General features: G+C 52.7%; 2 protein-coding genes across 2 annotated transcripts; both read right to left on the reverse strand.

Annotated features, from left to right (window-relative positions):
- Window positions 1–19,414: 19,414 nt before the first annotated feature.
- Window positions 19,415–24,827, reverse strand: GDF2 (growth differentiation factor 2). The gene is made up of 2 exons (XM_069460065.1): window positions 24,297–24,827; window positions 19,415–21,917 (listed from the first exon to the last, which is right to left on the reverse strand). The coding sequence occupies exons 1-2, from the start codon at window positions 24,640–24,642 to the stop codon at window positions 20,980–20,982; spliced, it is 1,284 nt and encodes a 427-aa protein (XP_069316166.1). The 5' UTR covers window positions 24,643–24,827; the 3' UTR covers window positions 19,415–20,979.
- A 9,156-nt stretch (window positions 24,828–33,983) lies between these two features.
- GDF10 (growth differentiation factor 10) lies at window positions 33,984–45,572 on the reverse strand. The gene is made up of 3 exons (XM_069461058.1): window positions 45,260–45,572; window positions 35,939–36,867; window positions 33,984–34,175 (listed from the first exon to the last, which is right to left on the reverse strand). The coding sequence occupies exons 1-3, from the start codon at window positions 45,570–45,572 to the stop codon at window positions 33,984–33,986; spliced, it is 1,434 nt and encodes a 477-aa protein (XP_069317159.1).
- Window positions 45,573–70,183: the final 24,611 nt, after the last annotated feature.

Here is a 70,183-nt window from a genome sequence, read left to right on the forward strand (position 1 = left end):
TTCTAATGTCAGGAAACATTATGTCTGGACCTCCATATGGGGTGCGGAGTGGAGAGGTGCCCTCCTCCCAGACTGCATGGGGCCAGCGATTCCAGCTCACACGAAGTTAGCTCTGTTCTGAGGGCTACTGAGCATCATTCTCTTGGCTAAGAAAGACCCTCCTAGTTCAGGGCTCAGGCCGCAGCCTGCTGCTTGCAGGGAGAACCGAGTTGCAGGAGGACTTGGGTCTGTGGTCCTGGGGCCCACAGAGAATGCAGATCATTCCCCCTCCCACATGGAGCACGTGGCCCAGCACAAGGAGGACTGCTGGACTCCCCGGCTCCTGCTCCTGCCACTTCTCACGGAAGTGTTGGGGCCTGCTTGCGACTGACTTGCTGGAGATATCCAAGAATACCTGCTATGGAGTCAGAACCCAGAACCCCTGCTTCATCTCTGAATCCCTCTGGTCACAAAGCCAGGCAGGGCACTGGGGGAGCTCAGGGGAGCAACACCTCCTGGGCTGAGCGGGCAGCAGGCAGGATCCCCTGTGCTCCTCAGCAGGCAGCCAGAGAAGGTGGTCTTGGGGATGGGGGGCTTTCTCTGCATGGGTGAGAGCCACAATCTGCTTTCTGGAAATCATTATCTGAGTGTGTTTACCAACTGGTTTATAAAGGTCAAAGAGGTCAATTAGCTAAAACAAACATACTTTTAGCTCATTAGGATTTGTGTAATGCCCAAGTGACATATGGTCACATCACTCCACCATTTGCAGCCAATGGAAGTGAGCTCGGTTTACTGTAAGGACAAGGTGGGGGCGGGATGCCGCAGACACCTCCCGTGACTGCATTCGCTGCCTTTGCTCAGGCTGGGCCTGCGCAGACTCTGCCTCCGCTTGGGGAATCCCAACTCCAAGCACGCAGTCAAGTGGTCCTCGGAGAGCACTTCTCCATCATTGCTTGACCCAGACAAAGCCCCTGGACCAGGAAGGGCTGGGGGCGAAGCCCACCAGGAATCAGGCTCTCTTTGGCAGAAAGGATCCCCTGGATCCTTGTTAAGATGTATCTCGGATGGGATGGCTGGAGCTGTTGCCGGGCCTTGATTCACGTGGATGGCCCAGAGCCTAAAGGGGGACCTGAGAAGAAGCTGAGGTCTGTTGCAAGTCTCTGGGGTGCGCAGTTGGACGGCACCTGGAAGGAAAGGCAACGCTCCTCCTGGGGACATAGCTCAAGGCAGGTGGGAGGGCACATTCTGTCCCCAGAGCTCTCCACACTCGTCAGGATTCAGGACTGTCCTGGCTCCCAGACAAGGGGGGATATATAAGCAGATGGTAGCGGCCCCCCTAGCCCACCCTGGAGGGTATGTTCTGGGCATGTCCCCAGAGTGGGAGCCGAGAGTGCCACATCTGCCCATCCAGCCCCTGCTGGCTGTAGGCCCAGGGGGCGACAGAGAGTCCATCGTGACCATAGGAGCTGAGTTTTGGAGTCGGGATGGGGCTGAAAGCCCTGCATCCCCTCACTCACAGAAGTGGCCCTGAGGGCAAAGCTGTCCAGGGTGCAGGCGTAAGAGCTACCCTGAAACCCTACCACTTTCTAAGGTAGGGGACATGACATTTTGGTTAGGTGACATGAGACTTTGATTAGGTGACATGACTGCTCTGAGCTTTGGCTTCCTCCAAAAGGGAAAATGGGATAAGGAGTATTGTTGGAGGATTAGGTGTAGCAATGTTTGAGGTTATGAAAGGATGCTGAGGACGTAGGAGTCTGTGAGTGGCCCCTTGGCTCTGCCTGTGCTTAGAACGTCCCTGTAGTATTGGGGAAAGGTACCCCAAGTGGCAGGGGCTGCCCTGGGGACCTGGGGTACCTAGTGCTTTCTAGGCCCCAAACCTTCCATGGGATTCTGTGTATCTAGGGAGAAACGCCCAGGCCCAGACCCCACAGTACACCTCTGCAGACCCCAAGCATCAGGTTAAAAGGGGGACAGTCAGGCGCTGCTGGGATTGGCAGCCTAGGGAGCGTGTGGAGCCCGGGCAGTGCAGGACAGCGCTGGACAGGACCTGTTGCATTATGGATGTAGCCTCTGCAGTGGCCAAAGCCCTTATCTGTCTGTTTATTGTTTTATGTTAGTTTTCCCTCAATGTTTCATTATGGAAATGTTCAAGTGATACAGCAAGTATCCATGCACTGTTGCTTAAAGATAAACTTTAGCACAGGAAAATTTTAGAGAGCTCGTTTGAGCAGACAGCAATTCACAGATCCAGCTGGCTGCCCACCCCCACCCCCACCCCTCCGCTGAAGTGCTGTGTGATGATTTGATTGGTTCCAGTTAGAGCCACTGACTTATTTGGACTGTCCCGGTGGAAAGTTCAAGGCCACATAACTGATGCACAGCTGACTGCCTGCGATTGGCCTGAACTTAAGTTTTGGATTCTTTTAAATTAGCTGCTTATGGGAAATGAGTCTTGATCAGGTTTCAGTTTTCTCATGTAGGAACCCAAGGTGTTAGAGCCACCTCAATTGAATGGCCTCCTATTTAATTATTTGACTCTACTTACCTGCCCCTTCCTCATCTCACCTCCATCTCTCCAACCCTCTCTAACCTGCAAACCAATGTATTTTTTGGATTCATTTTAAAGCAAGTTGAACCTTGTCTTATTTCATTTCAATGCTTTTTCTTTTCACTATTTTTTTATCAGAAGAGTAAAACATACTCATTTTTACAGAAGTCTGTGAGCAATCCAAAACTTTTCAAATCTAGACTTCTTTAGTAACCAGTCATCACCATTGCATGCCTAGCTGTCCTCACCTGTCTCTGTGCTCATTCCTGGAAGCGAACAGGTAGGAGAGATCTGTGCACGCACCCATGGGCTCACCATCCATCTGCCCGCCCACCTGGTGTCATCCCACAGTAGTGTCCAGATGATCTGCATTTTGTTTTATTCATTTAAACATACAGCATAAACATCTGTCCCAGTTGAAGTATATTCATTACATTGATCCTTTTAATGATTATATACAGGTTCAGGTTTAATAGAAAATCTAAAATTGGAAATGTTCCAAAATTCAAACTTTTTGAGTACTGACATGGCATCACAAGTGGAAAATTCTGCACATAGGTACTTAAAACAAACTTTGTCTCATGCACAAAATTATTTAAAATATTGTATAAAATACCTCCAGTCTATGTGTACAAAGTGTAAATGAACCATAAATAAATTTTATGTTTATGTGTGTACATGCAGGTCCCATCCCCAAGATATCTCATCGTGTAAGTGCAAGCATTCCAGAATCTGAACAAATCCAAAATCTGGGACACTTCTGGTCCAAGGATTTCAGATAAGGGACACCCAGCCTGTAACAGTTCTTGATGCTTGACTGACCTGCTGATTTACTGAGACGTATTTTAAGTTGTCTCTGTTTTTGCTTCAATATTGTGTTTCAGCAATAGTGTGATAAATGTTCTTGAACACATGTTCTTTTGTTTGTGCCCCTCCCCAACACATCTTCTTAAGGGCTGGTGCTTTTTGTCTCTGTGTAGTATAAATACTCAAATGTGGGCTTGCTGAACCGAAGGGTATATACACTTGTTTGTTTTCTTTATTGTATTTCTTCAGTAACTTCTAAATTATGTTATTAAATAATATAATAAATGTTACTTTTTTGTCTTTTTCACAACTTAAGTGATGTATGATCAACATACAATTAACTGCTCCTGGCTGAAGTGTACAATCGGGTGAATTTTACCTTGTGCGTACACCCATGAGACTATCATCACAATCTAGGTAACGTATACTGCTGTTGCCCCCAAATTTTCCTCCTGCCCCTTTATTATCCAGTCCCCCCCACAATTCCCCTGTCTAGGCAAACACTTGTCTGCTTTCTACCATCACTATAAATTAGTTTGCAGCTTTAAAAATTTCATATAAATGGAATTATACCATGTGTACTGTTCATGGTCTGTCGTCTTTTACCCAGCACGATGATTCTGAGACCCACACAGGTTCCTGCGTGTACCGTTGGTTCCTCTGTTTTATTGCCCAGTACGTTTCACTGCACGGATACACCGCAGTGTGTTAACCACGCACCTGCTGATCGGCCTTCAGGTTGCCTCCAGTGTATGACTATTGCCAGTAAAACTGATATGAATATTTGAGTACAAATCTTTGTGTGGACATATGTTTTTATTTTCACTGGAGTAATACATAAAACAGGAATGTATGTTTAACATTTTAAGAAACTACTTAGCTGTTTTCCAAAATCTAAATTACTACCAGCAGTGTATGAAACTTCCAATTCCTCCACATCATTGCCAGCAATTGTATTTTTAATTTTAGCCATTCCAATGGGTACATTGTGGCATCTCATTGTGATTTTAATTTGCATTTCTTTGATGACTAATGGTGTTGGCCATCTTTTTATGTGCTTATTGGCCATTTGTATGTCTTCTGTGGTAAAATGTCTGTTCAAATCTTTTGCTTGCTTCTTGAGGGACGGAGGGAGGCAGTTGTTTGTCTTATTATTGATAAAGTAAAAGTTATTTTTATATTGTGGATATAAGTCTTTTGCCTGATATATGTGTGGCAAATATTTTCTCCCAGTCTGTGGCTTGTCTTTTTATGCTCTTAACAGTGTATTTTGAAGATTAGATTAAAAGGCTTTTCTTTTTGATGAATTCCAACTTATCAATTTTCTCCTTTATGATTCATGCTTTTGGTGCCATAGCTAAGAAATTTTTGCCTATCCCAAGTCACAAAGCTTTTCTTTAATGTTTTGTTTTAGAATTTCTATAGTATTAGGATTTACCTATAGGCCTAGGATCTGTTTTGAATTAATTTTTGTGTATGGTGTGAGGTCAGGGGTCAAGGTTTATTTTCTCCACGTGGATCTCTATTTGATCCAGCACCAGTTGTTGAGAAGACTTTCCTTGTTCCATTGACTTGCCTCAGCATCTTGGTGAAAAAGGGATTGATCACATGTGTGGGTCTATTTTAATACTCTGTTCTACTACATTCATCTATTTGTCTGCCTTCTCACCAATATCATACTGTCTTGCTTATTCTAGTTTATAACATGTCTTCAGATCTCGGAGTGTGAATCCTCCAACTTTGTTATTCTTTATCAAAATTATTTTGGCTATTCTAGTTCCTTTGATTATCCACATAAATTTTAGATTCATATAATTATTTTACATCAGATAATTGGGATTGAGTTAAATCTATAGATTAGCTTGGGATAATGTACATCTTGTGAACTAAAATTAAATCTTCAGCCCTCCAAGCCTCTTGGCCAAGGGGACACCCCCCTGCCAAGAAAACCCCAAAAACCTTAAAGCTGAGTTGCCGGCCATGAGGAGAAGGGAGGTCAGACACGCCTAGTTATGCCCTGTCTCTTTTGGAACTATTCTTTGTAACAATAAGATACAGAATCTTTAACAAGCCTAAGGCCATGTAAGACAGAGGTTAAGCCACACCTGCAGGTCATCAATTTACTTAACAGACCACTTGAGTCTGGGTATATGGCCGGTATGTGTCCAGTGGCTTGTCTCTGATTAATGGACTTCCTTATCGTAACTGAAAACATTCCAGGCCTTTAGAGAAAGCTTCATTTCTTTAATCAATTATAAATCAAAGAATCTTTAAACTCACCTATAACCTGTAATCTCCTGCTTCAAGATGTCCTGCCTCTTCATGCCGAACCAATGTACACCTTCTATGTATTGATTTATGACTTTACATGTAATTCCTGTCTCCCTGAAATGTATAAACCAAACTGTAACCCAACGATGGGGAGACCACTTGCTTAAGGCTTCTTGGCTGTGGTTCTCTGGACCACAGTGACACATATTTGGCTCAGAATAAACCTCTTTCAATTATTTTACAGAATTTGGGTTTTTTTTCCATTGACAATCATAACAATACTGAATCTTCCAAATCTATGAATACATTATCTCTCTTTACTTACTTAGGTCTTCTTGGAATTATTTATCAGTGTTGTGTGATTTTACTATATAGATCATGCAAATATTTTATTATATTTATACCTAAGTATTTCTTATTTTTTGCTTGCTATTGTAGATGGTACTTTTTTCCTTTAAATTTCAATTTCCAGTTATTCATTTTATATTTATCTTGTATCCTGAAATCTTGTTAAACTCATTTATTCATTTTAGTAATCTTTTTTCAGAATCCTTGAAATTTTCTAGGAGGGTATTCATGTTGCATTTCTGTATTTGAAACTCATAGATTTTATTTCTTATTCTTGCTCGATTGCACTTGCTAGGATCTCAAGTGCCTTATTCCTGATCTTAGGGGGAAAACGTTCGGTTTACCATTAAGTGTGATAGCTGTGGATTTTTTGGTAGATACTCTTTATCAGTTTAAAAAAATTCTCTTCTATTCCTAGTATTTTGAGAGTTGTTTAAAAAAAATCATGAATGGATGTTGAATATTGTTAAATGCATCTATTGAGATGATAAGATTTTTCTTCTTTAGTTTGTTAATATGGCTAATTATAGTGATTCATTTTCTAATTTTGAACCAGCCTTGCATTTGTGGGGTAAATTCTCACTTGTTCATGATGTGTTATCATTTTTATATGTTACTGGATTTAATTTACTCGTGTCTTATTGAGGACTTTTTGATGCTCACGAGGGATATTTCTCTGTAGTTTTCTTTTCTTTTGGTTTTGATATCAAGGTAATGCCAACCTCATAAAATGAATTGGAAAGGATTTTTTTTTCTCTCCCTATTCCTTCCTCTTTCCATTTTATGGAAAAGTCTGTACAGAACCAATATTTTTTCAATTATTTGAGGACCTGAGAAGTATTGCTCAGGCATGAAAAGAGGGCTGCTTGTGTTTCTCCCTTTTTCCTCCTTTTAAACTGAGCATTTTTGCACTTTTGTGACATCAGAGGAAAACAATAACTGAAATCCTGAAACATAGGTTATTCCAGCTGTTGATCATTCATATTAGGAAGTGTTCATATCCCCAAAGGTGACATCATTTGCCTGTTGTAAAGGCAGAAGGAACTGCGGTGACAGAGGGTGTGTTGTCCCTTCTGCCCCCAGAGGCCCAGGTCTTAGAACTGGGATCAGCTTTGAGGCATGTCAGGGCTCAGAATAGTGATCAAGGTCTTAGCAGCAATGGGAATGTCACCCACCCATGTTCTCTGCAGGACAGAAGCCTCTCTGAGGCACAAGGTTGTCCTGTCCCTTCCCTGTGCCACACCTTTTTTGTGCATTGGCGACAGAAATTGAAGTTTACAGACAATGAGAGTAAATCGTGGCCAGAGCCATCCTAGAGACTGAGCACAAGAGTGCGGGGCCTAAGGAGGCTCTCGGAATGCATCATATTCACGAAGAAATGAGAAGAAATTTTGAATTTGGAGAAAATTCACATCTACCTAATCATCTTAACAGGATGGTAAACCGTAAGACTAGTGACGGAGGGTCAAAGTCAGCTTCCTGCTGCCCCATCTGCAGGCCACTGTTCGTTCACAGTGGCACCTGCATTCACAGGGCTCCCTCACACTGTCACCCGAGGGGACTTCTCCTAAAGCACCCTCCTTCTGTTTTGTGGAGGAGGCAACTGAGGCTCAGAGAGGTCTCAGAACTGGTTCAAGGTCACGGAGCTGAGGAGCCAGGGAACAGCTGAAGGGAGAGAGGATATTGCCATCATCCTCTGAGGATGCCGCACACACTCCCCTGGGCTTTGGTTCCTGTCTGTGTCTTACCCCAGGTGTGGACTGTGGCAGGAGGTGGGGTAGGGAGAGAGGCGCCAGCGGGCACTGGGCGCCCTATTGCCGCAGTGATGCCAGCCTCTGAGAACCGCAGGGCACATAGTCTGGAGGGGACGGAGGAGCGGGATCCAGCACTGACAGATGCAGGGGTGAAGCCTGAACCCAACAGACAGAGCGCCCCCAGTCCCACCAGGAGTCCAGGCGATCTGGTGTGGGACACAGCAGGGTTGGGAGGGGTTAATGGGACATATCCTGGTGCATTTGAGGCAGGTTGGGGGGATTTGGGAAGCAGGGGCCACGTGGGAGGCCTGGGATCGGGGGCAGGGCAGACCCTGGAGGTTCTGGGGTGTGGGGCTGGCTCCGGTGCAGGGAGTGAGGCTGGGACCGCTCACCGGGATGTGGCTCAACAATGTGAGGACTGGCTTCAGAGCAGGGCAGTGGGGAAGGGAGCAGGGGTGCAGAGGCTGGTTGGGGCAGCAGCGGGTGGTCCTTCTCACTCCCCCCTGCCCAAGACACCTGGTATGGAGCTGAGCCTGGGAGGTGGGGATGAAGGTCCAGGAGCTTAGGACATCTGGGTCCCTAGCAAGCAATCTCAAGAGTCATCTTCCTCCTGAGTGCCCCCCTGCATTGGCACCCCCAGGAGCTTCTGGAAGCCCAGCAGGGACGCCGAGGTAAAATCTCAAAGGAGTGCCACGTCCACAGAGCCACGTGCGAACGGGGCCAGGCACTGCCTGAGATTGCTGCACTTCGGCATCCCGGGCCTGCATGTCCCTAGCAGCCACGCTGCAGGGAGGGCTTGGTCTACAGGGGCATCTGTTTCCTGGTGGTGGGCCTGTCCCTGGACTCTGGAGTCTGAGGAGTTGGAGGAGAAGATCTAGAATCACAAAGAAAGACATGCGGGGGACAGCGACAGAATGGCTTTTGAAGGCAGAATGGATTTGGAAAATTTTCACTTCTTCTACCTCTCTGTACCCTGTTGTATAACTTTCTTGAACAGTTTCTTTTAATCTTTTTTGAAACAGCTTTATTGAGACCTAATTCACTCATTTAAAGTACATAACTTAGTGGTTTTTAGTGTATTCAATGAAATATATAACCATCACCACAACCAACAATCACCTCAAAAAGAAACCCTGTAACCCTCAGCTGCCCCCTGTCCCTAACACCCCGCACCTCTGTCTCCCAGCCCTCAGAAACCACTCCGCTACTTTCAATTTCTACAGATTCTCCTGTTCTGGAAATTTTCTATATGAATAAAATCGTATAATATGTGATCTTTTCTCTCTCTTAGCATGTATTCAAGGTTCATACATGTTTTAGCATGTGTCAGTGCTTCATTCCCTTTTATGGCTGATTAATATTCCATTGTATGCATATACCACATTTTGTTTATCCACTCTTTAATTGATGCATATTTGGGTTGTTTCCATCTTTTGGCTATTATGAATAATTCTTCTGCACACATTGGTGTGCAGATTTTTGTGTGGATATACATTTTCATTTCCCTTGGATACATGCCTAGGCTTGGGACTGTTGGGTCATACTGTAACTCTATAGTTAACTTTTCGAGGAACTGCCCATTTGCCAAAGAGACAGTACTATTTTGCGTTCCCACCAGCAATGTATGAGAATTCTTATTTCTCCACACCCTTGCCAACACTTGTTATTATCTGACTTTTTGATCATAGCCATGTGTAGTAGTCAGGGGTCTCTAGAGGGACAGAACCAATAAGATATATGCATGTGTGTATATATGTGTCTGTATGTGTATGTACATATGCATTAATATGTCTATGTGTGTACGTGTGCATGTGTGTGTGCATGTGTATATACATAAAGGGAATTTATTAGGGAGAATTGGCTCACACGATTGCAAAGGTGAAATCCCACAATAGTCTGTCTGCAAGCTGGGGAATGAGAAAAGCCAGTGGCATGGCTCAGTCCAAGTCCAAAAGCCTCAAAACCAGGGAAGCCAATAGTGCAGCCTCCAGTCTGGGACTGAAGGCCCGAGAGCCCCTGGCAGGCCTCCGGTGCAAATCCCAGAGTCCAAAGGCCATGGAAAGGACAGGAAAGGGAAAAAGGTGCCTTGCTCAGAAAAGGAGACACAGAGAGGAGAATATCCCCCTTCAAGCAAGCTGAATATCCCCCTTCTGCCTGCTTGTGCTAGCGCAGGCAGCCAATTGGATGGTGCTACCCACGTTGAGAGCAGGTCTTCCTCTTCCAGTCCACTGAGTCACATGTCAATCTCCCCTGGAAACACCCTCACAGATGCACCCAGAAATAATACTTCACTAGGCATCCCTCAATCCAGTCAAGTTGACACCTAATATTAGCCATCACACCATCCCAGTGGGCGTGAAGTGGTATGTCATTATGGTGTTGATTTGCATTTCCCTGATGACTAATGATGTTGAGCATCTTTTCTTGTGTTTATTGGCCATTTGTATATCTTCTTCAGGGAAATGTCTATTCAGATCCTTTCCCTATTTAAAAAATTGCATTATTTATCTTTTTCTTATTGAGTTGTAAGAGCTCTTTATATATGGTAGATACAAGTCCCTTATCATATTCATGATTATCAAATATTCTCTCCCACTCTGTGAGTCATTTTTTATTTTCTTGATGATGTCCTTTGAAGCACAAAAGTTTTTAATTTTGATGATGTCCAGTTTATCTAATTTTTCTTTCATTGCTTTTCCTTTTAGTGTCATATCTAAGAATCTTTTTCCAAAGCCAGAGTCATGATGATTCACCCTTATGATTTCTTCTAAGAGTTTTATAGTATTGGCTCTTATATTTAGGTCTTTGATCCATTTTGAGTTAATTTTTGTATATTCTATTAGAGAGCAATTTTATTCTTTTGCACGCTGGAATCCAGTTGTCCTAGCACATTCTCATTAAATCTTTACAATCCAGAGAGCTCAGTGGTAGATTAGTCAGAGAGTCTCCGGAGAAGCAGAGTCATATGTATGTATATGAGAGAGAGAGATGTTTATTTTAAAGAATCGGCTCATGTGATTGTGGGATCTGGCAAATCTGAAATCTGTTGGGCAGGCCCCGGCAGACTGGAAATTCAGGTAAAATTGATTTTGCAGTCTCCAGGCCAAAGTCAGCAGAGCAGAACAGGTGGCTGGACACTGAGGTTGGGTTTCTATGTTGTGGCCTTGAAGCAGAATGGCTTCTTCCTCTGGAAACTGCCACTAAGTCCTTGCACTGACTGGACGAGGCCCACCCGCTTTATGGCGAGTTATCCGCTTCAGGGAAAGTCTACTGGTAATAAATGCTAGTCATAGCCACAAAATACCTTCACAGCCACATCTAGACTAGTGCTTGACCAAGCGTCTTGGCACCATAGACTAGCCAAGTTGACATAAAATCAATCATCACAGGTAGTACCATCTTCATTTTAAAGGAGAAGAAACTGAGGCTTGGAGACATTCTCCAAAGTCTTCTCCAGGATCGCAGCGTCTAAAGGTCTAAAGGTAAACTAGGTTACCAGCTGCTGGGCAGGGGCTGGGGAAGTAGAATGAGGACATGCTGATGAAAGGGTACAAAGTTTCAGGATGCCAAAATTCTGGAGATCTGTGCAGCATGGTGACTGCAGTTAATGCTACTGTATCGTACATTTGAGAATTGCTAAGAGAGTAGATCTTAAATGTTCTTGCCACAGAAAAAAGGTGAGGTGATGGATATGTGAGTTAGCTTGAGTTAATCATTTCACAATGTATACATGTATGAAAACCTCACGGTGTACACCCCAAATATATGTCATTTTTATCTGTCAATTATACATCAACAAAGCTGTGGGATAAGGAAGAAATTTGAACTGGAAGCTAGCTCCTAAAGGCACTCAGATATCACACCCATACTCAGCCTCTCTGTTCTGAGAACAGTCCAGGCTCAGAGAACACTTGAGTTAGCAGAACTCCGAACAGGTTCCAGGAAAAAATACCATCTCATTGGCTGCAAACCCACACATGCTGTGAAGGACTGGAATTTCTCTAAAATACAAATTCCTCATCTCACTGCCCCTGAGCTTTTAGCCACAGCAATGCAGGGCCTGCCGACCAGATGTGTCCTCACTGAAGGTAATTTTTTTCACGACTTAACTTGTCTCCTTGCATTTCTTCCTGCCATTTCTCCCAAGTCCATCAGACGTGTCTATACCTGTTTGAACCGCAGTGATGAACGGGCAGCAGGGTCTTCTCCCTGAGGACCCTGGGCACTTGGCTGAGTTTCAGGAGGCCGAGGCTGCGCAGCAGACAGAGGCCTGGGGCGGGTGCGTGGCCATGGCACTGGCGGGCACACGTGACTGCCAATGCAGGTGCAGGCGCAGGCGCAGAAAGCCTGGAGGTACTGAAGAGTATGGGAGGAAAAACGAAGAGGGAGGAAGGCAGGAAAGGACAGTGAGGAAAGGAATGAAGGTTTCAGGTGACAGAGGACTAAATGCCTTTATATTTTCCTAAGCATTACTCACGAAGAGAAGCAGGCAAGGACAGAAATGCACTTTTCTTAAGTACCTGGAAAGCATTGTGTACGTGGCACTTGTGGGTGATGAGCTAGGACATCCAGACCCAGTGAGCCTGTGTCCCTTGGCCGTGATGATGAGGCCAGTGAGTGGCCTGGCCAGGCTTTGAATCCAGGCCAGGCTAACCCACCCCTATGCTCTGCCCAGCTCCCTTCTGCTCCCAGACTGCCCTCTGCTACCGTTCCCTGAGCCGCCCCTGGCTATGGGCACCTGTCCAGATGGGGGACCCGGGTACCAATTACACAGGGACAGCAGGCATAAACCAGGACCGTCCCAGGCAAACCAGGAGGAAGGTCACTGAGCCAGAGGTGTAGGTGGCTCAAGCACTGCCATCAGGAGCGTTGCACGGGGGTGGGTGGAAGAAAGGCAGCTGGGCACTGACGTGGATGACCCCAGAAAGCCCTGGAGGGTGGGGTGCAGCGTGGGCTCCAGAACGTGCATGTGATGCTCATAACTCACCGTCCGCCCTGAGGACCCAGGAACGCTCTCCAGCTCCCGTGGGGAGACTGCGCCTCGGCATTGTCAGGGATGCAAGAAATGGTTGCAGCTGTGGGACTTTGGAGCTGGGCCTCGCTTCCGTCTGTGTCCACTGCTGCGCATCAGGGGTGCCCAGTCCAGTTTGGCCTGCACAGCCTGTGGCCTCCAAGAGTCATCTCAAGGGTCAGCTTCATTTTACTGAGTGCTGACATCTCCAAAGGCCCTTAGCACTAAGGGCCTCTCCCACCGAGGAGCCTTGTCAGTGTGTGCGTTCAGAACACAGGAGAACGGAAGTGCGAGCCGATTTGAAACCTTTCTTCCCCAGCTTCCTGCCTACTCAGTCTCCTGAGAGCGAGCAGGTAAGTAAGCGACCGCAGGTGAGGGTGCCAGCGCAGCACGGGACAAGGAGAAGGAGGTGGGCGTGGCCACGTGCTGGGCCCAGGCCTCGGGCTCCAGCTGGGGCCCCAGAGACAAACCACAGTCACAAGTGGGAGGACAAACGCCAAGAAATACCCGCGGGTGGAATTATAGAGGCCACTGCTGCGTGCCAAGGGCCTGACGGACACCCCCTCTCACGGGCAGAGAGGTGGGATGGGTGAGAACTGACAGAGCCGGGGCCGTGCCTGGAGCTGGGCCGTGGGCACGGAGCGTGCGGTGCAGCAGTGACTCCCGGCTGGAGACTCTCGCGCCGTGCCCTCCTCCTTCTGCCGGTTTCCTCAGTCACAGAGACTGGGACTTCTCTGGTTTGAGCCTCTGTTGCCGCTGGAGTTGGCCAGTGGACCCTGGTCTAGGCCATGAGGTGAGCAGAAGCCCGCCAGGGACCTGGGGATGAGCACGTTCGGTGGCTACTTGCTCTTTCCCTTCTTCCTGCTGGCATTATGGCTGTGAGGTGCGGGGCCAAGGCAGCCATCTGTGGCCACGAGGACAGAAGCATGTGGGAAAGGCCAGAGCGTTGCTGAGGTGCTGAATCTTGACCAACTCTTGACCAACGCTGGCAGCCGCCCACCTTCACAGCCGAGCTGTGTGAGAAGAGCTCTGCCGTGGGGTCTGCTCTTCAGAGCTACCCCAAGTTGAACCCAGGGCCGGGCCTTCGTGCCCTGACGCCAGTCATGAAATGGAGGTGGTCCCTGGCAGTTGCTCCTTGTAGGTAGCTAGGGCAGTTCCTGGGGACGATGCAGCTGGGGGATGAGGAGCCTGGTCCCGAAGGGGGATCTGGATGGGCACTTGGTACGCGCCATGATGGGCACTTGGTACGCGCCATGATGGGCACTTGGTACGCGCCATGATGAGCACTTGGTACGCGCCATGATGGGCACTTGGTACGCGCCATGAGGTCACTGCCAGTTGTTCGTGGTTACAGGCCTTGCTGCGTGCTCATCTCCGAACGTTCCTCCATTTGCTCACGTGCAAGAGTTACTCTGGGGTTGACGTAAACAAAAGGGGTTTCTGGGTCCTCCAGCTCTACTTGCTGCTGCTGAATGGTCCTCCCGGGTGACTGAGCCATTTACGGTTCCACCTGCCACGCGTGCTCGCCCCATGCCCTGCAGGTGCGCTGTACTTCCACATGGTTTCACTGTGCCGTCTAATGAATATACATTGTCAGTATCGTGTCCACGGTTACAAACAAGGCTGAGCACAGAAAACTTTTCTGGGAGTTAATTCTCTCTTCTATATCCTACTTCAGCCCTGACTGTGAACCAGAGACCATCCTCAGGCCCCCTCTCCCCTCTTCCTTCCCTTCTGTGTCAGTTCACCCGAGAAGAGGGTGTCTCCTCTGAGCCTTTTAGTAGTTTCAGGGGTTGCCTAAAGGTGGTCTTACTAACAACCTATCTAACAGAGGAAAATAAACCATCAAGCAGAAAGTAAGAAAAATAAATGCATAGCACATAATTACCCCTTTGAATAAAAAAACTCACAACACAACTACCCTTTGTTTAACTAAAACACCGGTGTCCTAACTCCTTAGCTCTAAGACTTTGTTTTCTCAGTCTTGAAGAGCCCCAAGTGGACAGCGAGGGTGCGAGCTCCCTGCACCAACCCTCTGCCTCAGTTCCTGCCAAAAACCAGATTATGAGGACTGAGATCAGCCGGAAAGAGCACCTGCAACAACTTCACTGCCGCTTCAGTTATCAGTCTGCTGAAGCAGAAGGAAAAAAAAGACATTTTTACCCTTTAAACGGCAAGCAGCATTTTCTCAGCTGGCCAGCATTTTCACTCCTTCCTCTGTGTCGTGGCCACTTCCTCCTTCTCTCTCGCTCGCTCTCTCTTTTCCTCAGGAAAATAAATAACCTTTGTACTTCTTTTTATCCTAAACTCTGAGAATTCTTTCTCACTTGTGTGCAAACTTCACACTCTAACACCTAATTCATTAGAAAGCCCTATTGATTTTATTTTTCTTCAGTTCAAGGCATGGGCATGTGTGTGTGAGCCTGTGCAGGTGTGCATATATGTGCATGCATTCACATGTGTAGCATGCACATGTACACACACACATGCACATGTGTGGCATGTGTGTTTGTGCACACGTGTGTGCAAATGTGCAGTGTATCCACGTGTGCACACGTGTTGTTTGCTTATGTGCATGCACACTATGTGCGGGTGTGTGGTATGCACATGCGTGCACACGTTTGTAGTGTGTGTGAGCATGTGTGCACATGATCATGTGTGTGCACGTTCATACACCCATGTGTGCACACATATCCAGCCATGGGTCTAGGGTGAGTGCGGGTGAGAGGACTGTCACTCTTGGTCCGGCTCTGCTTGAATTCAAACCAGTGCCATTCAAAGCTTCACCAGAGGCTGGCCCCTAGGGGTCCCCCGAACACACGCTGTCTTTGTTATCTTTTTGTCTCCTGCTGCCACTCAGCTGTGTTCTCTGGTGACATCTGGAGAAAACTCAGATGGCCCTCTCCTCTCGTCCTGAATCAGGTCCAGGATGAAAGAAGAAGGGAACTAACCGCAGTTCATTAAATTATTCTCCTATTGTTGGGCGTTTTAGAGAGTTTCCTGTTTTTATGTAGGAAAAGCAAAGCAATGTTCAGTGAACACCAAATTATATTAAACATTAAATTAAAATTGAATTCATTTTAAAATTTAATTAAATTAAAATTAATATATGAAATATTTGCATATCTAATTTATATTTATTAGGATACTCAGGGTCAGAATTCCTCTATCAAAGCGCGTGAGCATCGGCAGGCTGTTTAACAGACACTTCTTGTTGATCTGATCTGCATTCCCTTGGTTAGTAGCAGTAACAGCTGCCTCTTACTGAAGGCTCAGAGTGCACCAGGTGCGGGACTAGACCTGCGTGTGTCTCAAGTCTCCGCACCTCGGGGCTCCAGTGAGGTGTCCTGCGGAGTGGGGGGCAAGCCTGGGAGAGCGGGGGCATCCCACCCACAATGGGGTTCCGGTGCCTGTTCCTCTGCTCTCCCATCCACCCTCCTGGTGCCCCTGCACTGCCTGCCCCACCTCCCGGCCCCAGGTCCTTTCCGCCTTCTGCTCTCTCCACCCCACCTGCTCCCGATCTGTTCTTTCCGCAGGACGCAGCTCTGGCCCTGTGCAGTGGAAATCAACCAGCCTTTCTCAGCTCCTCCTAATTTCTTAGCTCCTGCCTTCCCCAGATTAGCATACGGCAGCCCAGGCGGGGCTCAAGGGCTCTTCCTCCCTGCAAAAGTGAGGAAGGAGTAACGCAGCGGACACGTATGTGATTTTCGGTCATTTTGGCACTGCAGCTGACTAACACAGACCTGAGTCCTGAGCCTCAGAGCTGCCAGTCTGGGGGCCCATGAGCATGGCCCCTTCCCAGGCCCTTCTGGGGGGGGATGCCTTGGCACTTCTAGGCCTGTGTTTCTCCCCAAGTTGCACGTGTGCTTGTTGTTTCTGGGGCTGGCCCTGGTTTTGGCATCTAGTTGATGTGGGAGGCTTGCCCTGGCATTCTGGACGCAGCAGGCCCCGTCCGCATCCTTCCCTGGCAGAGAGCCAGGGCGGAAGGTGGTGCGGGCACAGGCCCTATGGACTGGGGCAGGAGGCAGGGCACCCCTGGCCATGTGGGGAGACATAGGACACATCTCAAATTTGTACTGGAAAGTGAGGGCCAAGGTCAGAGAGGATTGAGCGAAGGGGCATCGTACACGCGTCTGAGGTGGGCAGGCAGTGGATGCTGGTGTAGACAGCCAAGGGTTTGCAAAGCGGGGAGGAGGAGGAGCAGGAAAGAGGCTCAGTGTGAGGGTGGGTGGTCTGGCCAGTCCCGGGAGGCTGGGGGCTGCAGCTTGGCCTGGAGGCTGATGGCCCTGGTAGGTGCTGGCTGAGCTGTCCCCTTCCTGGATTTGGTGGCACTGACAGCCACACCTGGCCCTGGGGCTCCTGTGGAGTGGGGGCCAAAGCTATGAGGAGAGGGGGCTCTGGGATTTCATAAACCTATAAGGGTTCAAAAATCTCTTTGAGGATCAAAGCAGGGTTGTCAGGGTTTTATTTTGCCAATTGTGGACATTATAAAAAAACGACAAACCTATTACCTACCTATTACTTCATAAAAAGAGATATTTGAACACCCTCAAAACTAAACTTGGCTTTTATGAACAGTATTTCATTGACCTTATTTTTATCACTTTGAGGCAGAAGTGACCCTTGTCTCCTGTAGCTGAGGGCCCTCTGTGCCCTCCGTGGAGAAGGCTGTAGGCTTGTGGGGACGGTCACCTCAGAACAGAAGCTCACGGAAGGGGCGCTGTGGGGGACAGACTCTGACTTTGGCCCAGGCTCAAGGGAAGCTGAGGCCACCGGTGTGCAGATTCCTGCCCGGAGCAGGTGCTCTTTTCCAAAACTCACATTCTGTGATTTGAAAATGAAAAGGTCAGGAGGGTTCGTTCGGTCCGACCCAGCATAAGCCGTCTGTGTCCACTGCTGCCTTAGGTGCAGCCTGCCTTGGGTCCAGTCTCCGTAGTACTCTCGTCAGAGATGTGGCTCGCTCAGAGAAGGCCGGAGAAAGAGTGGCAGCATCTCTGACCCCTCCCTAAGAAGCTGCCACAGGGCAGTAACAGGCCGGCCTTTCTGGGGTCAGCAGTTTCACTGCCTTTGGCCACAAAGCGGAGAAGCCTCTGGGCTTCCTCAGTGTGCACCAGGGGAGGTGGCAGGGCTGTCAGACCCGGGGGTCAGCTCCCAGCAGCCAAGCTCAGACTCCCGTCTCCCCAGAACACAGCCTCCTGAGTGTCTCTGGGACTTGGGAAGCCAAGACACCGACCATGCGTTCACAATCAGCTGTGTCATTGGCAGGGCCGAGTGCGGAATGAAAATGCGGATCCCTGGTTCAAACATTATTACACATTTCAAGACAGTGACAGCAGAGCATCGGCCTATGTGGCTCCCAGACTGCACACCTGAGACTGCACTAGGCAACAGGCCGGCACAGCCCTAAGGGCCTCTCCTTGTGTCTCTGCATCATCACCGCTAAAGCCCTGGGGGGGCGGGGAGGAGCACACCACAGAGGTGGGCTGGCCCCAGGCTCCCCACCCATGCCTTGAACCCGACCTCAGCCTCCTCATCCTTAAAGGGGCGAACACCACCTCCCTGGGGGCTGCTGTGAGGACCACCAAAGAGGATGGTATAGGAGCCTTCCAGGTCAAACAGGGCCGTGTCAGGGGCCCAGAGACAGAGGCAGTGCAGAGGTCTAAGGATGGCTCTGGAGAGAAGCCGCCGTCCGGACAGAGAGGGTCGGATGACCTGGGTGCCGGAGCCAAGCCGTGGTGCCCGCACGGGAAAGGAGCGGTCCCGAGGCCGGCGGGGTGGGGAGTCCTGCTCCCACCTGCGCTGGCGGGGCTCACGTGGGAATTAAGCCCGGCTGGACAAGAGAAGGCTGCAAGTATCCACCAGGAATCCCTCCCTTCGTCCGTCTGGTGGAATGCTGAGAGAAGGCCAGCAACAGCGCTTAGCCACCCTGTGGACAGAACGTCCCCTTCTCAAGCGAGGAGTGCACAGCAGGCACTAGCCAATCAGAGAGTCTTGATGAGCCGGCCCACGAGGGTGGGGCCCAGGAAAAGTGACGGCCAGGGAGGGCGTCCCCTGAGGGTGGAACAGGGGCGGCCTGTGGTGGGGTTTGGCTGGAGCGGGTCAGAGCGGGTCGGAGCGGGAGCGCAGTGAGACTGACGATGGGACCTCGGTCCAGCCTTGGGACCGGGAGGAGAGGACTTTAGGCCGCCGGTGTTGCTCATGGAGAGTGGGGGCCTCCCTCGCCTGTCACAGGGCAGCGTAGAGGACGGCAGGACAGCAACGGTGGTCGGGGACTTGCAAACATCTGACACGCAGCCACACCCCCAAGAAGCCCATACAGGAACCTGTCCCCTCACCCCAGTGTGCAGACACTGGCCACCCACCTGTGTCCACCCGCCCTGGGGCAGCTGCGTGTCCCTCCCTCGCCTCCTTAGGGAAGGGCCCAGCCCGTCCCAGTGGGGCCTGGAAGGAGGGTGGGCAGGGGGAGGGCCTGGGGGCTTTCACTTTCAGGTCTCATATTCAGGACAAGCTGCAGATCAGACCTGTGGCTTTATTTCTAAGCAGAACTTTCATGCAGGCACAGAAATACACCACCAGGACTGCAAGATGTCTGTCACCCAACTTTGAACAGTATTGTTCTAGCACACTGCCTAGCAGGTACCAGAAATTCATATTTTCTATGATTCCAGTAATTAAAAACTAATGTCTCATTGTATTTTTGTGTTAAAGTTGTTCATTGGTTTCGTGTAAACATTTAACACAAACTTTTTTTTTAAATATATGGGAGCTTCAGCCAGTGGGAACAGCCTGGTCCCTCTAAGCCTCCTCTGGGCCCCGCTCTGGCCAGGAGTCAGAAGGCCACAGGGCAGAATCTTTGCCACTTTCAGGCTTTTCTTCACACTGCCCGTCGTGCGTGGCCAGGAGAAGCAGAGGACAGGGGCAAGCACAGAGGAAATGGAAACTGTCCTCCCTTGGGGTCAGTGGAGGCTGTGTCTGGTCCCGGCCCAGGCCCAGGGTGGGGCCGGACGCACATTACTTAAGACAGCGGCAAGTGCAGGCGGGCTGGTGGCTGCGTGAGTTCTCCAGAGGCTGGGGAGCCTCACGCAGGAAGGCTGGACATCTTAACACTTGAGCACATGTCACCAAGGAGTAAAAATAGAGACATTTCAAATACCAAAGCAAGAGCACATTTAATTCCAACCGGTTCAAATCCAGGTCCTGTCTCCTGGGGGGGTCCTTGTGCAGGGACACCCACGGTGCCTTGTGCTGCTGAGCTGGGTAAGTAACCGCAGAGCTGCTGCCGTGGCTGCCCATCCCTCAGGGCACATTGCGTGTACGGACAGCAAGTGGCCCCGTGAGAACTCGCACTGGCCGTGCGAGTGGGTCACAGCAGCTCTGGCCACAGTGCAGGACGTGGCCCAGAGGACTGCTGCTCCCCACCATGCAGTTGCTTTTGGGGTGGTTTTTCAGTGACTCAGGCGTGATATTAAAAAGCATTTGGCCACTGAATGAGCACAGGCACCGAGAGGTCAGACCATGCGCTGGACGTGACAACAGCCCCGTCGCACTGGTGTGGACTGAGCAGGGCTCAGCACAGTCTGGCCTCGGCGCCCCCGGGCTCCCAGCGCTTCCCTGCTTTTTGGCTGCAGGGAGACCTGCTAAACTACAGTGGGGCACTTGGGAAGGTCCCGGGCTTCGTCTCCCACAGACATGGGCTGGAACCGTGCCACGGACTGGCACTGCTTGGCCTGCCTGCGTTTCGGTTTCCGCCTCTGTAACTTGGAGGCCATCGCGCCCCTCTCACTGGGTCAGGCAAGTGCATGCAATGGTGGCTCAGAGCGCGTGGCCTGCTCCTGTCCCCCCACTCCCTGAGGCTACTGGGCTCAGCCCGGACCGTCTCGTCCTCCACGACCCGTTAACTCCCATAAACCTGCGCCCCTCACCCGCTGTCCACGCTCCTCTGGCTCCCTTCTGCTCAGTTTGCTAAGGACTCTGGATTAGTGTCTCTCCTGTCTCCTTTTCGTCATCTCCCCTTCCACCCCGACAGCACTGCCAGGCTGTCCTGGAAAGCCCCACACCCCACACCCCGGCCATCGCCTTCCCAGCAGTCGGGCCCAGGGGCATTGCTCGGAGCCTGCAGGTCATCCCTGCACCCTCCACGCTGCACTTCCCCCCCCAGGCTGGCATGCAGATCGACTCAGTCCCGGTGGTGCCCAGGGGACAAAGGACCTCTCAGGACCCCCTGCCGCCTGCCTCCCCGGCCCCGCCGGCAGGTACTACCTGCACCCACACTCTGCCACGCTCATGCCCTCGTAGTGGTACTTGAGGGTGGGCACCCCCATGTCATCCTTGTAGAGTATGGAGATGGGGCTCAGTTTGGTGGGCACGCAGCAGGCCTTGCCCACCTTCGTGGGGAACTTGAGATGCACCAGGGTCTGCACGATGGCATGTTTCGTTGGCGTCACGTCGTCAGCCAGAGGGAAGAAGCAGCCACCTTTACACTCATAGGCGTCATACTCCTTGGGCGCGATGATCCAGCTGTCCCAGCCAATGTCCTCGAAGTTCACCCGCATGGAGGTCTTTTGACAGTGGCTGCCAGCGCCGGTGCTCCTCTTCCGTCTGGCTAAAGACGACCCTGCGGCCGTGTGGCCGTCCACGTCCTCCCCGCTCCCCCCTGCCTCCGCGGGGCTGTCCCTGGACAGCTTCTTGAGCACGCTCTCCTGCTCGTGGCCGATCATCTCCCTGAGCTCCAGCCTGGTCTCCTTGGTCCCGTTGCTGCGGTCATTGGAGAAGACGACGAAGAACGGCAAGTTTTTGGACCCCGGGGGAACGCTGATGTCCAGCTTGTCACAGCCCTTCCTGTGGCTCTCCACTGTCACCTCTAGCTTGTTTTTGCTCTTGCTGGAGTCGGCACGGACCCATCTCTTCACAGCGCTGGACACTTCCAAGGTCTCCCAGCCCTGGTCCCGAATGTCCTGGGACACCAGGAGAGTCTTGGTCCCCGCAGCACTGTCCCAGGCATCTGCTCCATCCAGAACGTCATAAATGACCATGTTTCCTTTCAGCGCATGAGAGGAGTCCACGTGATTTTGACAGGAGACGTAGAGTCGGAGCTCGGCCCTGGTGATTTGCTCGTGTCTGGGAACGGAGATGTTGAAAAGCAGGATGTGCCTCTGGAAGGGGAAGTCTCCCGTGGTGGCTACGGAGACGGCATCTGGAAGGCAAACACACGGATGGGCATCTGCCGGAGGGCCCATTTTCATGACACCAAAGTTCACGGTTTGGATGCAAGGGCATCTGGGATGACACTTTTGTCTCTACTATCTCTATTTTGTCCACTTAAGCCTTTAAGTATTTTGAGCAGTATATCTAGGATCTTCTAAAGAGAAGCAGAGGCAGGAGATGCCTCCAACTGAGGTTGACAGTTCCAGCTATTTATTGAGCATTTACTACGTGCCAGGAGTTACACTAGGAGCTTTGCATAATATATTTTGCTGTAGTTCTCACACTCATCCCAGGAGGGTCTAATTATGATGCCACTTTTATAGATATGGAGACTGGGATTCAGGGCATTTAAATGCCACAGTGCACGCAGCAGGGAAGCGCCCTCACATAAAGGAAGCATCGACATGCACTGTCAGCCCGAGGGTGGAGATCCTGAGTGTGTGAATTCAAAGGAGAGATTCCGGGAGGGGACCACGAAGGTCCAATACTAAGACAAGGTTAAAAATTTCGGAACAGTGCTGAAATCATTTAGAATCATAACTCCCAAGCAAAGTGAAAGTGGATTCTTTTTTTTTTTTTTTTTTGAGGAAAAAATACATTAGCTTCAATTGCTTTGTCATGTCAAGGAAAAATAGGGCTTGCTTTTTAGCCATATAAGTGTCTCCATTTCCCACTTCTCCTGGGCTGACACTTGGCCATCAGCATGTTTGTACTATATCGTGGCTGGCATCTTTTGAGCTCCTACTATGTGCCAACACGAATGGAGACCCTGCACTGCCCTGAAACCCGGCCAGCAGGTTTTGATGTCTGACAGACTGAAACACGAGTATTCCCTAGAGTTGGGAGAATGAAGTGCCGGTCCTGACTCTGTGCCTCAGTAGGCCTGTTACCTTGGAAAGTCCTGAGTGTCACTGTGCCTCCGTTTCCTCATCTGTGAAATGGGTTTATCCTACCTCCCTCCCAGAGCTGGAGGGAGGCTTGGACACAGTCTCTGGCTTATAGCTGATAATCAATGTTCCTATGCCCCACCCCTAGACCCTCCTCCCGACCCGGGCACGCCCCCTGCATACACCAAAGCACGTGACTGCTCAGCTCTGTGTCCCCCTCACCCAGCACGCTGCACCTTCCTGGCTCCTACAGGACGAGTCGAGCCGCCCTCGGACCGTCTGGGAAGGGAGCAGAACCGGCAACCACAGGAACGCCAGGATGGGATCAGTTTCTGGGGACATGTGCACTGCTGTGTGTGTGTGTGTGTGTGTGTGTGTGTGTGTATTCCCAGGCCCGTGGGAGTTGGTAATTTAGGCTCTGGCGAAAGAAGCCCAGGCTTCTCCTAAGGTGGAGGTCACACAGATGTGCCCTATGGGCCTGGTGACTTGCAGATTGCATTTTTTAAGAAAATGAAGACGGAGTTTTAAAAATCAGGTAAATTCACATAAAATCAACAATTTTCTTCTTCCTTTCGACTATCAGAAAATTCAGCACTGTGGCATGTATCGTGACCACAGTCCTTTAGAGGGACACATGCTCTGCAGGCCAGGCAGGTCTGGCCTGGCCGTGGCACTGAGCTGGGACGCTTAGGCCTTTGCAGGTCTCAGACCCAGGAGGGGAGAGGCCCTGTGCTCCTGACAGGAAAGGCGGCGCCACGCGGACAGGCGGGCCCGGGTTGGACTCCAGCCACTCGACATTTAACAGGTGCCCTCAGAGGCTGCAAGCTCCATGTCACTGCTCAGAAACTCATTTCACCTGCGTCATGTGAAGTCGAATGAGTTGGTGGACACAGACCCTGTACTTTCCTAGTTCTCCTAAATCAGGGACATTTCTATTTTAAAAAATATTTAGGTTCTCCTGCAATGCTTCACTATCAAAATATTTCATCAATTTTTAAAAATGCTTTCCTAAGAGAGAAATAGACATTCTTTCAAAGTTTAAAAACATACCAGTTGGGAGCTAAATAAGTTGTCTAAGTAGGAAGGAGTCAGGGAGGGCAGGGGCAAGGAGGGACGGACACACCAGTGGAGAGGAGGGGAGGCGGAAGGGACGGAAGAAAGGGCGCTGTCTCCCTGCGGCCTCCCGCGTTAGATGTGGCGTGCGGCGGGGAAGGAGCACCCTGCAGAGCAGGCTGCCGTGATGAGAGCAGGCTCTCGGTGATGATGGAATGTTCTATAACCAGCACTGCCCCGTGGGGAAGCCCTTAGCCACACAGGATGGCTGCACACTTGAAGCGGTGCAAATAAGGAACTAGGCTGATTTTATTTCACTGTAATACACGGAAACTTGAAGAGCCTCCTGTGGCCATGGCCGCCACAGGGCAGTGCAGCTGCGGCCCTGTGAGTCCCACCCCAGGGCCCCCCGTGCAAGCAGACTCTACCTTCCACGCTGAAGCTGCGCACGATGTTGGACGCCGGGGTGGTGGACTTGTCAGTGGTGTACCTGTTGTACAGGTCGATCATGTACTGCGGCGGCTCCACTCTGGTTTTGTCCTGGGAGGGGACCCCGCTCAGGTTGAGGCTGCGCAAGAAATCCACCTTCATGTTCTCCAGGAACATCTTCAGGTCGAAGGTGCGCTCGGGCGGCTCCCCTCCAGGCGCCCCCAGCGGGCTGTGGCCTTTCCCCCCGGCAGACGCCTGCCCCCAGCTCTGCAGTGGCTTCCCCTGCAGGGAGCAGGCCAGCAGGGACAGCACGGGCAGAGCCACCCACAGCACCCTAGGGCACATCTTGGGCTGTCGCTCTCACCCCAGAGAGGGGAGAGGGGACTGCGGGTGGCCTCGACGTGTTAGCGGGCACAGGGAGGAGCGCAGGAGGAGTGGGCCCGCATGGCCCTGCTGTCCGCTCTGCAGGAAGCCCTGGCCAGCACGCTCTCGCTCGTGTCCCGGGCTGGACTGTCCTCCACTTGTTCTTATCTGGCCCTCGATGCGGCGCTCTGACCTCTTATCGGAGGAAGCTCTCTGTTAATGAAGGCTCTGTAAACATCTGACAAACATGCAGGGCTTGTGGGAAAGACACGGCCTACTGTAAAGAATCCGCGTTTCTCCGGGGGGTTATCGCCCCCTAATTAGGATCCGTTCTCGTTTCCTTGCCAGCACTGGTCAGAAGACTCTCCAGGGTGGGTGACAGAGGCTCCATCTCCTGGGCCACGGGAACAAAGAATCCAGGAAATCAGACCAGAAAGTCCTCCAAATATGGCAACAACAATGCGGAACACCCAGGAGGCCCTGGCAAACCGTGGGGCCGGGCATGGACCTGGGCTGGGCACCACCCGGGGGTTCACAGAAGCCTGCTCCTTGTGGAACTGGAACATGCCAGTGTGGCTCGCGGGCTGCACCCAAGGGTGTGGACGCAGCATCCTCACTGACCACCTGTGTGTGTGATCTGGAGCAAGTCACCTCAGCCCTTCAAGCCTCCCGTTCAGAAGAGAGGTATGAGGAGTTCAGAGAATGGTGTGCTGGAACAGAACATCGTGGAAGTGTCCTAGCCAGCTGGGGGGCTGCGGTCGGGCCACCCCTTCTCCGCCCCAGGTCGGACTGAGATGGAGCTGGGGCGGAAGCTCTGGGCTCCCCAGCCTGCTGTGCAGGAGCACCACAGCACACTTCGGCCTGCCCGGCCCTCAAATCCCAGCTTTGTCACTGGTCTGTGGGGAGGTCTCGGCTCACATCTGTAAGCAGCCGCCTGGGCCATGCTCGTTAGGCAGGAGAACCGTGTGGTCTGGGGGGACAGAGGAGTAGATGGGAAGTTCTGAGACTGGTGCCTGCCCAGGAGATGACCCCTTGGCAGGGGGAGGTAGGGGCTGGCAAGTGTGGCCCAGGTAGGGGGGTGGGAGGCCCCAGGGACTGTATTATTTCAAGAGCAGCATGCCCACACTTAGACTCTGCCAATTTCCGTCACGTGTGGCTTTGACCAAAGCAAAGAACCAGCACAGTTAAAAACACCAGGGAGGTGTACAGGGTGGTCTACTCTGGGGGAGATTTGAACATGACATTGCTCCACACTGGCAGGGCTCCCTGGAAGAGGTGGCAGAGCACTGAGCAGGTCCAGAGAGATGCAGAGGGGGAAGGGTGAAACCAGGAACCCCCGAGTGGTCAGGCCCGGACGGAACTTGCCGTTCGCACCCTTTGGAGGCACGCCCAGGGCCAGGGGAGGATGGGAAGAGTGCTGCTTCAGAAATGCAGCCTGGGCGGGTGGGGGTGGGCAGGAAGCACGCTGGGCTTTGAGCCAGCCCAGTGCAAGAATCCCATGGGGCAGGGAACAGACAAGCAAACGGGTGCCAAGCCCAGGAGACAGAGCTGCAGCTGCAGGGTGTGGTGTGAGACAGGAGGAGCTGAGGACAGGGCAGGCACCAGTGTGCTCTGGCCTGCGAGGCCACCCAGGACCCTTTCACACTGAAGCAGTTGAGCGGACGGATGGCACTGAGGCCTGGATGTCCTCAGGGAGGTGCGAGGGGCTGCTATCTGATGCTTTTTTAAAATGTGACTTTTTTTCTGGTTATAACAGTAGTATATAATGTAGAAAATTTGGGAAATGCAAAACTTAAAGAAGAAAATAAAAATAACCCACAATCTCATCATCTAGCAATGCCCAGTGTTAACATTCTGAGACACATAGAGCTTCCAAATCCTCTGTCTGAAACCCCTGTGACCACAGTGTTTTGGTATTCAGAAAGTTCCAGATTTGAGGAATTTGGTATGGTGCATATACTATAATATCCCCAAAAGGGTTGGAGAAAACACCCTAAAATGACACACGTTAATATTTCTGCAGCAAAACAAAGACACAAATATCCATTCGGGTCAAGTTTTGCCACAAGAAGAGTTAAAAGAAACTTTAGGTTTTCAGATAGCTTTGGATTTGGGGATCTCGCATACAGGACTACGGAGTGTTTGTACACAGGGCCGCCACCTCCGGCTGTGGAGGCTCTACGTGCTCACTGCCTGGAGGTGCCCGTCATATAGACTCTGATGTGGGCAGCTCCCTCGGAGCCAAGCAATGCAACATGTCTATGTTTTCCTGGAATTATCTGCCCTACAAACTCGGGATATCAGTATGGTCACATCTCTTATTTTTAATTAATTGCTTGACGCTTCCTGAGCCATATTATGAGGCAATCTATTTTTCCCCTTTCCCGAATTGTCCAAGTGTCTCACAGGGTTATTTAGTCCAAAGGATATGGGGGTGGGATGGTATCAATCCCGCTTCTTAATGCTGCGAAGGGGAAAGGAGAGAGGGGTCCTAGCAGGTGTCACCTGTTGTTGCTTCTCAGTGACATTGGCTTGGCTGCTGGGGACAGTTCCTACCCTTCCGATAGCAGCTTATCTGTAGCCGTCCAAGACTACAGTCCAAGTCTTTGGCTAGTCCGTCTCTGTGGTGTCCTCCATGGGGCACCAGGGTAACAGCTTACTGTTCTCCAGAAGGCATGGCTCTGTGGGTGGAGGGGTTGAGAGACAAGGCCAGCCATGGCCACACTCCAATCCCAACCTGTCCTCTCTCACAAATCTTTAGGTTCTTATGGGAGCATGGGTCACCAGCTGAGATGCCTGCTTTCAACAGGTGGTGATTTCAGGGTCCTTCTTACCTTTTGGTACAAATGGGCCTTGGTCCCTATGAACAGGTCCCCCTAACTCTGGGTTTCAGGGAACAAGGTTTGGGTCTTGTTCTGTCTTTCCCAGGGAGAAAAGGACTCTCGATGTTCCCTGGTGCAAAAGGACCTCTCCCTCCCCTGTATCCTTGCATTGCTAGGGCCAGGAAGGAGCTTCCTTGTTTGAGCCACAGAAGATCTTATTTACCCCTCCTTTGCCCACACCCCCCCAAAACTGTGTATTTTCTAACTCTTCATTTGCTGTCTCCAGGGAAGTCCATCCACATGATCATTCAAAGACCAAAGATCTGAGTTATGGTAGTTTTACATGTCTATACCTAGACAAAGCCAAGGCTGGCGTAAAATTTATGACAATCTAGACCGAAGTGTCTGTAATCTCTGTCCTAGATTTATTTACTTTCGAAGTCACTTCGTATACATGGTTTGGTGTACAACACAGGCTTGGTAGATACAGGTTTATTTTTCTTTTTGGTACATACAGGTTTGCTTTTCTTCTTTAAAACTGTGTCATTTAGTAGAAAGTTTCAAAAAAGCAGACCCCAAACAGGCTTAAGCAAAATGGATTACAGCTGACTGGTGACAGCTGAGAAGTTCAGCAATAGTCTGGCTTTAGCATGGCTTGATATAGAGAGGACAGACACAGTCCTGGCGACGACTTCTCCCCTCTCGGTCCTGTCCCCCGCTGTGTTGGCTTCAGCTCCGTCCCTGGGTGTCTTGGCAAGGCGGCCCCAGCAGGTCTGCGCCCTTTCACATGGGGCAGGGAGGAGCAAAAGCCTCTCCTTCAGGAAGTCCTAGAGAGTTCCCGGTGCCTCCATGGCCCTGATTGGATCATCTGCTCACACCCCAGCCAATCACTGCGGCCAGGGGAATGCAATGCCCTGATTGGCTTAGGCCCCTGGAGTGGGAGTGACGTCACTGGCAGCACAGGGAGAGTCAGGTTGGGATGGTCCCCGGAGGGGTCTAGGTCTGGGCACTAGAAGGAGATGCCACTAGAGGATTGTGTGAATATCTCCCCATATCATGAAAAACTTTTCATAAACTTCATTCTTAATGACTAAGCACTATCCAATCTTATAGACATATAGTAATTTATTCAAACATTCTCCAACTGTAGGACAATTAGTTATTAAGAAAATGTTGCAAGGCATTATTGCATGTTCTTACAGTCTATTTTATATTCTTAGATCATCAGAATTGGAATATCTAGGTCAAAGTATATGTAAATGTTTACAAAGCTCTTGCTAAGCATTGCTAAGCTGCTTTCCAGAAATGCTCTTTCAAGATTCACTTCCATTAGCCGAGACTAAGGAACATGTCTCACCACCCTCTCACCACCAGTTTTTCTCATCTTTGGTATGTTAATGAACAACAGCAACAAAATGCCAGTTTGCATTGCTAGTTGGGCTGGACTATATTCCCCCCACATTTTGATGAGCCACACCACAGGATCTGGACTTCAGCCTCTGGGGAGGTGCAGCGGTGGCTGGATCTCACCTGTGTTGGTCTGGGCCCGTGCTCAGGAACCCTATTTGTTACTGAGCTGTGAGTCTAGGGAGAGGGCCAGGGGGCTCCATAGATGCCGGTGTTCCACAGGAACATACTGTATGTAAGTGCTCAATAAGTAATCACTGTTACTGCTACTGGCAGTACAAACGCCTGATCTTTCTGTCACTGCTTCCCTTTGCCCCACCTCTGGGACAGCTCTGCCCCTACCTCCTGCAGAGCCCCTGAGTGGGCTCTGCTCTCCCTCGGGAATGCTTTCCGCTCCTTCCCGCTGTCCTCCACCTGGGCTGGTCCTGACTGCCCTTCACCAGCAGCCTCTGTGCTCTGAGCAAAACCTCTCTGGTGGATTCATCCGACAACCACTTGAAGGGCCCCAGGACTGCTCCTCTGCTGTTCTCTCATGTCACATCCTCTGGCAATTTGATGTGCCCAGCAAGTCCTTCCTGCCTTCACAGCAAGCTGAGGCTCCTCCGGGTCAGGCCCCCTGGGCGCAGCGCTGTGTACACCCTTGAGCACCTAGGAGTGCTCTGTGGGGTGTGCGGCTGCCAGATTAGCCTTGTGCTCCCTGTCTTTTCTCAATGCCCAGACGGTTTGGCATTACTGTGCTGTGGTGATTTCTAACCAAAGCCTCTATAGTGTCATCCCTCCCAGGACTTGTGAATTATAGAAATCAAATCATCATATGCAATTGCTATGGGAGAAGCACAATTTAATGAACAAGAGAGGAGGATTTGACTGATCCATTTATTCGAAGGATCCTTGATGCTCATCGCTCCAAAGCAGTGACATTGACTTCAGCCTTCCTGCATGGAGGTGAGCATCAGTTTCTGTGACACGGCTGCCTCAGGGGGTCCCTTCCATCACAGGAGATGTCGCTATGAGGACAGCTGTTCTCAAAGTATGGTACCTGAGCCAGCAGCAGCAGCAGCAGCTGGGAGCTGGTTAGAAATACAAAGTCTCAGCCTGGATCGGAAACAACACTGGGGTGGGGCCCAGCCTGGGCCAAGACTCCAGATGTTTCTGATGTACATTCAGGTTTGCACACTGGTTCTGACAAAAAAAGGGAAGTCATATGTGTCTTTCGAGAGATGAAGTATGAATAGATTGCCCAGCATGGTATTTGGCATATAGTAAATGCTAAGTAATTGAATAAATAAACATGTTCATTCTCCTGCTCACCCACCTACCCCCGACTCACACAAACAAGACTCCTGGGAGAGACTGGAGGAGCAAGGTTAGGACTCCAGGCTGGGTAGAGGACCCAAGCTTGCATGAGCTCACTATCTCGGGGAGTAGAAGGGAGAAGGGAATGGAAATCTCAGAAGTATCAGTCTATCTATGAAGGATCTTATGCTTCCAGGTTTTGGTAAAAGGAAATAGCCTTGAACTCTAACATCAATGCTTTGGTGCACAAGTCACAGCCAGAGTTGGCAAGCCGCTCTTCCCTTCCGGTCTGCAGCCCTCCTTGCCATGTGCTGCCACCAAACCCTCCTTGCAATGTCCTTATTCCACCAGCCAAGCCCAGCTCTTCCTCCCTGGCTGACCTCAAAGTCAGCCTTTCTGGAGTCGTGTCCATTCCTCTTCCTCTGGAGCCCCCACCTCACCCCGCCCCCCAGCCCCAGACATCTATAGGTTCCTCTGACACAGCTGTCCCCATCCTGGGCACGGAAGAAGCATTAGCTATAGGCTATGGCTCTGATGACATTTTATAAGTGACTTAGACATAAAGAGGAACCTATTGGGATGCCTCAGGCAAGACACTTGGTAGTGCCAGAACTCAGTTTCCCCACTTCTCAAGTAGAAAGGTTGAATAAGAAGCTTCCCAAAGTTTTCTCCTAGCCTGAAAGCTTCTAGCCCTCAGCTGTACTGCTGGCATTTGTCGCATGAACTAACCCATAAGAGGCCCTGCCCTTCTAGAGGATGTACAAGTTCAGGGATGGGGGCCAGCTGCAGGCCACCCCCTGCTCCCTCCAGACTGACCCACACCCAGGTGAGTGACCTCAGCAACCTATGCACATCGAGGCTGTGTGCTGGAACCTTCCGGCAATGTGACAATGTAATGTTGATATTTTGGTCTTAAGGGGAGAAAAAAGTAATATATACATTTATTTTAAGCCTCACTTTACTGTGAGGGCATTCAGTGCCATTGGGAGCAGCCTAATACGCTGTAGTGCGATCACTAGCCAGGAAGTTCAGGGGCAGTGCTGGCCACATGGGCCTTGAATCAGGCAGCCCTGGGCACCAACCTGGCTTTGCCTGTGGTCTTGCTAAGACATTAGTGGACGCATTACTAGTGGATGTGCTACTTGCCTTCCTGAGCCTGTTTTCCTGCAGCATGAATTGGGCAGTAAGTGGTCAGGCTGCTGTGAGGGTAAATGAGATGCCACAACTACGTGGTGTTCTATAAATTGGAAGGATCCCTGATGACACTACCCCTCCCATCATGGGATTGGGACATACGTCATCCACCCGACCATTCCATGCCCCACAGTCATCAGGGTGAGCTCAGGAAAGATGGCAACCACTGAGTGCTGTCCGTCCCCGTGCTGGCCCCAGGGCGCAGGCTCCCAGCCTGTCTCCCCGCCACTCCCCAGTAGGCCAGGAAAGAAGACTCAGAGGCATTCCAGGTATTTGGGGGATCCAGAAGGTCTCCCAGAAATGGCAAATGCCAGAAGAAGAAGATAAAACTATTACAAGACACCCCATCTTGGCCAAAAATGGCAAGGGAGCAGTTTGATGAGGAAAAAATTAGATGGGATGGCGGGAATGAGGGGTCTACTATTGGGAAGAAAGAGAGCTGGAGTTTTCTCAAGCCCCAGTATTTTTACCCGTTTTGCTGTTGATTTATATCCTGTCATGTTCCAAAAAGAATTAGCCATGGCAAACCGAGCACTAAGTGTGCAGGCCAGCCTGAGCCAGCTCAGTATCTACAGCAGCTAAAGGAAGCATCTGGTCCCAGGTCAGATTCCTGCAAGAGTGACAGAACAAGGCCGCGTGTGCGGGGACATCCACCTCTCACCTGATCTCTGGCAGGGGCCTGTGCCCAGCAGGCCAGGGTCCCCCGGGCAGCTGCTCATGTGTCCCAGGACCACTTGGAGTCCCACAGAGATGCTGAGCAGATGCTGATGCTCCCCCCCTCCCCGAGGTACCCTCGGATCGCTCTTACCTCTGGCTCTGGGGCAGTTTCTCCAGTTTCAGTGGCTTGGCCTCCGGGCGCTGCCACTGCAGCCTTCTTCAGAGGCTGCCCATGTAAGGGTCAAGGGACTGGGAGTTCACATCTCCCCATGCGGGGGCGGCCAGAAGCCAAGAAGCCCCGAACAGCCCGCTCCCTTGCTGGAGCGCGGACTCTCTCTGCGGGGTACTTTAAGCTCCAGCACTCCCCATGGGATCCCGAGGAGGCTGGGATGCTGGGCTCCTGGCCCGCGTCTCCTGGGAGCACTTGCTCACACATTCCTGGCACAGGATTCCTGGTCTCCGAGCCAGCCCAACACCTAAGACAGACACCGTGGCTGCTTCTTTCCTTGGACACCCTGTTAGAGAACCGCTTGTGGCTTTCCAGTCCCCTCTGAGTAAGACTTGGGCCATGTCATCCTCAGGTCCTGCTGATGCGACTGTGATGCACCTGCCTCACGTCAGACCCAGATTCTCTTTCAGAAATTCTGGCTAACCAGCTCAGGCACTAACTCTATGGGAATAAGGAAGCCATGGGGGGTCAGCTATTCGGGGACCTTTCTACACAGGACAAGCAGATGCAGGAGACCGTGTAGATCATCCAGTCCCTCAGGAGAGACCCCTGACTGCTTATATTGAATCTCGTCCTGCTCAAATTACCCCAAGTAAAAGACCTCTGACCGGGCAGCCACAGACAACCCTTTCAAAGTCTCAGACACCGCCAACGGATGGACGGCCCCTGCGGCCAGGGATGTGAGGGAACTCCAGGAGGCCACTGTGCCTGCCGGGGGCCCTGTCCAGTCTCACCAAATCCCCCAGGTTGGGGATTTGCAGGAAACAGTGGGTGGGGCAGGACCCTGGAAAGCACAGGAGCCTCTGGGTTTTTGGAGCTTGAGAAACACGTAGAGAATATGGAGCTGGCCAGGGGGAGGGGTCCTCCAAGGACCCTAAAGGTGTCCCCAGCAGCCACCCAGGTGCTATACTTACAGATGGGGAGTGAGCGATATTTTGGAGTGGGTGACATTCAGTTTTTCAAGATACCACTGTACCTTTAATTTATTAGCTTTCCATAAAAACACATAACACACACAATCTACAGTATAGAAAGTATAATTTACAAAAATATAAAATCTTGGTTACTTTTTAGTATTCCAACATATTACTGTATCTGTTATTCCAATATGCACGCCCAAACACCCACACTTACTCAGCATGATTACCTCTGTGGGGAGTCGTGGCAACTCCCTCCTTTTTTGTTGTTATTTTAAAATAAAATATATGTTAAGAAAAAGAAACCAACATGGGTTACATGTGCATACTGTATGTATAAAGCTTTTGCAGTAGAGTTTGGAAGAAAACATCCATTTATACCTTTAATTCTTTCAGGGTGACTATGTGGCCCAAAGTGTTTAAACTGAGCATTAAACAGAGGTTCTTCCCATGTGAAAGGGGCGCAGGCCCTGAGATTTGTACAGCCTTCTTCCTCGATTATGAGATGATGATCGCATCTGGCCAACACTGGACACGTTCTGTTTTCAGGCCTTGAGGACGGTGGGTATTGTGGGTACGAACAACGGGCAACCTTCAGGCCAGGGCTAATTCCCAGATTCCTGAAAGACCCCAGAATGATGCTCCAGTGGGCAGATCTTCCTGGGCCCCAGTGGCGTTGCCTGTGCTCTCTAGAGCCCTGTGTGTGCAGCTGCGGCCCTCCTCGTGTCCCGGTTCCACAGGGCTATGAGGACACGGCCCTGCTGGGGTCGGATGGAGGCTTCCTTCCGCCCTGGAGCTGTCTTATCGGCAGGCACAGGTCTCCACGGACATGTTGGGATACACCTTCAGAACCACGTTCCGGTTCTCATCCAGGAAAAGGACCCCAAGGGAGTTCATCTTGTCAGGGACACAGCAAGGCTCTGGGATTCCAGGGACAATGCCCACAGCCCTGACAATACTCTGGATGGTGGCATGGTTGGATGGGCGGACGACCTGCAAGGCAGGAGAGGAACAGGGTCACCTCAGCGTTCTGCCCTCACCCACCCACCTGTGCTGTCCTTCCGGCCCCAGGCCATGCCGCACCACTGCTGTTCCTTGACCGAGACCACGGAAAAGGCGCCAACCTAGAATAAAGGCGAGATCCAGGGCTGGGCACACGTTTCCTCTGCAATCAGCCACAGGCTGAGCCGCAGGCTGAGTTCTGCAAGAGCCCCCAGGCCTTCCTGTCCTTCTGGCCTCCCTGAGGGATGTCACATCCCCTACACAGCACTGGCCACTTGGGGGCGCTTGAGTGCCACACATCCCCAAGGAGCACCAGGAACAGGGCAGAAACTGTGCAGAGAAAGCCGAGGGAGGGACCCAGCTAGAGCTGCCTACAGTCTGAGGAGTCAGGAATTCTTCCCGTGTCATGGTATTCTTGTCACTGAAGGGGCCAGTATGATGGCTGGGAACCGACATTCCCCCTGTGCTACTTTACCTGCATCAGCCCACGCCGTCATCTTGCCAGCTTTACAGGGTGGTTATTACCTGCATTTTACTGGTAAAGACACTGAGGCTTAAAATGACTAAGCAACTTGACCAAGACCCTCAGTTAGAAAGCGGCGTGGCTCGGAAACCGTGCCCACGTCTGACAAGATGAACCGCTTCAGCTCACCGCCAGCCAGAGAGAGAGAGTTCAGTGTAGTACAGTCGACGAGGAAGCCCTTGCGTGTTGGGAGGCAGGGAGGAGAGAAGGGCAGGGACACTTGCACTTGTGGGGTTCTGGCTGGTGTCCTAGGAGGTGGGGAGGCCGCCAGCAGGGCTGATAAGGTGAGTGCCAGGTCAGCCAGCTGCAAGCCTGCAGAGTCCCGGCACTGCATTGGCCCAGGCTGGGGGCCCCTCCCAGCAGACTGTCTCTGTCAGGCACCGCCCTTCCTTTCTCCTGCACAGACTCAGCTTTGCGGAGAAGACCCTTAACTCCCAAACAGGTCCATGCAGCTCCACATCTGGGTCTGGACTTTCCCAGCGGACTGATTTATACATTCAAATTGGGTTTATGCACTGACTTCCTTTCTTGGAGGGGAAGGCATCACCTGGATTCAGCAGAGTAACTAAGCAGGAGGAAAACTGTGCCCTGGGTGCCGAGGGTCGACATCTTGGGGAGCCAGCCCACTGCAGTGCAGGCCCCAGGAAGAGGCATGGATGTGGCACAGCCCTGCCTCCAGGGAAGGTGAGAACCTGATGGCCCTGGGACAGCAAAATGGATAAGACGGTCCAGTGCTGTGTGCCTTGCAGGCTGCTGTGCACAGTGAGAGCCGGCTAGTTGCCCTGTGGGTTCCTGCCCTGAGCTGGGGGGAGGAGGAAACCCACACTGGGAAAGCCACCTAGGCTACCACCATGCTGGTCACAGACACCCAACCCCTGGGGCCAAGGCCAGGAACAGAAATGACAGCCTTGGTCAGGATTCGGCTTCTGGGACCAGCCCTGTCCACAGGGGCAGCATCTGCCTAGTGGTTAGGCTGTGTGGGGATGCAGGTTTAAAGAGGCGGAGACAAAAAGCACAGCCAAACCCAACAGCTCTGTGGGCTTTATCTACCCAAGGAGCCACTTGGCCCCTGTGCTCTGTCGGGGACAGATGGAAGGTGTTGTTATCCCCAGTTTACAGATGAGGAAACAAGTCTCACGGGCTGAGGGACTTGCCAACAACAGCAGAGCTGGGAGTCCGACAACGGGCAGAGCACAGCGGTGCGACTCGCGCGCACCCACGCACACCCTACCTTGGGCATGGGGAACTCGCAGGCGCCCGCGCAGTAGTAGGCGTCGAAGGATTTGGGCGAGATGATCCACTCGTTCCAGCCGATGTCCGCGAAGTCCACCTTCAGGTACCTCCGGGAGCACACCCTCGGCTCGTCCCACTGCTTCCTCCGGGCTTTCTGCATCGTCTTCTCGTCGAAGTGCAGCACCTGCGAGGAGGCCATGAACACGTCCTGGCCCTTCCTCCTGCGGTCCTTCCGGCCGGGCCGGGGCTTCAGCGCCCGGAAGGGGCCGGGCCACAGCTCGTGCTTGTGGTAGTGCTGCGTGTGGGGCGCGCGCGCCGGCCTCTCGTCCAGCCCCGGCAGCTCGTTGTCCTGCAGCGGCCCGGTGGCCTGCGCGGCCCGGCGCACGCGGGGGTCTGCCGAGCTGTTGGGGGCTGCGCGCGGCTCGGGCTCTCCAGGCGGGAAGGGGTCGTATCTCTGCAGCGTCACCGCCACGCTGTTGGGCTCCGAGATGGCCAGGTCGTTGGCGTAGACGAGGATGTAGGGCGCGTGGGGCCCGGGCCTGGGCACCCCCGGGTCCTTCTCCCCGGCGTCCAGCTGGGCGGAGAGGAGCAGCTCGCCGTCCCGACGGGCCGCCTTGACGATGGGGGAGATGTCCTTGGCCTGCCACAGGGCGCGGGAAGGCGGCGCCAGGGCCATGGCCCCGCGGAGCAGCCCCTGCGTGGCCGTGTTCTGCGACAGGCTGCGGAAGAGCAGGTGCTGGCGCGCCGGCGGCCCGGGGAGCAGCGGGCGGCACGAAGCGTTCTTAGCCCGCGGCTTGCACAGCCCCTCCCGCGCTCGGGGCCACCTCGGCGGCTCCGAGTAGAAGTGGAAGGTGGCCGTGAGGATCATTTCCGAGTCCTGCATGGAAGTCAGGTTGAAGAAATACACGGCCTTCTGGTCGACCACTTCTGCGAGGGAAGGACAGACCACAGCCGGTTAGGTTCTCCCCTGGACGGTCCCCGTGCACGCGAGGTCTCCTACCCGGCCCAGGAGCGGGAGCAACGCCCACTGCACAAGGGCTCCAGGCGCCTTCCGCCTTGGCTTTCCCCATCCGCTGCAATCCTCCTATTAAACCGATGAGGGCGCCCTTTGCAATTCTCGATGAACAGCTGAGGACTTGCGGTCAGAGAGGTTGGGAACTGCCAGTGTCTCATTGCAAAAAAATGAAAGGGGAGGGAAAGGGGAAGGGGAAGGGGAGAGGAAAAGAAAAAGTAGCAGACAGGGTGGGCGCGCAGGCCTGCTGGACCCTAAAGCCCCTGTTTCCTCCTCCTGCACTCTACTGCCTCCCAATGAGCAAATGTCACTGACACCTCCCTAAGTGCTCAGGATGGTTTGGGTTGGATCCAAGCCCCATGTCAAGGCAGCCTCTCCTGTATTTGCACAGCCCTCGATTTTATGCAATGAGTTTTTAAATGCAATCATTAAATGCAATTTACATCAAATGTGACCATTCTTCCAAATGAGGTGAAATGAGTCGACCCCCATCCCATTTTTTACTGCATTCTGAGCACCTTCTAAGGGAAACTGGGGTTCAAAGTACGGCCATTTGGGCATCTTTGCTCCTGGTCCTGTTCTTTGCTCTGTCCAAGGGCTTTAAGATTGTTTGACAAAGAAAGAGCAATGTCAGGACTGCACAAGGTCACTGGACAAAATGTCCAAGGTGCAGGTCGCTCTCTAGAGGCCTGAACCACAGTAAGGAGCAGGTCACCTCAACCCTCACTTCTGTAGCTTGGCTTCTGGCATGAGAATGCGTCAGCCCCTGCTTCCCCAGAGTTGCTGACCACCCCTTCCTTGTTGCCTGGTTCCACTAGGTGATCTCTAAGGGCCCCAGGGCAGCACAGCCTCCTCTGCAGTGCCAGGAAGCTGCCCCAGCCCTGGCAGCAGCATGAGCTCTCTCCAAAATTGCCAAGTCTGTAGGATTAGGAGGGGAGGAAGGTCTTTCCTGGTGCCTCCCTGGGACGCTGCACACTAGCAAGAGACCAGAGCCACTGGGGTTGGCCTTCTCCCTCCCTCTGCTGGGCAAAGCCCAGAGAGGAACAGAGGTCTGAAGCCCACAGGACTTGTGGGGACACTAGGCTCTCTAAGGGGTATGGGTTGGGGTCATATCTCTCTGACACCAGTATCCACATGATCAGCTGCAATTTTTTTAACCCAAATCTTCAGTCTAATATTCTTTGTTTCTATTGGGAAGAAACATAATTCAATTGGAGATTTTCACATATTCTTAAAGGACTATGAGAGGGAGGAAGGAAGAGAGAGAAGTATGTCTGTGCAGGGCCTGAGCAATAAATGCCAGTCAAGGCTTAGGTGACACTCTGAAGACATTACCTTATCTAATCCTGGCAACAAACCCACCAGTACAGTGTCATGGGCCCTCACCTGCCTGACACATAAGAAGCAGCACACGGTCTTAGTGCACATTTAAACTTGGCCTCCCCAAGCACTGTGGCCTTGAGTGCATGACCTTGAGTCCCACATTTTAACTAGCACCCCATGAGATTGTAGCCCTCAGGGAAGTTTGGGAAGCCCCAGCAATTGACAGCTCACTCAGGTGGCTGTGACTGTGTACCTGTAGCATCCAGGGTTGACCTGTGGGTAGGGTGAAAGTTCACCAACAATGCAACACTCACCCCCCCAAGCTAGAAAATGCCCTAGCAACCAAGCTCCCAGGGCCTAGTGGGACCACACCATGCTCTGAGCCTTGCTTTCCTCATCTACTTCACAGGGACAACAGACTCCATCTCACATGACTGTTTGGAGAGGAAATAGTATATGTAAAGTTCCAGGCACAAAGGAGGTGCCCCCAAATGTGCTTCCCTGCCACTTGCATCTAAAGAACTGAGGCCAGCAGAGCAAGCTCCTCCTATACCAACTCAGGTGCCTTCCACGCACCCATCCAAATATCTGAGCTGTGACCCAGCTAACATGGCAGACACGTTTTTCTTTTATCTGGTTCCAGTCTTGACTCCTCGCTTATTCTGCTAACAGATTCTGAGTGGGGTGGAACCTTAGAGGACGTGCAAAAGGAGGCCTACCTCACTGTAGCTCGAATGCCTCTGGCCAGAGGCGCTCACCCCTCCCGGGGCAGCCTGCTCTGGGAAGACCCTTCCTGCTGGGAACTGGGTAGGTGGAGATGGGTCACCCCCACCCCAGCATACAAGGAGCCAAGGCTGGCCTGTCTGGACGTGCCTGCACACATAGTGCAGGGGCTCCAGGCCGTGGCTCAGAGAAAAGGCATCAACCTGAAGTCTCTCTGTATAGAAGAGCCCAGCCCACAAAAGAGGAGTCCCATAGAGAAGTCCCTATTTCCCATGAAGTGTGCTGGTGCCCTGTGGCTAGTGTCTCCTGAGGGAGCTTTCACCTCTCTCCTCTCTCCCTCCCTCCCTTTCTTCTCCTCTGTTTTCTTCCTCTTCCCCCTTTCTATTGCCCTCTTTTCCTTCCTTCCCTTTCTCCCTTTTCACAACAAACATTTGCAAAACTCCTACTCAGGGCTAAGTGTCAGGCTGACCGGGGTCGTGGTAAAGGGGGTGGAAGGTGCCCTGGCGGAGCTCTGCCCAGTGGGGAGGCAGCCTGGCACTGGTGCAGCGTCCCTCACGGCACAGTTTCACAGAGCACTGTCCAAGTGTGGCCCCTGGTATGCGGGGTGCATTCAACCATGGTTCACCCTTGGCTCAGAGCCCTCTACTGCCCCCAAATAAAACTCCACCCCTTGCCAAGGCCCTCCTTGGTCTGGCCTGCCCATCTCTCCAACTTCAGCTCCTACCCCCACCCCGATGCCTCTGCCTTGTCACACTGGCCCTTGTGTCCTTCCCCTGTGTGGCTTCTGTATTGAGGCTCAGCCTCACTGCTCTGTCTGCCTTCACAAGCTCCACCTCCAGGTACCACCAGGCCCTCCCTCAGGTCTCTGCACAAACGGGCCTCCAGCAACGGGTCGCCTGGCTGTTGTGGCTGGAGGAGCAGCCCCCGCACTTGGCCTCTGCTGCCTTTGCCCTCACGGCACCTCCTGCCATCCTGGTGAGGATGGATGTGTTTATTGCTCATCTTCCCCCAGAGCACAAACCCCAAGAGGACGGGGCCGCGTTTTGTTCCCTGCTGCATCCCTAGACCCTAGCACAAGGCCTGGGTAACAGCTGGTGCTCAGAGATACCCACTGAATGATGGGCTCTTGTTGTAAACCTGCCCAAGCAGGGACAGGGGAAGAGTGGGGTCTGTTGCTTCAGTTAACACAGGGGGGTTCCTGGCCCTCTGCCCTGGCGCGGAATAACCGCATCCTTAAAAAGTCCAGAAAGCCTCATTCTTTGGAAAGAAATAGCTGGCGATGCAAATCCAACTGAAGACACTGGGTGGCCGGATCGTTTGCCACTGACTTCCCCTGGAGCCTTGGTGTTTTCATTTTTCAGTAGGAATAATATTGTTCCTCGGAACAGAACTACTTACAGTGTTCTGAGCACCAAGCGTACGTGCTTGGCCCTGCACTGAGTGTTCCTGGGTCACTCATTCTGTGGGTGAAGAGCTGGAGATTCAGAGAGGGTATATAACTTGTCTACAGTCACACAGCTGGCAAGGGGCAGAGCCAGGTGTGTCTGACCCCAGGCCACACCCCTTGCCCCCCAGGTGCTCTGGATATGACCGTGATCTGCCGAAGAGCGAATGGACAAAGATCACGTGCTGTGTACTGCAACATGCATGTCAAACCCAGCCATTAGCGGGATGTTTTTCAGTTCTGACTCTCTAAGAAGGAAGAAACTGACTTAATTTAGGCAAGTTGATCTCTCTGTGGATCTTGGAAATTCTCAGAGCTGTGACCAGGACCACTTTGCTGCACACTCAGCCTCCTTCCTAGGGCAGGGGAGGTGGCACTGGGGAGGGGCCTCCTGGCCCAGTGGTCCCTCCAGGCTCGCTGCTGGCAAACCCTCAGGCCAAGAGTAGCCCCTCACACAGATGCAGAATGCAAGGCACCTGCAGGTTCGTCCCCTCATCCATTGCCCCTGAAACTGCCATCAGGCTGGCCAGAGTGAGAGTGCCGAGTGAGGGCAGAGTGGAGATGAAGCACCACCAGAAGCCACAGGAAGGAAGAGCGTCACCGGCCAGCGATGCTGCGGAGAAAGGCAGGGGACTAGCAGGTGCTGAGCATCTGTTTCCACGCAGGCTTCAGGGATGGGGTTTAACTCCTGTTTGCACCACTTACTAGCTATAGGGCCTCAGGAAAGTCCTGGAACTGCTCTGTGCCTCAGTTTCCTTGCCTGTAAATTAGGCAGAGTAGTTGCACGCACCTCCTAAAGTAGTTGTGAGATCAGCTCTGCAGAGCTCACTCAGCACAGTGCCAGGCACCCAGCCGGAGCTCAGAGCAGCTGGCCCCGTGCAGGTGGCCTCAGGAGCTACAGCCACCCTCAGGACAGCATAGCTTGCCCCACCCTGCAACTCCTTCTCAGTGGGAGGCCTGATACCCTCCAGCAGGAGCCTGAGAACTGCCTTCTCTCTTCCCCTCCTTCCCCTCCTGCTTCTAACCAATCTCCAGTCCCTGTTGGCTCTGCGTCCTGTGTGTGCACAACCACCCTGAACTCAGCATCCCCACCCCCACCCCATTCCCATCTTCAGGGCCTGGCCTCAACCACACCAGTGACCCCAGAATTCTGTCACCCTTACGTCACCCATGTGCCTTAGAAGCAAATCACGTATTAGAGGTGGAGGTTCTTTACCTTGACCTCTGCTATGGAAAGAGCCTCTGCAGATCAGCAGGAAAAAGACAAGGACCCCCACGGGAAGAAGCAGTTTCCACAGGAAAAACTGCAAATGGCCAACAGGCATGAAACACAGTTCAGACAACCAGTAATGAAAACAGGTAATTTCAAATGGGAATACCTGCATGTTTCACCTGCATGTTGAAAATATGATCCCATGAGAGTAAAAACATTGGAAACACATATATATCCCCGTCTCCTCTCTCCCCTCCCTTTCTCCCTCTCCTCTCTCTCCCGACTCCTCCGTGCTCACATACTTTACATGGCCTACTGCACACTCAGGATTCTCATGGCCGGCTCTTGATGGCCTGGCTGCCACCTACTTGTCCAGCTCCCCCTCCTCCCTCTCTCTCTCCTCACAGTATTTCCTCATTTAAACCAAACTCCTCGCAGTCCCGGTACACAGTGCACGGCTTCACTGCTACACCTGGCTAAGCACCACCTGCCCTTGGAAGTGGGCTGGGCCTGGGCTGCTCTGCAAAGGCTTCCCTGGCCCCTCCTGCAGACCTCGCCCCTGCCTTGCTCCTCCCCGCCCCACCACTGCCCTATTCTCCTGCTTACTTCCACCTGCCCTGCCAGCTCCGAAGCTTTTCTGGGAAGGGCCAATACTCTATGCATCTTTGTGTCCTCTGAGCTTATAGCACCTGCCACCAAACCAGGGGCTTAGGAAATATTGGGGAACTGAGGAACTTGACTTTTGGCATTCTTGACAGATGGTATGGAGTACTACTCTCATTCTAGAGGTGAAGAAAACAAGCTCAGTGTATCACACTGGTAGGTGGGGGAGCTTAGATTTAAACACAGGTCATTCAGTGGAGCAGGGGGTGGTCCAACCTTAACCCTTAGGGCCAAGCTCAAAGGTGCTCTCCACTGATGCAGACTTAACAGGGAACAAAGTGCACTTCAGGGAGCAATGAGGGGAGGGAGGACAGGGGTGGCTGGTGTAATTATAGCAAGAGCTAATAAATTGTTGACACTTACATGTGCCAGGAACGGTTTAAGCACTTGACATATCTCAGTTCCCATTAAAAAAAAAAAAAAAATCCTACAAGGAAGGCAGCATTAATAGCCTCATTTTAGAAGTGAAAAAAATTGAGTCATGGACAAGTTTAGTCCCTTGCCCAGATCACAGAATTGGGATTTGGACCTTGCCAATCCAGCTCACAGCCACACTTGCCAGCTGAGCTACACTACTTGGTGGCAGGCAAGTAACACCGTTACTGTGCCAAGGGTGGCAGCGATGCGTGCGTTTGTTGTTGGGGAAGAGGTGCCACCCCACTGAGGCAGCAGAGACCCACCATCATGGAGCAGGCTGCTACTGGTGTGTTCCAGGACCACAGCTGAAGCCTCCCACATTGGTGGCTTCATCCATGAGCTGAGGGTCCATGCCCAAGCTCACACCTCCTCACAGATGGGCCAGTGGATCAGGAAGCAGGCACATCTGAGGGCTGGCAAGGGGCTGGGTATGAAACAGCTTAAATGAATCAAGCGGGAGGCTGAAAAACCAATGTGCCTGGGCCCCCACTCTATGCCAGGCACGAAACCTACATTATCCCATTGCATGCTCACCTCCTCGCTGTGCACACAAGAAAGCTGATGCTCAGAGAGGTAAGGTAACTATGCCACAGCACCCAGCCAGCTGCTAGTGATGCTGGGATTCATGCCCAAGTTTGCCTCAGGGTTCCAAAGAAGAGAGATTTGTCAGACAGCTCCAGACTACCAGAATTCTGATTTCCCAGATTTGTCTGTTCCACACTCCCTCTGGGCTTAGTTCTGATGGAGATGGTGAGGGGTAGGGGTGGCAGTGAGAACAGCAATGGCCTGGCAGACAGGAGGTGCCAACCATTGCCACTGTGAATAATACCTCCCCACCTCAGTTTCCTTGTCTGTAAAATGGGAGTGCTGGATTGAGGTCCTGTCTCCAGGCCCTTTTGGGGACTAATGCCCTGTGCTCCACTATTACTTGTACTACCCATTCTGTGAAAATGCCCCTCCATGCCCGGCTGCAGCACGTGGGTGGGCTCGAGGGATGTGTTCTCCCCTTGCTACAGCAGTGACCTTCCTGGCCTTGCTTCCTCAATTGTAAGGATTCAAGTTTGAGTTAATGGGCAAGCAAGGTCAAGTTTAAACCCATATGAGAGCACAGGGTACTCAGCACTTGCTTTGTACTCCCAGGAGAATAACATGCACCAACACCTAATCTGGCCAGTACTGGGTTCCAAGTTTACACATATTACCTCATTTCACCTTCTCGCCACCCTGCAGGGGAGGAACTTGCATGCCTTGTCCATTTTATAGATGAATGCACTCAAGGCCACATAGCTCTAGTGATTTGCAGAAGGTCATATTAATGCCAGATGATTCCTAAGTGGCTTAATTCAATAATGTTGCTTCAGAAATGGACCCCAGGTGGTGTATAAAAGGTACCAGGGGGATGGAGTTAGACCCGATTGGCCTAGAGTCCAGGGACACTGGCCCAGTGAGTCTGCTCAGTGGAGGATAAGGGGACGGGCCTCCTTGTGGCAGGTGCTCCCCAGTCCACAGTTATGGGAGGCTGAGCTTCCAATTTCTGGCTCTGAGGCTGCAGATGTTACCTCAAGTGACACAGCCGGGGAGCAGCAAGTGACAAATCTGACCCCAGGCTGTCTGGCCCCAAAGTTGGGTTTGTCCTCCTCCCCTCAGGAGGGAAGCGTGCAGACTGAGGGTTTTTCTCCTGATGAATGGCCTCATCCCCCACAGGGCTGCAGGGGACCCCCACCCACATTTTCTGGAACAGCATTCTGCCACCAGGAGTGGTCACTATGACAACCAGGGTCTTCCCACCACCCCTGCGGCCCTGGCTGCACCTCCTCTCTGTCTGCCCAGGGCCTGCAAAGGCTGCAAAGGAGGACAGGCTGCTGAGGCTGGAGCCTGGAAGGTTCTGAGGACAGGGCAGGGAGGGCCTCTGCTCAACTCCAGCCAAGGATCAGGAAAAGCAGGAAGGTGGGGCAAGGACAGGAGAGCGGTGGGGTGCTGTCATTGTCCATGCTTCTGGACCCTTCCTCAGAGCCCTGTGGTCTGAACACTTCAGTCCTCGGTTCCAGGCATGCACAGCCTTCTCAGTCCACTCTGTTCCCGCCACAGAAACCACTAACTGTCCCCAGCTGGAGCTTCATGCTCCCTGCCTGGGCCCACTGCCTGGCACTGCCGTCAGGGCAGCCTTATGTCCACCTGACCATACTGTCCTCATCTGCCAAGTGCCATTACAATTGACCCTGTGACACAGGTATTCCCCCAGCCCATATGCCCTCACCACCCTGTGCTTAGGCCTCTTGGATGGGGTACTGGGTAGTCTGTGACCAGCGAGTGTGGGAGCACCCCAGGGGCCACACTGGGCCACTCTGGTGTCCCCACTGGAGCTTCAGTGCCTGGCATGGAGAGCTGAGGGGATTGTTAGTGAAAGAATGAACGACGAGATGAATCGAAGGAAGAGGGAGAGCAGAGGTTCAGGGTGGGGGTGACGGGCAAGCGAGGAAGGGAGAGAACAAGGAGAAGGGGTCCTTCGGGCACCTCTACTTACCCAGCCGGGCCCTGAAGCTGCGGACCGTGTTGCCCCCTCCCGGTCGCGCGCCCCGCCGGCTGTACTTCTCATAGAGCCTGAGCATGTGGACAGCGACCATGTCCTGGGCGCCAGGGCCCAGCGTGGCGGCCGCGTCCCCCTGGGGTCTCTGGGGGTGCTTGTCCCCCGGGAGGCCGTCGGCGGCCGCGGACTGTGCGGACCAGGCAGGGGCTGTGTGGCTGCCACCCGCGTCCCGGAGCAGCAGCAGAAGCAGCGGCAGCAGCAGCAGTCGAGGCCCCGGTCCCGGGCTGGTCTGAGCGGGGCCACGAGCCATGGCGGGGCGAGGGCGATGGAGGGCAGGAGGCCAGGAGGAGGAGGCAGAGCGCGGGCGCACCGGAGGCTGCGGGCCGACCCGCGGCGGGAGGGCGCGCGGGGAGCCTGGAGAGCTGGGGCGCGGAGCGCTGGGGACCAGGCTCCGTGCGGGGCGAGGGGCGGAGGGGGCGGGCAGCCGGCGCGCGGTCGGTCGGGCAGTCCGGGCCGGAGTCCCCGGCCAGCGGTCACGGCCGTCCGGAGCCGCGCAGAGCCGAGCCGAGCCCGAGCCGGCGCGCTGCCTCGGCGGACTCGCGCGGCGAAACTTTGCAGCCCACTGCGCGCCCGGCCCGCGGGCTCGGGGGGCGGGGCGGGGCGGGGCGGCCGGCGGCGCCCTCGGAGGTACCCGCTGCGCGCCGGACCACTCCGGGCTGCCGCCGACAGGGCCGTCCCTGGCCCGGCTGCGGTGTGCGTGCGCCCGAGTGTGGCGGCGTGCGCGCGCTGGGGTGTGCGCCCGCGAGTGTGGGGGGCGTGGGCGAGCGCGCTCCCCCATACCCTGCCTGGAGCCCGAGCCCCAGCCCCGAGACTGGCTCCTGTGTGGCGCCGCAGCCTGGCTGGGGTGCAAGGGGGCTGGGCGGCAGTTGGAGGGGGGCCTGCCTGCTGGGTTGCCCCTGCAATGGCATGTGATGGCTATGTGGTTGCAAGATGACAGCTCCCCAGTGAGGACCTGAGAGGCGATGTGTGTGAGCCCGGTTGCCTCTGAGTCAGTGGGTGTCCAAATGCAAGCGTGCGGTGAACACAGACCTTCCCTGAGCAGGCTGTGAAAAGAAAGCCTCACCCCAAAGCTCAGTCAACCCAAGGCAACTGGAACAAGATCCTGATTAAATTCAGAATTAGCTGATTAACTGACCCTTTATTTGGCAACAGTGATTCCAGTTGTTGAAGAAACACATCAAAGGTCCTTATTAATCTTTGGACATGTAGCCTTCAGGATTTCAGAAAAAAGACATGCTTTCAATTTGCTTTAAAAACATTTCCAAAGCATCAGAGCAGGCGGAGAGAAAGCAGTGGCTTTCCCAAGAAGGGTTCCCAGTGGAGTGAGGGTGTAGCCAAGTCCCTGGCCACTGCCCCTCAGCTTAACCCTGGGGCAGAGGGTCCTGAACTCTGTCTTGACTCTAGCAGGGTTTCTTCCCTATGGATAGAATTCAGGCGCTCTGTGAGCTTCATGGGGAAAATTACATTTTTATTTTCACTGACTCTTACTAAAACTTAGCATTTCCTAATATAAATACAGGAAACCAGCCATAGTGATGTTAGTGACTTTGTCAACAATGGGCACCATCCACAGATATTTTCCTGTCACACGAGAGTTGGTGCAGATTTTTCAAAGTATAATTTTTGCTCATCACTACTTTGAAATTATAGTGATTGTTAGGTCCTTTCGCTAGTTTGTTAATGAGCTAACAAAAAGGAACATATGTTACTGTGTTGCAAAGTTGTTTTAAAAAATATTTTTGATAACTATTTTAACGTAATTGGCTTCCTTTGTAACCCTGCATGCTTTATTTTATACATTTAGAAACATTCTTTTGAGAAGGGTTCCACAGGCTTTACCAGACTGAAAAAGGGGTCCTAGGCCCACCCCAAAAGTTTAAGAATCTTTGCAAGGGAAGGAAGGGACCTCTTCAAACCCATGCTCTTCCAGAAAGAGTCCCAAATACTGTCTATGCTACATTTCAAAGGACTATTTGCAAACTTGTGAACACGGTGTTCTCTTTACTTGGTAAGTTTGGGCTCTGTGAGCCAAAATAGTTACTTTTCTTGGAGGGCTCACAATGCAATAATTGAAAAATTGCTGGAAAAAGCTTCTGTTGATGTGTAAAACACAACCCATTTGTAATTTTTCAAAATCTTGCAGTGTCAAATTAGAGGCCATCCCATTAAAAGCCTCTGAACCTTAGGCCTGTAGCTTTTGGAAAACCGGAGAGAAGCATTTTATTTATTTTGAAAATTAGCTCTCATTGCATTTAACTTCCTATTAGTATAGATCCCGTTTGTTCTGTGAACTGGTTTTCAGAACTGGTTTGCCTAAAGGTGAGATGATCAAGTTGCAGCCGGGGGTTGATGAGTCTCTCCTTAAAAGTGATCCGGACCATATTTTACTGCTCCCTCCCCCCACTCCCACCCCCACTTCCCTCCTTCTCCATGTGCCCCTTACTTCCCCTCTGCCCCCCTCTCCCCTTCTCCCCGAGAATGCCTCTGACCTGCACCGGCTGGGGGTAACCTCTGCTCATGGGTAGTTTTGTCTCTGCTGGGGCCGTACACAATCGAGGCCTGTGAAAAGGAGGGTGAGTCCACAGGAGGCCCACACAAGCTGGGCTATTCGGATCCGTGTCCATTAAAGCCTTCTGGCTCTCCTTAACTCATTCCCGCTCCATTCAAGCCAGCCTGAGGGTCAGGCTTTAGCCGGCACTAAAACCTGTAGGGTACAGATTCTCTGACATTGTTGGGAAGGAATTAAGGCGTCAGCCAGGGACGGCTAATATTTCTTCCCTCATTTTATTGCCGAACAGCGGGACTGTAAAGTCTTGAACACGAGCACTGTGGCCCCCTTTCGTGTAGCCGGGATGATGGGATAAAAATGTGTTTGGTGAAGCAATTCAGATTACCACTGGGTCACATCCTTGCTGGCTCCCAGCACAGCCCTCAAAACTGCATCGCTAAGACAAGAAATAATCTCTGTGCAATTTCAGCTCATGCATAACAGTGTTTCTAGCGTGGAAATGAGGCTAATTGTGGAGTTTGCCAACGAGAATGTTTTGTTGTTAATAGCTCGGGCCGCAGCTCAAAATAAGGGTTGAGATGGCAGAGTGTGGGCACAAGTCCTTAGGTCTGTGGTTCCTGACGGCTTCCTACACAATTGTCCTGGTCCTGGGAGTGTGGTACACTGTGATTACCAGGGGTGCGAGATCTTCGGCTTGCCAATTTGGGTGGGGAGCGTCCTCTCCAGAGAGGTGAGAGGTGGTTCAGGGACCCTCTCAGTCTTCCAGGCCTCTTTGCCAGGCACTCGGGGGTAGCAGGGTTTCCTTCAGGAAGTCATGAGCAAGGAGTGACAACCCTTAATAGTTATGAAGCTCTACACCCGAGTAAGGAAGAAAAGCAAACCCTGGGTTGTTCTGAAAAGCAAGCTCATTTGGTTTCATCAAGAACCGCTCCCCAAACAAACACCACATGAAATGTTCCCAAGCAATTGTTTCATGATATTATTCAGTTAATTTGTGGCAGAGCCAGTTTGTGACTCTAACTAGCTCTGTAACCCTGAGGCAGCCCCACCACCTCTCTGGAGTCCTGGGAGCCTCTTGTTTAAATGAGAAGGCTGACTCCACGCCCTGCGTCTGGGCCTGTGGCCTCACGTCAACCCATTCTTGGAAGTGAGAGGGTTTACAAACATCAAATGGGGAATCAAACAGGCTAGGTTCATGTCCCTGTGTTCGCTACTACCTAGTTGTGTGACCTTAAGCAAGTGACTTGGCTTCTCTGGACCTCAGTTTCTTCAACTCTAAGGTGGAGACAACAGCAGGTTCTTATGAGGATTATTGTAAGGTTTTCATGTGAGATGCTACTAAATTGCACTGATCATTGTGACTGCCCTTTGTTTATCGTGTGCTTGAAAGAGGTTGTAGCACATTTAAAGTGGACTCAGGCTCTGGGAGATTTGGTGAGAGATTCGAGCCTGGCTGTTCCTTGCTCTGCGGAGAAAATATATTTCTCAGCACACAGCGCCAAGCGCTGAAAAGGAAAAGATCATATAGGGCTTGCATGTTTCCTTGGTGAGGAAGTCCTAGGCCTCTACCCAGGAACTATCATTGTCCATGTCTGTGGGTCCCTGTCCAAAGATTGGGAGGATGATTCACATCTAGATATTCAAAGCTCTTGGCCCTCAAAGACAAAAGAAGTGCAAGTGAATGTCTGTTCCCGTTTGGGGCATGAGCTGTGGGGCGCTAGAGACAAGAATCTCAGGGCCTCCCCAGGCCGCCGGGCCAGAGTGTAATAAATCTGTGAAATAACAAGCACAAAGGACTTTATAATCAATGACAGATTTTATTTTTGCTCTGGCAAAAACCATCCGTGGAGCTAACATTTTATAGGGAAATAACTACCCACTTTGTGACTCCTCCTCAGCCCACATTCTCTTTCTTAAAGTTGGGAAAAGCTCAGAGAATCAAAGTCAGCTCCTCTGAGAACTGTGGCAAGCGAAAGCATGACTTCCCCTGGGCGGGAACCCAACTCTCCCGTTACTTCCTAGGGTGGCGCGGGCCATTCATTTCTGTTTTGCTAAAATACCCGTGACATGTGAATAAACCAGGATTACAGAACATTGTCTCGGTCAGTAATCTGAGCCGGCATGGGCTCTGGTTTGATGAAATATGGTGCTCTCTGAGCAAACATGGGAATTGGTATTACTTCTCGTTAAAGCTGAACAGTGGGACTATTTAGAACTGACGCATGAATGCAGCACTGTGGGGAGTGACAATTTGAAGGGAGCCGATTTGGGGGAGGGGGGCGGTGGGGTGTGTGTGTGTTGGCCAAAGCCAGCCAGTTAAGAGGAGTCTGTGGAGAGGCAGCCAAAGGGACACTTTGGAAATTAGGACCCCTTCATGGCAGCACAGTCTCCTTACAACCCCCAGGTAATCTTGCCCAAAACTTTTGCTCTCCTTTTCAGGAGGGACAGGGCCTTATGTCCTTGTCCTGGCACTCAGGCCCTAGCCATCTGGCCTAATCTGTCTTGGTTGAGTCTCTCTTCAGCCTGTCTTCCTACCAGTCCCCTCCTGCCCAAGAGTCCTGAGCAGCCCGCATTCCCTTGGTCCCCATTCACCTCATTTGCCTTCAGGTGCTACAGTGGATGCACCACCCTGGGTCACCCTGCCAGGACTCAGGCTCTTGTGCCCAGCTGCCAGGACTCTGTCGGCCGAGGGCTCACAGCAGAAGCCCTCCCAGGAGTTGCTGCTGATGGCTGACAGGAGCTGCCTCACCTGAAGTAATCTGGCTCCTGGGACAATCAAATCCAATGACTTACTAGAGCACAGAAGCCTGGATGGCCTGTCTGGCTCCACACTCCCCATGGACTCTGCTGAGCCCCTGTTGCAGCTGTGTCATGGTCAGCTTCTCCCTCTGGCCAATCCTGTCCCCCTCACTCCCTTATAGGGGCGTTCCCACCACACTCTCCTGGACACCTCTGCACTCACATTTCCAGCTCAGATTCTTTCTTGTGACACTTGCCCTGAGATAGCCAGTACCAGGAGTGATCTGAGGAAGGGGGCTTGGAGAAGTGATCTGAGGCCTGAGTCATCTGCTGCCCAGTGGCAATAAGGACACTATGGCTAGTGTAGTGGAGTCCCGACAGCCCCCCTGCATGCTGCCGTGGTGAGCTGGAGGCATCTGTTTGCAAATATTAGAGAAGTGCGGGAGAGGGAGGATTCTGAAGACAGTGGGATTGGTGGGCTCTTGCTGAGTGCCATGGTTGCGCTGGAAATAGATGATGAATGGTTGAGAGGGATTAATCACTAGTTTAAGGCAGAGTGTGAAAATTAGAGCTCCTTCTTGGCAGCATATAAAGAAACCCTCGTTTCTTGCAGCAGGCTTAGCTGAGGACCAGGCCCAGGACTTACATGTGAAGGTAGCAGAGCTCCAGAGATGGTTGAATTCTTAACCCCAGCAAGTCTGTTATATCAAAGTCAGGGCCCTGGTTGGGAAGGAGTGGGGCCCTGAGGCTTGGGATGGGGGCACCTTGGTGTATGCACTCAAGAATCTTAAAACTCTGTACCTCTTTGAATGCTCTGGGCCTGAGGAAGTGGCTCCTACCCCTCTTGCTTGAAGATGACGCAGACATAACACTTGTCCTTCTCACCATCTACCCATAACTGTACTCCGGCTGCCGGATAAAAACAGGTGCTATGTCACCACTTAACCCAGCCAGGGCAGTGCTGGGCCCACTATGGGGGAGTCACTGCAGCCTGGAGGATCTCTAGAGTCAACACATACCAGCAAGACATGGGAAAATATGGTTGGGACAGATCCTGAAGGTGCTGGACCAAGGGGGCCTGGATGTAGAGTTCAATAAGGGAACACTTGCCCATGATGCAGGATTTACACCATGGTGAGGGCCCCCGAGGCTGGGGATGATATGCTTTCAGGCTGGTTCTTGGATGCTTGGAAAAAGCAATGGCTTGTACTAAGTGCAATGTCAATGCCAACATTGCCACAGTAAATGGTAGAGGAATGGACGAAAGGCTCAGAGAAGTGGACATGCTAGGTTAGAAATGGTACCACCAGCCTTTATGTTCCGTGGAAGGGCTCAGAGAACTCCCCATTTACCAAAAAGATAAGGAACCCACTGGTGAGAGGGGCTCAGTGGTGGCTGTTGCCATAGGTTGGGGCTCAGGTCAGGGGATCTTACTGAACCGGACGCCTTGGCAGACATGGGGATGAAAACATCCCAAAATACTGGAGTACTTAACTGTCCCATTCAAAGTGGATGCAATTATCAAAACGAGAGGTGTCATCAGCGTGTAGCCAGGAGTCCTAACTCACATCGTGGGTTGGTATGGAGGTGCTTAATCAAACGTGGAGTCCCTGGGGATGTGTTGATGTGCAGTCAACAAGAGTCTTGTTCAATTTGTACAATGGAAAATAAATCAAAGATGGATAAATGAGGCTGAGGGCAGCAACCTCAATAAAAATCACACTATCACCCCATGAAAGCCATACTCCCTTGCCCAGTTTCTGGACCTGAGACAGTTTTTAGACCTGGAACATATTGAGTGAAGGAGAGGCTGGGTCCTTAGGAGGAAGCAGCCTGCAACACCACAGTGCAGATAGATGGGAACGAGTCCCTGCCCTTCCCCAAAGGGACCCATGGACATTTACCCAGGTACCACTGAACCTGGGGGAAGGGATCGTCCAGAGTCTTCAAGGATAGATGGATGCAGGGTCCAAGTTGACCTCGATACCAAAAACCAAAGCACCATGATAACTCCTGTGTTAGAGTGGAGTTCCGTGGGGATGAGGTGATCAGTGGATCCTGGTGTGGGCCCAGCTTACTGGCTCATGGACTCATCCATAGCCCTTTCCCCAAATTTCAAATGTGTAATTGTAATAAACATCCCTTGGTAGTTGCCAGAACTTTGCATTTGTTCCTTGGCCTGCAGGGTAAGAGTTAGGGTAGTGGGGAAGGCAATTTGAAGCTCTCGGGGTAAGAATTACCAAGTAGGGATGTCCAAGTGGAAGCATCTGAAACTATTCCCTCACCCCTTCCCTGGCCAGATTAATAGATCAAAATCAGTGTCCTGTCCCAAGGGGAATGGTAGAGATTAATGCCATCCTTAGAAATGTAAAGGATGCAGCTGGGATGGTGCCCAGGCTGTCCTCATTTAATTCACCAGTCTGGCCCCTACAGTGACCAGATGCCAGAGAATGACAGTGGACGACTGCAAACTCACCAAGTGGTGTGCCACCAGCCCTAACTGCAGCATCTGGGCCACATGTGGGATCTTGGCTAAAGCAGACTGACGTGGTCTTGGGTACCTGGTATGCCAGCCACCTTTGGCTTGGTAAGTGTGTTCTTTTTCATCCCATTCAAAGTCTTAGAAGCAGTTTTCATTCACATGCGGCAGGTAGCAGTATACAGTTACTGGTGTGTGTGTGTATGTGTGTGTGTGTATGTGTGTGTATATATATATTTCTTTCCCTGGGGCCATCTTAACTCTACCACCTCTGTCATGATAGATCAAGTGGACCTGGACCATCTAGATATTCCACTGATCATCATGTTGGTTCTCTGTATTGATGACATCGTGTTAATCAGACTGAATCAGGAAGAAGTTGGTAAGTACTTTGGAGCCCTTGGTTAGATGCATGTGCTCCAGAGGCTGGGAGATGAACACTGCAGATTTCAGTTCTGTCACATCAGTGATGCTATTAGGTGATGAGTGATGTGAGCATGTAGGAACATCCTCTCCAAGTAGAGGACACATTATGTCTTGCACTTGCCATCTCTAAGAAGAAAACACACTCCTGGTAGACCTTTTTAGATTTTGGAGACTACACACTCCACCCTTGGCAGTGCTACTCTGACCCAGAGGGACACAGAAGGCTGCTGTGAGTGGGACCTAGAGCAGGAAAGGACTCTGTAGTACATCCAGGCTGTGAGCAAGCCCCTGGGCTGGGTACCAAGCCCCTGTGGTATCACCACTGTCTGTGGAAGGAAGACACCCTGTGGAATTTATGGCAAGGCCCAGTAGGAACAAGTCCAAGCCATCTGCAGCAGAAAATCATATAATATGTGCTTTGCAAAGCAGCTGCTGGTACTGGGCTTCGTTAGAGACAAAGGGCCTAACCATGGGACATCAGGTGATCACGCGACCAGAACTGCCCCTTGTGAGCTGTGTTCTCATAGAACCCCCATGTCAGAAGCTTGGGCAGGCCCAGCAGCAATTCATCAAGGATGGAAGTGGTCTATCTGGGATGGGCATGAGCAGTGCTGGGGGTGCAATGAAGCTGCACAAGCAGGTGGCTTAGACCTCCATGCCATCCACCACTGTGCACCTGTGGCCACTTGAGGTTCCCTTAAGATCAGCTCATGGAGAAGGACAATGGATAGCTTGGTGCATGGGAGAGTAGGCTCAGTATGGGGTTGCAAACTGAATATGAACTTCTGCTGCCCTGTACCCTCACTTGGGTGAGCTTGTCGGTGGGGGTATACCTGCGCATCCACCTTGAGGAGAAAGAAAAGTGACCTGAGGTAAGAATAAAGATAGATTTGCAGGCAGTGGCAAATGCCTTGGTTAGTTGATGGGGGCCTGGGAGACAAAAGACTGAAATGTCAGGGATAAAGAGGCCAAGGCCAAGGCATGTAGATGGATATACAGGAGTGGGCAGGAAGTGTGTCACGTGTCATTGTCCACCAGAGAGCACCCCACATGGAAGAGGCACTAAGCAACCTAGGAGGCAGTGTGGCTCAGTCATTTGCCATCAGCAGCCTCTGTCGTCAGCCAGATCGGGTGCGTGCAGGCAGCAGCCAGGCAGGAATGGAAGCCATGCATAGCCTAACGGTGTGAGTGCCAACCAACCAGGGCAAATCCAGCTCTGCCACTTCTCACGGTCCAGCCTCCCAGCAAAGGAGACCAACGCTGAGCCCCTGGGATAGTGCCATCCCTGGCTGAGCACAGGATGGGGCCATCTGGTGGATGGATGATTTAAGCGGAGTCTTTCCCCATGGAAGGAGCAGAGACTCACCTTGACTGCAGTCTACACACATCCTGGGTATGGCCTGCTGTTCTTGCCTTCAGAGCCTCAGCCGGCGTTGGCTACAACACACCGTTTCAGGATCCTGTGTGACAGAGCATCAGACCGGGCACTCGCGTTACAGCACAGGAGGCCCCGCAGTGGACACGGGCTGATGGGATCCACTGGTCCTGTCACATCCCAATGACAGGGCACTGGAAAGTGCAGCAAAATTGCCATCTTGAGAGGATGATCGGAGAGGGTAGGGTGCTGTCCTCCACAACACAGTACACACCTCAACCAATGGCCACTGTGTGATACTGTGTCCCAAGTCAGTAGAAACGGTGTGTCTGGGGACCAAGGTGCAGAAGCAGGAGTGGCATTGCTCACCCTCACGCTCAGGGCCCACCAGGGGAGTCTGTGCTCCCTGAACTCTGTGCATCTGGAGGTCCTGGAGCCTGGAGAACGAGTGTTCCCACCAGGACACGTGGCAGGATTCTCTTTCCACGTTCAGTGACAGGTGCTGCCCAGTCACTCCCAGCTCCTGTGTCTAGAGACCAGTGGGGAAGGAGAGGAGTCCTATCCGCACAGGTAACCGCCCTGTGCTGCCACACACTGGGGCAGGGAGGCTGTGTTTAGCACCCGGTGGTCCACTGGGACGTCTCTTGGTACCGCCCTGCCTGATTGTGATGACAAACAGGTGGAGGCAGGAGCCACAGCGTGAGAAGGGTATGAGGATCCCTGGGGCTGAAAGTCTGGGCCACCCTCGGGTCAGCTCCCAGGGCAGCAGAGGTGCTGGCAAGATGGAGAAGAATCTAGAACGGTGGTCAAGGAGGGAGATGATGGGTACCCATGGTTCTGAGCCTGGCTGCAGCAGCAGGGGCCGTGTTCAGCCCTCTAAACTTCCTCTTGTAGGTTCTCCCAGGACAAGAGACTAGGCAGAATCCCGGTGCAGCTGTTCCCAGCAAGGGTGGGATTGTTGTATGAGACAGATGGGTCCAAGCTGCAGGGAGGGTGGGCTGCAGAGCACCGCGGTGCTGCCCGTCTCCCCTCAGGACTGGGGCTCAGTCCCCAGTGTTCAGGACTTGCCTGCTGAGGGCTCCCAGCTGAGAGCCCCCAGGAATGGCTCTCAGCTGCCTAAAGGAGCCATCCTCCTCTTCCTCAGGGCGGCCTGCATTCCATAGCTGGTCCATGTGGTGGTCCAAAGGCCTGGAATTCCTGGTCTCAGTTTGGGACAGCCCTGCGGGGCCATCCCGGCTCCAGAGCCACCAGTGGGAGCAGCCACAAGCCCCCATTGTGAGCACATCACATGCAGCCTCCCCTCTGTCCAGCCTGCCTCCCTCACCCCTTCCCGGCGATGTTCTCAGGTGCCCGCCCCATAAACCCGCCGCACAAAATTCTCCGTCTCGGAGTCCGGTTCCGGCGCCTGCTCGCGAGACAGCCATCCTCGGGCACACAGTGTCCCTGTGCTCCAGCCTGACAGCGGCTTACTTCTGAATTCTCTTTCAGCCTTGCTCAGAAAAATACCATTTTTCTTCTGGTATTTCTTTAACATGTCTCTCATGCTTACTAATTTTCCTGCTAACGAAGAAGAGCAGGCTGCAGGTTCATAAGAAATTCATGAGCCCATGTTTCTTCTATTTATTTTTATGGTTGACTTCTATTTATAACAAGGAATGCTGATTTTCCATTTACACTTGAGATATAAAGGTTCTGTTTAAAATACATTTAAGTCAAACAGAGTGAGTTGGTTTACAGAAAAAAAAACCCAAAAAACTAAATGCCAGCTATGGTGGGTGACACGAAGGAAGTTACCGAAGGAGGGTGACGTGAGAAACACCTGCCCAGTGTCAAGGGGACTCTCACCCTGCCAGGACCGGCCCCACGACGCCATTCCTCGTGAAGGCCCCGGGCCCTGCCTTGAGCAGACAGTTATTCCTTCCCATAAAACGTGTCCTTCTGTGTGGAATGATCATCTCCGGGTCTGATTCTGCAGGTGGCACCAGGGCCTGGCGTGCTGGGTCTCTCACTCGCTGTCGTAGCCCCAGCACCCAGCGGGGGCCAAGACACAGGTCGCTGTGGCAGGCGGGGTTCTCGCATGGCCTCCAGAGTCCTGCCCCCGGCATGCTCGCCCTGGGCAGTCCCACCCTGAGTGGACTGAGACTTTGAATATAATGCCTGCTACTCCTGGGGTTAGCTTACATTATAGGGCAAAGGTGACGGGATTTTGCATATGTAGTGAAGGCCCCAAATCAGTCAATTTTGGGTTAATATGGGAGATTATCCTGGGTGGGCCTGACCTAATCTGGTGAAAGCCCTTTAAAGAAGGCCCGGACCCTTCATGAAGACAGGGCTCTTCCCGCTGCCGTGTCCTGAGAGAGGGCCGGTGAGGAGGCCACGTGGCAGGGAACCCCGGGACCCCTAGGAGCCAGGAGTGGCCCCGGCTGATAGCCTGCAGGAAAGCAGGGCCCTCAGTCCTACAACCAGAGAGGCCCGCAGCCTGGCCGACACCTGATGCAGCCAGTGGTCGCGGGACCGGAGGACCCAACTACGCCACACCCAGACTCCGGGCCCCTGGCAGTTTCGAGATGACACATGTGTGTTGTTTTGAGCTGCTGAATTTGTGGAAGTTTGTTACGCAGCAATAGGAAACTCACTCTGAGGCTGGCAGATGTCGGCTGAGGGAGCGAACAAGCTGACCGTGAGTCCACGCTTCCCAGCTTCTGCTTGTCTTAGGATTCACAGGGCGTTTTCCACCAGGGGGATGTGTGGGAAGGGAAGGGTTGGCATCTGCAGCAGCCCTGGGATGGCCCCTCACCTGGCACAGTGTAGATGAGGACCAGGCCGAGCATGGCCCTCAGTCACTGAGGGAGGGGACATGTTCGGGGACCCTCTGAGCCTGGCCTCCCCAGCCACACTGTCGGCCTGGCCACTGTGCCCACTCCATGCCCTGGAAGGCATTCGATCTCACCTCTCTTTTCTGACTCTGCCTGCCCTGAGAGCTGAGTGGCAGCTAGAGTGCACCTGTCACTCCTCTCCCCAACTTCTGGCTCTGGGACAGAGCAGCCCTCCTCACTGCCCCAGCCAGCGCTTCCCCTTTGACCTCTCTGCCTTGGGCGCTCTCTGTGGCCCAGCCCCTCCACCCCAGTCTCCCCTCACCCCACCGTACACACGCTGCCGCCTGTCACCAGCAGTGCCGACCTCCCCCGCCACCTGCCAGTCCTGGCCCTGAGTTGCCCACTCTGGACCCAGTGTGTTGGCACACAGGCCCTGGCTCCCGCCCCTGCCAGTGCCCCACCCGCTTCTCTCCACAGGCTTCGGGCCCTCTCCACCTGCCTCCAGCACTGCCCCTGCCCAGACTCCGTCTCCGCGGCAGATGACCGGGCACGTACCTCCCGGGAGCGCCCAGGCCACTGCAGTGGACATCTGTTATTTTGTCGGCCGGCGCGGCTTCCTCCCTTCCTTTGGAAACAGCACGCTCCTTCCTGTGCGGGAGTGTGGCCCCCACGCCACACCTGTGGCTCGGTGGGGCCGCCCGCTGACCTGCCAGGGGCTGGTTCATGACCTAGCCAGTGCTGACTAACACCTGTCCCGTGGCCACAGCGAGTCCCAGGGAGAAACCCCGAGCTGGGCTGATCGTTGCTCTGTGGGACTTTCCCAAGCAGATTCGGTGGAGACAGCCCCGTTCCTCAGTTCGCCAAGGCGGAGTGAGGAGGCCACACCAGCTGCTGCCAAGTTCCCTGTGACACACAGAGACCCGTCTCTGATAGAAGGGGATGAGCCAGTGAGGAGAGGAAAAGGGATGTGGGGGAGAGCAAGAGAGAAAGAGAAGAGGAAGAGGAGGAGGAGGAGGAGGGATGAAGATGAGAGGGGCAGGGAGGGAGGAGGGGAGGGAGCACTGGTTATCTATTGCTGGGTAACGTGTTGTTCCCCAGGGTACGGTGACACGCACTCGTTATCCGGCAGTCCCCAGGGTGAGCGGTCCCGAGGGTGAGCGGTCCCCAGGGTGAGTGGTCCCCAGGGTGAGTGGTCCCGAGGGTGAGTGGTCCCCAGGGTGAGCGGTCCCCAGGGTGAGCGGTCCTGCTGAGGCTGAGCTCAGGTCTTTCTCAGGCTGTTGTCTGGGCCGTCATCCCGCACCTGCTTCTGAGCTCCGCCTGAGGCTGCTGGCGGGGTCCAGCTCTTCACGGGCTGTTGGGCTCACAGCCTCAGTTTCCTGCTAGGTTCTGGGCTTGGGCTCGGGCTCTCTGCTTATTCCTGGGCTTTTCTTTTGGGATGTCTCCACCCACCCCCCAATCCTGCATCTCCACCCAGACCCAGCCTGGGTCACAGCCGGCATTCCCCATGGGATCGTGCTTTCCCCTCCTCACCTGCTCCCCTCCTGGGAGGGCGCTGGGGCTTCACCGGGTCCCCCCGGAGCTCATGCCTGACCTGTGCGGCTGGTCTCCTCCGTGCCTGCCCGCACCTGCCCTGCACACGGACAGGCTCTGGCCCAGGCCTTTGGCGTCACCTGCTGCTTGTCCCATCCGGGTCCCACTGCCTTCAGGCCCCTCCTCGAGACCACGGGGGGATCTTCCTGACGGCCCTTCCTGTTTGTGAGACACTGCCAGTGCCCTCGCCCTTGGGGTGACGTCTGCCTCAGACCCTCACTCGTGACCCCCCTTTTAGGCACCTGCTGTTGCTTCTGGTTTCCTGCCCACGTGCTTCTTCCTCCTGGGCACAGGCCCCACCCAGCCCTTCTCCCAGCCTGAAATGCCCTCCTCCCACCGCACGCCCCAGGGTCAACTTCCGTCTTGCCCAGAAGCCCCTGAGAACCTCCCCTGCCCCCACAGCCTTTCCTACCCGCTAGGAGCGGGGCCACCCCGGACAGCCCTGTGTAGAGGTGTCCCGTCCGTGCCTGACCCCACACTGGGCTCTGGGGACACAGTGACAGATGAGGGTCTGTGCCCAGGGTGTTAGAAGGGTTTACTCCAGGAATGCAGGAGGGTGGGAGGGGACCCGGAAGCCCATGGGGGTGATGCCCCTCGATGGCTGGTGGCTCCTCTGTCCCCCTTTCTATGGCCTCTCTCCTGAACCCTGGTCATGCGGCAGGAGGGAAGAAAGGCTAACAGGCCCGAAATGCTCAGCTCTGAGCACAGCAGTGGTTTTCTCTGGTTCTGGAAGGATTTGCTACTCCTCCATGATTTACTCAGGCATCTTTGATGATAGAAACCGAAGTTGAGCTAGAACAACTGAGAATGAGGGACTGACTGGCTCAGAGAGCTGCCTAGGAGCAGGGGTGCAGACAGACTTCGGGAAAACTCAAAACCGGGACTTCAACACTGTCAACCTCCCTCCCACGCGCCCTCCTTCCCGCTGTCCCTCCCTCTGCAAAATGAAAACAGCTGTAATGTTAATGGCTTATGTACGTAATATTGTAATTTTTACAATTGGCTACTGTGAAAAATGAGAATGCTGTGTAAGATAACCCTGTCAGCATTCTGATTACCATCTAGACCCACAAGCAGCACAGTTTTCCTGTGGCAGGCCACGCCATGAATATCACGTGCTTTGTGGCTGTACAGTCTCCACTCTGCCTGTGAATGCAACCACAGATAGTATGCAAATGAAAGGGCATGTCTGTGTGCCAATAAAACTTTATGTACAAAAACAGATGATGGACAGGATTTGGCCAACTCCTGCTATAGACATTTTTCTTTCTGCCTCAGGTGTCAGCATCATTCTCTCCCAGGACAGAATAGTGGAGGAGGTGGGAGTGGCAGGGCTGTGGGTCCAAGATCTCTGGGCTCTCTCTGCCATAGTTACAGCCACGGAGGAAGGCAGGACTCCCTCCCGGCCCAGTTCGAGGATGCCAGTGCAGGCCGCTGATTGGCCTGGCACAAGGCAGATGCCCGACTCCGCATCAGTCTCAGAGGGAGGCCTGTGAGAGGGGTTATCTGGCTGGTTTTGGTCGTGGAGGGATGTGCTGTTTGGTGGAGGGTGTGCCGTCTGGGGCATGTGAAATGATCCATGTCCGGTACATTCTATATCCTTTGAGCACAGCACAGGCTTTTGTGAAATTAGTCTTGATTATTCTGTGGCATGATTAAAAATAAAAGATTTTTTTCACTTATTACGTCCCATCATTTATTGTTTCCTACACGGGAGTTTAGAGCCCCCCACCCCGCCCCTTCCCACCTTCGTACATGCACGCCAGGCTGCAGCACGTGTCTCCTGACTGGTGTTCTTCAGTCCAGAGGGACTCACAACATCGGCCTCCTGGGACCTACTTGGTTCTTGCTGACATCTTCCCCTTCCCCATGGCCCTCCTCCAAGTCCCACATCCTGCCTCAAATAGGTCAGACTCCGGGAGGCATTGGCAGGCTTGTGTCCGGTTGGAGCCGATCTTGGCTAAAGCTGTGCCATGATCTTCATGCTTCTGATTCTGCTGGTGGAGCCCCCATCCCCTCCTGGGGACCCAGCCAGCCCAGTGCAGGCTCTGGTGTCTGTCAGGGCCCAGCAAGCAGTGCTATGGGTTCAGGTTGGTGGCTGAGCCCCTTGCCCTCAGGACCCCCAGGTCCCTGTCATGCCACAGCTCTGCCTCCTTCCCAGCTGCTGGGGCTGTGTGCCTGGCTAACCTCTGGGCCACTCGCCTCGGACTGGCTGCATTCTGGAGCAGGTGCAAGGCCTTGGCAAGCTCCTCTTCTGTAGAATGCAGAGAACCATGAACTTGCTCACGGGTGGTTATGGAGGGTATAACCATTGAGAAAGCAAGCACTGTCCTTGGCTCATTGTGGGGCTAGGTGACCAACATCTTGATCCACCTGGACCTTCCTGGTTTTAGCCCTGAATAGCCCACGTGCCAGGAAACCCTCAGTCCTGAGCAAAGGAACATTATAGGAAGTGCCACCGGGGCTGTCATTGCTGGGTTTGCCCTCTCTCACCATGGCCCTGCACAGGGACGGATGTCCTCACGTACCTCCACTTCCAACCTGGAAACTTCCTCGTCCACCTGCTGGGTCCAGGCCCCAGAGACCAAGCCCACACCCTGCCCTCACCCACGGGTTCCAGCCTCAGCCTCGGCTCCTCCCTCTCGGGCCATCCCAGGAGAAGCAGGTCCTCTGGGCAGGCTGCGGCCATGCCCTGCTGCCCTCAAACCCAGGCCCTGGCTCCCCCATGTCACGCTAAGGCTCACTTGTGTCCACAGCACCCCCAGCCCCGGCCACCCCCTGCTCCCGCCCCCATCCTGTACCTCGTGTACACCTGTGATGTGATAACCCCTGTCTACCCAAGCGCCGTCCACAGCCCCCTTCCTCCTGTGGACACCAGGTGCTGCTCATGCCCACTGAGGCTCTTCCCTGGCATTAGCCATTTTTAGGGGAGAGAAAGTGGCTTGGTGGCCTGGCCATGGGAGCGCAGGTAGAACAGACACGAAAGCAGATGGCCAGGCCGTAGGCGATACCTTCCACAGACATGGGGGCCCTGGGAGGAAGATGGGCTGAGCAGAGCCTGGCCCTGGGGGTCTGCCGCCCAACCCCCGCTTCCTGGGAAGGACTCCGTCTGCAGACTTTCCACCCTGCACCCACGGTGCTGCTTAGGGTTGCAACTGTAGCCTGCTACCCCAGGACACGAGCCCCTCAGCCTCCTCACTTCTGCTGCCAGGGCCAAGCTGATTGGCAGAGTCAAAACTAATTTCCCCCAGAGCCAACTAGACTCCTGGTGGATTCTTCTAGTGCCAGTTTGCCTAGAGATGCCCCCGCAAATCAATCAAATTAATTAATCCAATTAATCAAACGAACAATTTGCATGAGATAGTTGCAGCCCCCTAGGAGGCAGGTGGGGCCCTATTAGGACTTTCCCTGATTGTCTTCCTTGGGAGCGTTTGTGCCACCCAGTCCGGCACCCCAGCGCCTGTCCCATCTCCTGGTGAGTCCCATGAGACAGAGAGCAGGTGCTGCTCGGTGTGCGCAGCTTTGCGGGGCTTCCTGTGTGCTCCTGCCCACTTTGGTGCATGGCGCAGCTTGTGCTGTCTGTCCCTGCTTGTGGGGTGCCTGTGTGAGCGGAGACCCCGTTGTGCTGTCTCAGCTTCTCCACACCCAAGTCAGAACCATAGAGCAGAGAGACCAACTCACATAAGGCGGAAAAAAATCATGCTTATTTCTTACAAATATATTGAAAACTCATTGAAGAATATATGGAAAATATAAAAAGCAGGGATAAAAAGAATTACCTATTCTTGGACCACCCAAACTCATCTTAACTGGGTGGTTCAACTCTCTTCTCTCCTTTCTCTGGGAATGTTTTTGTTTTCATATACTTGATCATTCTGTATTCACAGATTTGGATTTTCCTTCTGTCACTAAACATTAGAACATAGCATTTCCTTATATCACAACAAACTTTTCAAAAACAAATTTTAATTGACTGTATATTGCATTGGTTACCTTTACCATGATTCAGTTAACCAATTTCCCAATTTTTTCCTGTTATATGTAATACCAAAAGGGACATCTTTGTGCCATAAATACTTTTTTCCATATTTAAAATTATTTTGGCTTTGGCAAATAATTTGCTATCTAGTCCTAAATGACAGATTTCCAGAAATAAAATTATTTGATTAAAGAGTATGAATATTTGCAGAGCTTTCGCACATATTTTAACCTACTATCTAAAACTAGTGATATTATTAAGCTTACTTTTTTAATAGATCAAGTTTTACATTTTTATAAAATCAAGCCTGATTCTTCTGTTACCATAGACACTTCTAAACCTGGTCACATCTCCCTCCAAAGGTTACACATTTAGTTATAGTTTCTTCCTGTGTTGTTTGCTTCATTTCGTTTTTATTGCTGTGTGTTGCTGCACTGCCTATTTGGTCTGGGTATGATTTCTTTCAGCCACCACGTGAGGGGTGGGCTCAGACGGCCAGCTCATAACTTACCTGGACGTTAAGGATGAACTGGCCTCTTTGGCCACGTTCCTCCTCGAACCCATCAGCTTTTGCACGTTCTTCCTAGTGAGTGGGGGGCTTCCTTTTGGGGTACAGTAAGTGTGCAGTGCTCCCTGGAGCCCCGCCGCGGGCTGCGCTGTGGACCGGCCCCCACACAGTGGCAGAGGAAGTCTCCTCCCCCAGGCGACCCTGCTGTCTTCTCTGCAGCCAGCAGCCTTCCTCATTCCAGGGCTTCACAGGGTCTGCCCCAGCCCCAATCCTGGGCAGTCCCGGTCAGGTGGCATCGGTGAGAAGGGGAACTCTGGTCTTGCCTGTGGAGGACACGATGCTGAGCAGGTGCTGGAATGCTCCGTGGAGCAGCTCAGAGAGCGTTGGCCTGGCCTTCCCCCGCCTGGCTCGCAGGTCTCTGAAGTCCTGTTCTGGACTCCCAGTGCACCTGGTAGGATTTGGACATTTTTCCCTTTTCAACATCCATCTGAGAATGTTTCCTGAGGGCCTTGCAGAAGCTGAGCACGGGGGCAGTAGTTCTAGGCATTTGGAAACAAAGAGCCGGGTGCCCAAGGCTGGAGGGAGCGTGGCGGCTTCCAGGGACCGAGAGCAAGGGCTGGCGCAGGTTGAGGATAGAGAGGGGGGTGGGAGGCAGGGATGATGGCAGGGCGCTCAGTGGGAGACCCTAACTGGGCTTGCAGAAGGCTTCCTGGAGGTGGTGACTGAGCTGAGAAGGAAGCAGCACAGGGAAGGGGGAAGGAGAGGCATTCCAGGCCAAGGGCTCAGAGATATGAAGGCAGAGAGGGAACAGGCATGGTATTTCCAGGAACGGCACGTAGCTGGGTAAAGGAGGAGGTAAGGAAACCCCTGCCGTTGTAGACCTTCAAACATTCGCAGCCAGCAGGCCCACTGAGTCGGGACCCTGGGGAGAAGGAGGAGGCAGTGGCGTCTGCCAGCTGCTGCAGCAGAGATGTGGCTTTGCAGGACAGCTCAGCGCAACACAGGAACCATCCACGGCAGAGGCACAGGCCTGGGTCCCCGCTGCGGCAGGGCCAGAGCAGGGCGATGCAGGAAGCAAAGCTTGGGGCCGTCTTGCCATCATGCCCCTCCTCGAGCCCACCACCCTAGCCGGAGTGGGATTCAGGCTGGGGAGGGGTCTGGCCTCCCACAGACCTGAAGGAGGTCCTCTAGGGGCTGGCTCTCATGGAGGGCAGGGAGAGTGGCTGTCCCCACCAGACAGCAAGGTCTGGAGGACGAGCCTGGCTCTGGCTGTGTGACCTTGCACGACCTTCAACTCCCAAGCACAGTGTCTGCCTGTAATGCGCGCCTCACTGGTGCATCCGGAGGTTTAAACATCATTCCTTATATCACCCTCCGTGATGCCCAGTCTCTTCCTCCCCGGAGTGAGAGGGCAGCCAGAGGGTGTTCTTCCAGCTGGCCGCCCACAGCCTTGCTGAGACGCCTCTTTATGCCGAGGAACCAGGCGTCCAGGTCCCCATGCAGCCATGGTGCCACCGTGTCCCGGACCCTCGCCGCCTCGGGGGCCTGTCAGCGCCTCTCTGGAGCCTGCAGAGGCACCTGGCAGGCTGGCAGGCAGCTTTTATGTGCCTAGTTAGGGTTTTATGGTGCAGCCAGGCGGATCTGCGTCTGACAAGGCGTGCGTGTGGCTGTGGCATCTGTGCTCCTGGCTGGGCCTGCCTGAGAGCGGAGGCCTGGGGGCCGCCCCAGGGACTATGCTCTGAGGCCCAGCCACCGAACAGGGGGACCAGGCCATCCCTGACTAAACCCTGCCTCTCCTGAGATGCGTTCCCATTTGTTCACAAAAGCGCTGGGCTGAGCTAGGCCCGGAGGCAGAGGAAGTGGGGCATGGGGGTCCCTTGGCCTGGAGGTGATCCTGGGGGTCCTCCAACCTCCTCTAGAACCACCTCTAGGTCGTGGGAACTAGGTCCTGCCCCTCTCCTCCCCTCTGTGTAGCTTGGATTCTAGTGGGAGAGGTGACAGTAAACCTGTAGGTGACAGAGTTACAAGGTGGTTTCTGGAAGGGTTGGATCCACAAGAGGCGGGAGGCGGGCCCGCGGGGAGGGCATGAAGGTGACAGGGTGTCAGGCCTGCCTGGGGAGGAAAGACCTGCTGAGAGGGCCTGAAGCTTAGTCACCCCCAGTGAAGGGCAGGGGAGGGGACCACCTAGGAGTGAGCTTGGGGTGTCCACGGTGCAGGCTGCAGAACAGAGGGACGGAGAGGAGAGAGGAGGCGGCGAGGTGGCAGGGTCAGGGTCCTCACCCTTGGCCTGGGTGAGGAGTCTGCATGCGTCTTTGACCAGCAGAGGGGGCACTCTCGGGGCCTCACAGTGAGCCAGGTAACTGTCAGGTAGAGGTGGGGACACATTCGTGTGCATAAAGGCTGGAGGGACCAGCTCTGCCTGAGTGGTCATGGAGACGGTGTGCCTGGGACCATCCCCGTTCACGCCTAGTGACCTCTGTCTTCCCAGAAGCACCCTGATCTGGATGATCAGTTATACGGTCAGCTTTGTTATGGACACCCTCACAGAACGGGTGATGCTGAGTTCTGCCTCCCGGAAGCCTAAGATGCTCATCAGGCAGGCAGCGGGGAAATGGCAGGTGCATATGTGTGTTGGGAATGCAGGGAGCTCTGTAGGGACAGCTCCCAGGCTGCCAGCGGGGAAGTGCAGGAGGAGAGGCAAGAGGGGGCTCGGAAGGACCCCATGGAGCTGGGACTCAACCTTGCAGCCCTGGGTGTGGAGGGTCACAAGAGCGTCCAAGGTCTGGGAGTGGCATGGTCAGGCTTTTGTTTGGAGACAGTGCTGTGGGGGCTCAGGGCAGGGGCCAGGGCAGTGAGGGCCAGGGCTGGGGGCAGGGAGAGGCCCTTAAGTGGTCTGACCTGCAGCAGGATCATGGGGAGGGAGAGAAAGGGTGGCTGTGGGGGCTGGCAAGGCAGGCTCAGGGAGGATGTGCGGGAAGAGGGGGCACCTGGGATGGGGCACAGGCTGGGCATGGGGGCCAGGGGGAAGCTATGCGAGGCTGGAGAGCCCAAGGTGAGGCCAGCAGAGCTTGTCTCCTGGAGAGTCAGAGGGTGGCAGGGTGGCTCGTGCTCCTCCCCAGTGTCTGCGCGCCCTCCCCGTGTTTCCCAGGCTTCCCTGCAGTCAGAGGCGGCCCCATGACGAGTCCTTGCCAAAGGGGATGTGAGCAGAAGTCGCGTATTGCTTCTTGTCCAAGGAAGTTGGTAGGAGGTGAGGTCTCCACATTCCCCACCTCCAGAGCTCTCTACGGTGGCAGAAGAATGGAGTAGAAGCAACTAGAACCCTGAGTCCCCATTTGAAAAAGGCTGCCTGACCTACAGAATAAGCCTGCAGGTCACGCGGTCACGTCCACTGCTCATGCGGAGGGCGGCGGCAGGGTAGGAGGAGGTGACACGTCACGAGGGCAGGATCATCCAGAGAAAGGAGAAGGCTGGCTTATGTCTCCAGTGCCTGCCCAGGCTCACCAGCCAGTGAGTCCTCCTGCCCCCAGGAGGGCTGAGGAGGGGACAGGGCTAGGGCTGCTCTTTCCAGCGCATCTGGAAAGGAGGGCGTTCTTGCATGTTCATTGGATCTCTGAACCGTTCGTGGTTTAGCCTGTGGTCCACTGGGGCAAGGCTGTCCCGGAGAAGCCAGCATCCGTGGGACAGTCCAGCCCCTGCTGCCATGAGGCCCCAGCTCCCCAGATCGCCACAGCCCATTTATCCACGCACCTGGGATCCCCGGTGGGCAATCTAGGTTCCCCCCACAGAAGACTCCGAAACGGGTCAGAATGAGTCAGTACAACCCAATCCCAAGGCCCTAGCGAACCCTCGACCTTCCGTTGCAGTGCCAGCTCTGCACCCATTGCATTTAGAAAACAGAAGCAAATCTGCAGCAGTTGGGGCCGTTAACCCAGGGAAAGCAATGTTCCCAGATTCTCCGATTTCATGAAATCCATGTCCAGGTCACTGTTGTCAAAATCCAAAGCAGAGGCTCAGTGTTCCCTAGGGAAAGAGAATAAATTATATTTTTGGGGTCTGTTCCGCAAAATTTCTTTCCTATTCTTTTTTCTTCTTTCCTAATGTGTTTCTGTAGATTTTTGTCCTGGGATATCCCACTTAAAAAGAGGTGTGAGTTTAGTGAGTTCCGGTCTACTGGGGTGCATCCATTGTCCACGTAAGTCTTACCCAGCGCTGTTCTCCTGAGTCAGATTGTGCCCCCAGAGGTAACTTCCACCTTAGCGACAGCAGCTAAGGCCTGGACTCCACCCGTCGCTGTCCTGCCTGGCTCTGCTCTGGGGATCTCGCCTCCTCTCTGCTGGTCCTTAAAGTCCCACTTTGACACCTTTCTTCCTGGGCTTCTCCCTCACGGCACGGATCTCCGCCTGGCTTCGAGAATGCCCCCTAAGGAGTTCCACGTCCCGTGGGTTCCCTTCCCTTCTGTGTGACCTACCTTTTTCTCTTCACTTTTTCACTTTGGAAGCTTTTAGGATCTTCTTGCCATTCCCTGTTTTCTGAATATTTGGGCTGATGTGCCCTTCCACGGGGCTTCTTTCTATTCCTGCTGCTGGAGACTATTCAGAAACACAGACCCTTCCGGCACAAGGAACATCATTGCACTATTTTGTTCAAAACTTTCACTTTCCCTGCATTTTCTCTTTTTCCTCTTTCCAGAGCTGTTGTTAGTTTTCTTTTGGACTTCTGGATTGCTTCCTGTGGCTCCTCCCACCTCTCTCCTATTTCCCATCTCCTTGTGGGTTTTTGTTCTCCTTTTTGGAGAATTCGTTAAACTTTAATTTCTAAACATTTTACTCAGTTGTTTTGAAAATTTTAGTTACTGTGTATTTTTATTTCTAATAATTCTGTTTTAGTTATCTGTTTAATTCTTGTACCTTCCTGCTTTTATTTATTTATTTATTTTTTGGTATACAGTGTTTTTTTTTTTTTTTTCCGCCAGCCTCTCTGAGACTCCTAATGACAGCCTTTTGACAGTCTTCTTTTGCTTCCCGTGTCGCTGCTGTCTGATGTGGCATCATGCTGTGAGCTCTCCTCAAAGGCCCAGGGATCCTTGGCCATTCATTCATGCTGAAGAGTTAGTCACTAGGAACCCCAGAGTGAAACAGAACAAACAAAACAAAAATGACAAGAACTCACAAGAAAGCTCAGTAATGTGGCTGGATACACAATCATTTCACAAAAGTCAGAAACTTCTACAGAAACAATATCTAACTAGAAAAGGTAGTAGAAAATCAGATACTCCTTTACTTCTCAGTAAAGGAGCCGGGAATTATACTAATACAGAATGGAAAAATCTTCGTATTTGTCAGGGTTCTCCAGAGAAACTGAATCAATAGGATATGTATACACACCCACGTAGAGGCATGTGTATGTATGTATGGGTATGAGATTTATTATAGGAACTCACTCACATGGTTATGGAGGCCCCAAAGTCCCCTGATCTTCCACCCGCAAGCTGGAGATGCAGGAGAGACAGTGGTGTAATTCGGGCTTGAGATCCAGCGGCTGATGGTGTAGCTTCTGGTCAGAGCCCAAAAGCCAAGAGCCAGGAGCACAGATGTCTGAGGGCCTCGCTCTGTCTTTGTGTCCTACCCAGCCTCAGTGGATTGCACGCTGCCCACTCACACGGGGGAGGCTCATCTGCTTTCCTCACTCCACCAATTAGAATGCTGCTCTCCTCTGAAAGTACCCTCACAGACACACCCAGCAATATTAATAATGTTGTGCCAGCTAGCTGGGCATTTCTCAGCTCAGTCAAGTTGACACATAGAATTAACCATCACACTCTTCTTGCTGACAATATAAAAGCCTCTAGTAAAATGTCATAAAGTAAGAACTGATCACACATGGAAAGAGTAAACATTTTATTAATGTCAGTCCTCCCAAACTTAATCTATAAATCCAATGCAATTCCAATTAAAATTCTGGAAGGATTTTTTTAAATTAACTAAAAAAAATGGCTATCAAATTATATGGAAGAGTAGAAATATAGGAATAACTAACACACATTGAAAAAGAAGAGCATCTGTAAAAGAAGCTACTAGCATTAGGAGAAATAAGGTCAAGAGATCTATTGTACAACACGATGACTGTAGTTAATCACAATGTATTGTAGTCTTGAAAATTGCTGAGAATAGATTTTAAGTGTTCTCACCACAGACATATGATGAATATGGGAAATAATGTATATATCATGCAGTTCAACTTAGTCATTCCGCAGTGTGTGCACATTTCAAAACAACATATTGTACACCATAAATATATACAATTTTTATTTATCAATTTTAAAAAGTTTAAAAAGCTATTAGAACTACTAAGTAAGTGTAGCAAAGTTGTAGAATGGAAGCTGAATATAAAAATATCAATTGTATTTATATATGCCAACAGCAAACAATCGTTTACAATAG

This window comes from Eulemur rufifrons, chromosome 28 (assembly GCF_041146395.1).
Source record: "Eulemur rufifrons isolate Redbay chromosome 28, OSU_ERuf_1, whole genome shotgun sequence".
In the NCBI taxonomy this organism is placed as follows: domain Eukaryota; kingdom Metazoa; phylum Chordata; class Mammalia; order Primates; family Lemuridae; genus Eulemur; species Eulemur rufifrons.

Excerpts from the sequence above, each read along its gene's own strand:
- GDF2 (XM_069460065.1), bottom strand. The coding sequence starts at position 24,642 with ATGTGCCCTAGGGTGCTGTGGGTGGCTCTGCCCGTGCTGTCCCTGCTG. Across the intron at positions 21,918-24,296 it reads GCGCAGCTTCAGCGTGGAAG|ATGCCGTCTCCGTAGCCACC; the intron begins GTAGAGTCTGCT and ends TTTGCCTTCCAG.
- GDF10 (XM_069461058.1), bottom strand. The coding sequence starts at position 45,572 with ATGGCTCGTGGCCCCGCTCAGACCAGCCCGGGACCGGGGCCTCGACTG. Across the intron at positions 36,868-45,259 it reads CAGCTTCAGGGCCCGGCTGG|AAGTGGTCGACCAGAAGGCC; the intron begins GTAAGTAGAGGT and ends CTTCCCTCGCAG. Across the intron at positions 34,176-35,938 it reads GCGAGTTCCCCATGCCCAAG|GTCGTCCGCCCATCCAACCA; the intron begins GTAGGGTGTGCG and ends CCTGCCTTGCAG.